The sequence below is a fragment of the Schistocerca nitens genome, chromosome 4 (assembly GCF_023898315.1).
Source record: "Schistocerca nitens isolate TAMUIC-IGC-003100 chromosome 4, iqSchNite1.1, whole genome shotgun sequence".
In the NCBI taxonomy this organism is placed as follows: Eukaryota; Metazoa; Arthropoda; class Insecta; order Orthoptera; family Acrididae; genus Schistocerca; species Schistocerca nitens.
This window is the reverse complement of record NC_064617.1, coordinates 75,823,309-75,895,397: the sequence shown is the minus strand read 5'-3', so window position 1 is coordinate 75,895,397 and position 72,089 is coordinate 75,823,309. Positions and strand designations below refer to the sequence as shown.

The 72,089-nt window shown below is 44.1% G+C and overlaps 1 long non-coding RNA gene and 1 other non-coding gene across 2 annotated transcripts; one reads left to right on the top strand and one right to left on the bottom strand.

Annotated features, from left to right (window-relative positions):
• Positions 1 to 13,342: 13,342 nt before the first annotated feature.
• Positions 13,343 to 54,117, bottom strand: LOC126251547 (uncharacterized). Its single transcript, XR_007545754.1, has 2 exons — positions 53,854 to 54,117; positions 13,343 to 15,137 (listed from the first exon to the last, which is right to left on the bottom strand). It is a non-coding gene; the product is annotated as an uncharacterized LOC126251547 (long non-coding RNA).
• Positions 48,502 to 48,576, top strand: Trnat-ugu (transfer RNA threonine (anticodon UGU)). The gene has a single exon. It is a non-coding gene; the product is annotated as a tRNA-Thr (tRNA).
• Positions 54,118 to 72,089: the final 17,972 nt, after the last annotated feature.

Genomic DNA, 72,089 nt, shown 5'->3' with positions numbered 1-72,089 from the left:
ACACCTGTTACACCATTTTCTGCTGCTGTTGATATTAGCCTATACTCATCTGACCAGAAATCCTTGTCTTCTTTCCACTTCACTTCACTGACCCCTACTATATATAGACTGAGCATTTGCATTTTTCTTTTCAGATTTTCTAGTGTCCCTGCCACGTTCGAGCTTCTGACATTCCACGCCCCGACTCGTAGAACGTTATCCTTCCGTTGATTATTCAATCTTTTTTCTCATGGTGACCTCCCACTTGGCAGTCCCCTCCCGGAGATCCGAGTGGGGGATTATTCGGGAATCTTTTGTCAATGGAGAGATCATCATGACACTTCTTCAATTACCGGCCACATGTCCTGTGGATACACGTTACGTATCTTTAAAGCAGTGGTTTCCATTGCCTTCTGCATCCTCATGCCATTGATCATTGTTGATTGTTCCGCCGTTAGGGGCAGTTTCCCACCCCTAGGAGAAGAGAGTGCCCTGAACCTCTGTCCGCTCTTCCGCCTTCTTTGACGAGGCCGTTGGCAGAATGAGGGTGACTTCTTATGCCGGAAGTCTTCGGCTCTTCGGCCGCCAGTGCTAATAGGGATACTGATGTCTAAAAGTTACATAGAGGCGGCCGAATACCACTGAGTTTCTCAAAGACATGGTATGGAAGAGCCAATTTTTATTCACGCCGTAAGAAAAAGTGGTTCAAATGGCTCTGAGCACTATGGGACTTAACTGCTGTGGTCATCAGTCCCCTAGAACTTAGAACTACTTAAACCTAACTAACCTAAGGACATCACACACATCCATGCCCTAGGCAGGATTCGAACCTGCGACCGGAGCGGTCACGCGGTTCCAGACTGAAGCGCCTAGACCGCACGGCCACACCGGCCGGCCACGCCGTAAGAAGGATCGGAACACACAGACATTTACTTGACGAAGCTCCCACGTCAAATACAGAGAGAGAGTAGGATCGCTTGCAGAAACAAGAATGATATTCGAGGATTCCAACAACTGCTGCACGAATTATGGTACGACAAGAGTGGGCGTCAATGAGTTTTGTTCAGACTAACTTTCCGCCAGTAAAACAAGAGGTAAATAACCAAACCTGGTGAATGAGACTTTCATAAAAAATAAGAATAGAAATGGATGGTGTAATCGATACTGTGATCTCAAAAACAGCCTGATGCCCGAAGAAACAACTTTGACGTAACGATCGACCTGATTATGAAGGACGAGGTGGCAGACAATAGACTGTTGAAACTGGAGGACCTAACCACCGACAAAACCCAAGGAATGAGGACAAAAGAAATTGACAAGGGCACCCATCGCAGAACGAACAATTTGATTTACTAGAGCACCAGAAGCACTTAATATAGATTCTCAAGAACTGCTGGCAATGTAGAGTTTAATGACAGATTAATCCAGTGTGTATTTGATACAGCCAGCCAAGTTTCTGTTTTAGACAGGAGTGTTTATAAGAAAAAGAAATGGCTGGTGTTCCAGACACCAAATTTGAATATCAGAAAACTCATGGTTTTCATGCAGATTTTAGGTGATACAGGGCTTGACAGTGAAGGCAATACTGAGACTCGATTTCTTAAAAAGGTACGAAATGGTTCTGTGCTTTGAAAATTTCGTTACTGCGAAGGTAGCTGATAAAATCGTCGCTCTGCATTGCAAAAACTACGAAGAGAAGGATGGAGGACAAGGATTTGTGGGATTTAAGTGACATTTATGAGTAAGAAAGAGGTAAGGTAAGGAAGGAAGTAGGAAGTAAAGTAAACTGATACAGAATAAAATATCAAATGTGGCATCTTTTTCCTTACAGATGCAATTTTAAGAGAAAACACAATACGACTACTTAATGAGTTGAGATGGGGGATGGATGGAAAGGACACTGTCAGAGACGAAATTATACACAGAAGATTGACAAAACAGAAACGAGAAGAGCTTACTTTTAGTGTGGCCGCAGTAGTATTGAGGTGAAGGATACTATGTATAGCAATGTGTGGGTAATTAAGAGAAGGCTACTGACTGCTCTGATTTAACTTGTAGAGCATGAAATCGAGAGATAATGTCATGAATATATAATAACTAATCTAACCTCATCTGAGCTCCCAACCGAAAGAGTTTTTTTAAAGTATTTTAAAAACTTAATCAGAGATAATGATTTAACATAAAAAAATTGAACACTGGAAACAGCTACAAACTATGATGTAATAAGAAAGGCGTTCAGTTTTGAAAAGAAAAATCGATTAGTAAATAGATAACAAATATTTTCAATTTTACAAATGAATTTTAAATTTGTGATTGCGTAAATTCCTTAAAAATAGTAGTTACGTAACGTGGGGTAAATTAAAGTAATAATTTGGTTACTCTTAGAAAGCAATAGTTAAAGAAAATTTAGACGCTATTACTAGAATCATGCCCTAGACACTTTTATCAAACCGGCCAAGCTTGCACTTTAGTATTATTATTTCTTTTCACATAATTTGTAAGTAATAAGCCGAATTAACTGTGAATCTGGTTTCATTTAGTAATCATTGAATTCCTAATTCATTATTTTGGAGGGTGTCTGATAAATTCACGTCATATCACAGGGCCATTTAGCATACTTCCAGATTGGAGACGATCAGCGCTGAATTCACACAGTGACTGGTTTCTTGATCAGGATGTTTTATACTGACACTATCCTCCTCTTTATGTGCTGCCTGATGGGAGTTACCACTGATATTGCTTACATCACTGAATACCGAAACGTGCCCGCTGACGTCAAGGAAAGCTCTCTAGTATTACTTTAGACCAGAAAATCTTACTGGGTCAGGCTTCTGCATTTTTTTCCCCTGGACTAAGTAAGAAGAAATTACTACCATGTTACTGAAGCCTCCCACTGTTCCATTGCTATATGTAAAGTACCACCTTGAGTTAAAACAAGAATCAGCTCATTCACTAAACATAAGCTCGCTTTGGCAAGGCTTGGAAACGAACAGTGCACTGTTGTAATTCTTCTGCCTTAAATATTACACGGCTGTCATCTTATCACACAAAGTGGCGGGGAGAAGGAACTGGACGGAAAGATTTGCAGTTTAGCAACAAGTTCATTGAGCGCAAGAGGAAGTACCGCACACAGTAGTTATTTGCTCAGAGCAAAATGAAAGAATAAGAAACGGCACAGATGTTTGTGTGTGATTACTGTTCCCACCGTATATAGGCTCTTTAATGAGGCCCGTAATCCGCGTTTTTCATTAGCGCGTCCGTCAGGCAGGTGATTAATTGCGCCTCGGAGAACACACGCAAGTAATAGACCGCCAATCACCGCTTTCGTCCTATCACTGATGCTATCTCACAGAGCCGCCGCTACGGTTAATTTCGAGATTTAATGAAGACTCGCTGCAACAGACGTGTAATTACGTCCGAGATCTCTAATTCGAGTAATTACAGGCATCGCGGAACTAATACGAGAGAACATCGAGCGGTGAAACGGCGTAGCCAACTGGGAACGCTATGGCGCGGGCTGCAAATTGGCGTGGTGGGTTCGAGATGAGGAGAGAGGAGCGTTAAGGAAAAGGCGGAGGGGGGGGGGGGGAGGGGAGGATGCGCGAAGATGGACCACCCAGTGGCCCGCTCCGATCAGGAAGCTTGCAACTTAAATCTGCGACCGCTCGAACACCGTCCCCGCGTTCCGATGATTAGGGGTGGGTGCACTGAAGCGTTCGGGACCGACAGAGGTCCGCGTCTTCCTGGCTGGCGGTGGCAGCCTATCCAGACTGCGGCGGCGAGTAGCGATCGCTCGCCGCGGGAGATTTATTGCTCGCCATCCATCATGCAGCGGCCCGCGACCGAGATTTATCGCAGTTTAATTTAGGGGATCCACCGGGGGGTCTCGCAAGTGGTCCAGTTTGGAGAGAAGCAACAGGTGGCCGGGGAGCGGGGGAAAACAAGTGTTCCAGGTCGCCTCCCGCGGGTGTTGTGGCAGAAGCGAGCTGTCGAAACGTGACCTTTCCCTCCGTCCGAGCCGACGCATCCCCACCGTAACGGCGCAGTGGTAAAATGAAGCAAGCATCAATGAAGTGTCTGGAACAGAATGACCTCCGTCATGCCAACCAGTGTGGGTTCTGTAGACATCGATCGTGTGTGACATAGCTCGCACTTTCTCAAATGATATCCTGAAATCTAGGGATCAAGGCAGTCAGGTAGATACAGTATTTCTTCAGTCCAGAAAAGCATTTTACACAGTACTCTGCTCCACACCGACTGACGTTACCGAAAGCATCGGTAGTCGTCTGCTGTTAGACACATTTAATGCCGCGTATTTATGTGCGCATCCGCAGGCACTTGTCTGTCTCAAAGACAGCTGTCTGCTGGATACGGCCGGCCGTGGTGGCCGAGCGGTTCTAGGAGCTACAGTCTGGAGCCGCGCGACCGCTACGGTCGCAGATTCCAATCCTGCCTCGGGCATGGATGTGTGTGATGTCCTTAGGTTAGTCAGGTTTAAGTGGTTCTAAATTCTAGCGGACTGATGACCTCAGAAGTTAAGTCCCATAGCGCTCAGAGCCATTTGAATCATTTTGCTGGAGACGTAGGGAATCTGTGAGTTAGTTCTTGGCAAGTCGTTTGGGGTTTGATGTACGTCAGCCAAACTGGAATGCTTGGTAGCAGACGCAGTTTGTGAGGCCCGTGACTGACAGACGAAGAACCATGTTTAACTGGACACACTTACTGCTGTGTTCAGCATAGACGTGTTGTCTTGTGATAATCAAGCAGACACAATGAAGCACCTTCGTTCTGGATTATGCTATGATTGCTGCCAATGTAGTGGCTGCGTAAACGGTCATAAAAATTTCTAGTAATTTAGTTCAGTATTCAGGGGGTCAACGCCTTCGTTCTGGATTATGCTGAGATGGTTGCTGCCAATGTAGTGTCTGCATAAATGATCACAAAAAATTGTAGTAATGTAGTTCAGTACACAGGGGGTCAGAAGCTTAAGTGCAGATGTTGTGATCACTGGTAACTTAGTATATACATACTTTGTTGGTTATTTTCTGCATCTAACAGTTTTCCCTCAAACACATTACATAATATACTACGTGGTGTTTTCTGCACTGCCGTAACTGCATCACCAAGTGGACTAAGTATAGATCAGCTGCTTTGTGTTGATACATTAACATCTCACCTGGTGCCTAGGGGAAAAATAGCATTATTGGCTGGCTCTTGCCACATGAACTTGGAGGTACCAACCAGACTAAAAATATACTGTTCTTAATAGCATTAATTATCAGTCTGCAAATTAAGTAAATGCTACAAATTATCTTATAGATCTCACTTTGATGTACAGTTCTGTTTGGCCACTGCCAATATATTTCTGTATGTTGACGCCTCCCAAGGATTGTGTGTCTTTTAATTTTGTGTTTCCGAAGCAAATTTTGACGACAGGTTCATTCTATCATACGTGTGCTTTCCAGGCCCGTCTTTTGATCAGTGTTTTGGAAATGTGGTATTGATCACACATGGTTCGGATCGGATGCCTATCTGCTTTTTATCCAAGGATTTACCGAGGAGTGACATATTTTTAGGCGCAGTTGTACCTTGCTAGTCGTGCCACGTGGGGTAATAGTTTAACATGACCTGAAGGTATACCTCCAGGGTTTGAAATCCGTCGTCAAACAGTGAAAACACAATAAACAACTATTGCGGATTTAGGCTTTCACTCAGTTTAATGTAGACTACTTTACCATTTCTAATTTTAAATTGTTTGATTGTCCTTCACGTAGAAGTAAATGCTGGTGTAATGTTGTTCTGTACACTGTTCCCTGTCACCAATAAAAATAATCTGCACTTACACCACTTCCTCCCCGTGTACGTCGTCCTTTAGCTGAAACTAATTGCTTGCATCGAGGTATTTTCACTTCGTAGTTTGACTGTTATATGTCAGTTAGCAGAAAATAGTGGAAGGAGAGACCATTGTGGAATGAAAGAGTCCAGGAGGTGATGGGAAGAAAGAACAAGGCGTTCAGACTGTGGTTCGAAGAAAAGGCCGAATTAGCAACAGAATGTATAATAAAAAGAAGAAAGATGTAAATAAGACAGTGGCTGAGGAGAGAAGAAAGTGGGTGGAAGAACGGACAATGGTGATGGGGGGATAGTAGAGGAAATAAGAAAGTACTGTATGGAACGCTCAGAAAAAGAGGAGAGGTTTGAGATAGAATACAACAATGATGGGTACAAATGAAAAAGTGGTTATCGTGTGAAAGGAGTACTTAGAGCTAAATCCGAACTGACTTGGGAATGAGGATAACAGACTAAAAGAGGTAGAAATAAAGCCTTGCAGTTAGGGGAGGAAGCATCTGACGGGAACGAAATGGAAATGGTACTGGACAAGATGAAAAGGAGGAAAGACGCTAGGTGTGAACGAAATAAGTGTCGGAATGGTAAAGGCAGCAGGGAGGTAGGGAAACAGAGGTTGTATAGCGTTTCGAGGATGGGTGGAATGAAAGATTGGAAGAGGGCACTAATTGTCCCTGTATTCAAGAGAGGGAGCAGGAAGAATTATAGAAACTACTGGGGAGACACACCGATACCGCACTGTTCCAACGTGTACGAAAAGAGCCTGGAGAACAGAATCTGAACATGGGTCGTGAACAAATTGTGAGAGCATCAGCATGCCTTCAGACCTGGAAGGACAGCTGTTGTCCTTATATGTGCAGTAAGGCAGCTGCAAGTGCGTAACTATGAATTTGGCAAATACCTTGTGATCGCCTTTGTTGATATAGAAAAGGCATTTGATAGAATCTGCAGAATAAAGATGTGACAAACACTAGATAAATAACGGAGTGGAAAATAAGGCAACAAGCAGAGTGGAGCAGATGTGTTGTGGAAGTGTGAGTTGTGTAAAAGTGGGATACTAAAGGAAGGATTGCTTTCAGCTGCAAGTGGTATGAGGCAGTGCAGTGAATTGTCACCTCTCCATTGTGGTCTTGAATGACATAATGGCTAAGGTGGCAGAAAGAAATGGAGAAGATAAGGTGACAGCAATGGTGTTCACAGATGACTTTATGGCTCTGAGCACTATGGGACTTAACTCCTGAGGTCCCCTAGAACTTAGAACTACTTAAACCTAACTAACCTAAGGACATCACGCACATCCATGCCCGGGGCAGGATTCGAACCTGCGACCGTAGCTGTCGCGCGGTTCCAGAGTGTAGAGCCTAGAACCGCTCGGCCACTTCGGCCGGCTAGATGACTTTATGACCTGGGGAACGGGGGCGATGAAATTAAAGAACAACTTGAGGCTTGGGAAGAAACTATGAGACGGTATAGAATGTAATTTAATGCAAACAAATGAGAGCCTGGTGACAACTACAAAGAAATATAAAGCAACTAGAATAAGGACTGGAGGTGAAAAATTGAAGTAAGCTGAAAGTCTCACGTACTTGGGAAGTTAGATAGACGAAAATGTAAGAAGTGAGAAAGAGATCACTGAATGTGACAAACAGGCAGAAGCGTTAAAAAAAAAAAAGGGTAGATATGTGTAGAAGTTACACTGTCCAGGTACAGGCCTATCTCTCTAAAACATGGGTAACGAGGAAATGAGATGTACGAAGATAACAGACATGTGAAATAAAGGTCCTCGGAGGTTGCAGAGGTGTAACAAGTAGACCCAGGAGGAGCAATGAAAGGGTAGTGGAAACAGTGAAAGTGGAACCCTTGCAGAGCAGCACATATACATAAAGTCTAAGATGGAATGGGCACTTCTACATCTACATCTACATTCATACTCCGCAAGCCACCCAACGGTGTGTGGCGGAGGGCACTTTACGTGCCACTGTCATTACCTCCCTTTCCTGTTCCAGTCGCGTATGGTTCGCGGGAAGAACGACTGTCTGAAAGCCTCCGTGCGCGCTCTAATCTCTCTAATTTTACATTCGTGATCTCCTCGGGAGGTATAAGTAGGGGGAAGCAATATACTCGATACCTCATCCAGAAACACACCCTCTCGAAACCTGGCGAGCAAGCTACACCGCGATGCAGAGCGCCTCTCTTCCAGAGTCTGCCACTTGAGTTTGCTAAACATCTCCGTAACGCTATCACGGTTACCAAATAACCCTGTGACGAAACGCGCCGCTCTTCTTTGGATCTTCTCTATCTCCTCCGTCAACCCGATCTGGTACGGATCCCACACTGATGAGCAATACTCAAGTATAGGTCGAACGAGTGTTTTGTAAGCCACCTCCTTTGTTGATGGACTACATTTTCTAAGCACTCTCCCAATGAATCTCAACCTGGCACCCGCCTTACCAACATCTAATTTTATATGATCATTCCACTTCAAATCGTTCCGCACGCATACTCCCAGATATTTTACAGAAGTAACTGCTACCAGTGTTTGTTCCGCTATCATATAATCATACAATAAAGGATCCTTCTTTCTATGTATTCGCAATACATTACATTTGTCTATGTTAAGGGACAGTTGCCACTCCCTGCACCAAGTGCCTATCCGCTGCAGATCTTCCTGCATTTCGCTACAATTTTCTAATGCTGGAACTTCTCTGTATACTACAGCATCATCCGCGAAAAGCCGCATGGAACTTCCGACACTATCTACTAGGTCATTTATATATATTGTGAAAAGCAATGGTCCCATAACACTGCCCTGTGGCACGCCAGAGGTTATTTTAACGTCTGTAGATGTCTCTCCATTGATAACAACATGCTGTGTTCTGTTTGCTAAAAACTCTTCAATCCAGCCACACAGCTGGTCTGATATTCCGTAGGCTCTTACTTTGTTTATCAGGCGACAGTGCGGAACTGTATCGAACGCCTTCCGGAAGTCAAGAAAAATAGCATCTACCTGGGAGCCTGTATCTAATATTTTCTGGGTCTCATGAACAAATAACGCGAGTTGGGTCTCACACGATCGCTGTTTCCGGAATCTGTGTTGATTCCTACATAGTAGATTCTGGGTTTCCAAAAACACCATGATACTCGAGCAAAAAACATGTTCTAAAATTCTACAACAGATCGACGACAGAGATATAGGTCTATAGTTTTGCGCATCTGCTCAACGACCCTTCTTGAAGACTGGGACTACCTGTGCTCTTTTCCAATCATTTGGAACCCTCCGTTCCTCTAGAGACTTGCGGTACACGGCTGTTAGAAGGGGGGCAAGTTCTTTCGCGTACTCTGTGTAGAATCGAATTGGTATCCCGTCAGGTCCAGTGGACTTTCCTCTGTTGAGTGATTTCAGTTGCTTTTCTGTTCCTTGGACACTTATTTCGATGTCAGCCATTTTTTCGTTTGTGCGAGGATTTAGAGAAGGGACTGCAGTGCGGTCTTCCTCTGTGAAACAGCTTTGGAAAAAGGTGTTTAGTATTTCAGCTTTACGCGTGTCGTCCTCTGTTTCAATGCCATCATCATCCCGGAGTGTCTGGATATGCTGTTTCGAGCCACTTACTGATTTAACGTAAGACCAGAACTTCCTAGGATTTTCTGTCAAGTCTGTACATAGAATTTTACTTTCGAATTCACTGAACGCTTCTCGCATAGCCCTCCTTACGCTAACTTTGACATCGCTTAGCTTCTGTTTGTCTGAGAGGTTTTGACTGCGTTTAAACTTGGAGTGAAGCTCTCTTTGCTTTCGCAGTAGTTTCCTAACTTTGTTGTTGTACCACGGTGGGTTTTTCCCGTCCCTCACAGTTTTACTCGGCGCGTACCTGTCTAAAACGCATTTTACGATTGCCTTGAACTTTTTCCATAAACACTCAACATTGTCAGTGTCGGAACAGAAATTTTCGTTTTGATCTGTTAGGTAGTCTGAAATCTGCCTTCTATTACTCTTGCTAAACAGATAAACCTTCCTCCCTTTTTTTATATTCCTATTAACTTCCATATTCAGGGATGCTACAACGGCCTTATGATCACTGATTCCCTGTTCTGCACTTACGGAGTCGAAAAGTTCGGGTCTATTTGTTATCAGTAGGTCCAAGATGTTATCTCCACGAGTCGGTTCTCTGTTTAATTGCTCGAGGTAATTTTCGGATAGTGCACTCAGTATAATGTCACTCGATGCTCTGTCCCTACCACCCGTCCTAAACATCTGAGTGTCCCAGTCTATATCTGGTAAATTGAAATCTCCACCTAAGACTATAACATGCTGAGGAAATTTATGTGAAATGTATTCCAAGTTTTCTCTCAGTTGTTCTGCCACTAACGCTGCTGAGTCGGGAGGTCGGTAAAAGGAGCCAATTATTAACCCAGCTCGGTTGTTGAGTGTAACCTCCACCCATAATAATTCACAGGAACTATCCACTTCTACTTCACTACAGGATAAACTACTACTAACAGCGACGAACACTCCACCACCGGTTGCATGCAATCTATCCTTCCTAAACACCGTCTGTACCTTTGTAAAAATTTCGGCAGAATTTATCTCTGGCTTAAGCCAGCTCTCTGTACCTATAACGATTTCAGCTTCGGTGCTTTCTATCAGCGCTTGAAGTTCCGGTACTTTACCAACGCAGCTTCGACAGTTTACAATTACAATCCCGATTGCTGCTTGGTCCCCGCATGTCCTGACTTTGCTCCGCACCCTTTGAGGCTGTTGCCCTTTCTGTACTTGCCCGAGGCCATCTAACCTAAAAAACCGCCCAGTCCACGCCACACAACCCCTGCTACCCGTGTAGCCGCTTGCTGCGTGTAGTGGACTCCTGACCTATCCAGCGGAACCCGAAACCCCACCACCCTATGGCGCAAGTCGAGGAATCTGCAGCCCACATGGTCGCAGAACCGTCTCAGCCTCTGATTCAGACCCTCCACTCGGCTCTGTACCAAAGGTCCGCAGTCAGTCCTGTCGACGATGCTGCAGATGGTGAGCTCTGCTTTCATCCCGCTAGCGAGACTGGCAGTCTTCACTTATGGAGAATGGAAAACAATAGGATTCCCAAGACGACCCATGAATTGGAGATGCAAAGGAAACGACCAACAGTAAGACTTGGCGATAAATGGCTGGAAAGTGTAGAGGAGTCTGCTGAAAAAAGAAGCGAGGATTGCACCAGAGTGAACATAGAAAGATGGTGGACAAACAGGACTAGATGGCGAGGTTTATGTTCCAAACAGACGTTGCCTGGGGTTGGAAACTGTTCAAGATGACGATGATTACATCAGCTGCTTTTAAATGCTCTTTATAGAAACTCTCAAAAGGCAAGTTCAGCATGGGATTAGTTCACGGAAGCCATCACTGTATTATGTCGCTGCGAATAAGAAATGATTTTGACCATAAGTAATTTTAGATATAATTTTTAAAATGAAAAATGAAAACGAATGGTAGTTAGTTACATGTTCCATAGATCACTTGAACGATTCTTTTGTCGAAATGATGTGGAAAAAGTGTTTTAAGGGGTATGTATATGTAATTAGTGATAACATTAACGAACACACTACTTTCTTAGTCTTACGCAAGCAGCTACACAAGTTTCAGTACATGAAGTAACAACTAATACGCAAAATTACTGGTATGAAGAGAGAGGTATAGTTTCAAGCGGTGTTATGCCATAATTAAAAGTGTGTTATGTTATATCGGAACTCTTATGAAGTGAAAATGTAGGTTATAATGAACAAAAGGCTTTCTCTTTAAAGCTTAAAGCTGTCCACTTTAACTGTCACGGATCTTCTCTTGCCGTATGGTCCATATATATATATATATATATATATATATATATATATATATATATATATATATATATATATATATCACGATCCGATAGCACTCCCTTTCTGTTCTGAGTTATTTTAACTCCTGAATATTTCTCTCCATTGAGAATGACATGCTGTGTCCACGACTACAGGAAAAAAATTATATGTCATTGTTTTCCACTCTTAAGTAACTCGGAAGAAAAATATGTACTGCCACTCCAATAATTATTATATTTTTAACACACCAGCGAATATTTTAATCATACCCAGTGGTAATGTCTGTGTTAACAGCAGAATAGATTTTTATCATCAGTGACAGAGGAATCTCCTACTGTGAAATGAGACACATTAATACTGTTCTGTTGCTTTGCCTCCAGAAATGAGCAATTTGGGGATGCTTCCAAGTGCAACAGTTGCTACAGTGTCAGTACTGTGGGATTTCTGCTTTTGCAAACACAAATAAATTCAGATTCTGTTTTCTCAAATGCAGTTCAGCATTTCTGTGCCGTCATAAACAGTTTCTTATTGACATTACACCAAAGGACGTTAAATGAATGAGAAGAAAGAGTGATGACTGAAAATTAGTCTAAACGCTTTTTGTTGTTACCGTCTAAATTTGTGCTCTTCGTCTCAGTGAATCTAAGGGTTGTGACTTAACCAAATTTAAACAAGAGCTCATTTGGAACATTTCGTGTAAGACAGGGTTAGAGTTATTGATCCAACTAGAAGGTAGCATGTGACACAGCCACAGGCAACTTCGGCAACCGAAGCATTTACCAGGTGAAACCCAACTGTTATGTCTATCCACGTTGGAGTCATGTCAGATGCACTGGTGTATCCCTGGGACATTGTTCGTAGTTTCACATACAGCTTTCCTCTTCTAAGATATAGGCACTCTCTGCATGCCCAATCAGCCCTCAATACTGAAGAACGTCCAGATTCTGTCAAAAACACAAATCCAGTGGGATCAAATCCAGAGAATGCGGAGGTCAAGGAAATGACCTACCTCCTCCTATCAACCTAGCACAGAATCTGTTGTTTAGAAGCTGACTGCTTAACACTCAAATGAGGAGGAGCGACATCAAGTACGAACTCATATTTTGTCCTGTTCATTAAAGCACATAATCTAGCTAAACAGGTATGGTACTCTTTAAGAAACCATTGCTAATTTCATCTTTCGGGCCCAAAATCGAACACAAAACACTGTCATCATAGCTAGGTACTGCAACATAACCAGATTTAAGCATGAGTGAATTTTGATGAATAATAAGTTCCATTTACTAAGAAAAGTTGTAGAAAATGTATTCTGACACCAAAATAAACCATCTGTGGACATATTTCCATGCAAAATATGTTCTTCTTTTATGTTGAGAAGTATCTCCTGAAAGACTGTACATTTTTGTCACACACTGGATACATCAATGAACACCAAGGTATGTAAATGTCATTGTCAAACAGTCTAACAACAGCCTACAGCAGACTCAAAGGCGGATGTACACTATCTGAAAACATTTATTTGTCTCTGTTTCATTAATCTATTATTTAGTTTCTTATAGGATATGCAGTAATTTTCTGTCACTTTCCCTGCATACTTGTTGTGTGTACCAGAAATATAATGAAGCTGGAAAATGTGGTTCCAAAAATACGAATTTAATTTCAAGACAGTATGAAGATTTTCATTGTTTAAGCTTTATTTGTTATCCCATAAAATACATTATATTGCTTTCTATATCTGTCTTAATATACAATACTCTATCTATCATTTTACATATTTTTATAAATTTCATTATATACACAAAAATTATAAATAATAGTCTTCTTCTTGTATCTCTGCAATGATGTACCCCTAATGGCTTTCTTTTCCTAGGTGCATTGAATGCCCCAGTCACTTGAAGAGATTTGAAAATTTCACAATAAAATAAAAGGTAGTGTTCTTTTTCATTCACATCAAGCATAAGTCTTTTGTTACCTGCCACATGCATAGTGATTCATGGAGACTATAGTTAAGTAGCAAGTAGCTACCAAGTTGTACTATTGTTGATTCTTCACTTCTAATAAGTCATCTCCAGCAAATATTTTAACTCTTACATCATATATAGTTATCTGTTTCACCACTTTGTTAAACTGGGGAGAGAATTATGAGAGCTGTTTTGGAAAATTAGGCTGTAACTTGAATTTAGAGTGTAAGAGTAACTGACAAACACTGACAAATTACAATATTTTTTTACGGTGTTGCATAGCTTTTATAAATTGTATCATTTTATTCTTCATTTAAATAAACTGAACAGCAGTACATGTTTACATGCTGTCACTTCTACAGTTCTATAACAATTACTCTTAGAATTTCTGTCAGTAACATTACCTCTCAAGGAATGTACTTTTCACATGTTTCAAATTATGCAAAATTACTCTTCATTAGCTAAGCAGAATCCATCCCTTCTACTAATGATCAAGTGAGCACTGTATCCATGTCCTCCTAATTGTAAAGAGGCACAAATTTACACAAATAAAAACAGCAATGTTCAGTCAACCCAGTAATTATGAAATAGATCACAGGTAGTTTGGTCACATGGAATAAATGCAGCTAGTCATTATACAAAGTACATACTGGAAGTAGAAATGTAACAGTCAGTAGACAGAAACAAGGTAACTTTTGGTCACTGCATTCCATTGTGAACTGTGTCACACTAACACTTGATCAGATGAAGTTGTGGTACTTAACCCAAAAAATGTATACCAAAAGTGTCTTCTGGTGCAAAAAAAAAAAAAAACTTAGACTTAATTCCCATGACTTCTTCAGAAACACACAGATTCCCCAATGGGAAGAAAAAATTTCCTCATTGACTTCAAAATATGTAACCTATAACAAGTAGTTTGCAGGTTGATATCAAGTTTGATGGAACTCATTGATAACCCTGCAATTAATTTTCAATTTACACTAAAAACCAGGAATTTCATATTTGCATGTAGATATTGGTTGCTGCAGTGACGGGATCAACGAAATATTTCGAAAGGCATTTCCATCAAATATTAAAACTGGAGTGAATTACAGTGGAGGCAGTGGGCATAATAAGAGAAGTTAACATAATAACTAATAACAGAGTCAAGAATGATATCTTTTAGTTTTTTTCGTTGAAGAGGGCAAACTTAGATAGCTAACCAAATAAGATTTCAAATTGACTGTGCGAGTAAAGCACAGTATTTCTAGGATGTGACGACAACCATTGCTGACGGGTGTACTCCTTCTGGAGAAGTGGCGAGGGAGCTGGAGACCGGTCCTGGAGTTCCTGATTAGTCACAGCCTCTATTGTAAGCCACACGGCCAGCGTTAAGGGCGAGGACGGCGAGTGCAGCTGGCGACGTCACAGGTGACGTCAGCAGTCCTGCCGCGGCAGGGCGCAGGACACGCTTTGCGTCACACTGTGCTAACTCTCGGGGCCCATCTCCTCCTCGGTGCACGAACTCTGCAACACACCAAACAGCATCATGAAGCACGGAAAACTGGCACGTCGTAAAAGACTGAGAAGCAAACATACACGCAGGACGATTTCTCAAATACCATTTTTAATTACGTAAATACTTCGGTAGCTGAGGAGGCGACACAGTATCAACCCTATGACTGGAGACTGATCCCCACTGAACTATTTCTGAGAAGAGTTTATTAACACATAAAACGGGATGTAAAATAGAACTGCCCGGGAAAATATTTCATGCTCCTTAATATAGCCACCCAACTTAAATTATCTGCTCCAGGTGTGGATGACGTGCGGTCAGATGCCTACCTTAAAGTACACGAAATATTTTCGGGGCCAGCTCTAGTCCGTCCGCCCTGTGTGAATAATAATGTTACATAATGCGAAGTTTATGCAATACCCTACTTTCAGTTCTTAAAGTCAGCCATATGATCAGAATGCGCAGGTATTACAGACTTTCTCCTTCGATGATGGTGGGTGCAACGGTCAAGACATTAGTAACCATTCATAAATCTGCATACTTAGACAATTACCGAAATAATTTGTAAAGCAAAGTATGATAATTTTTTCTGCTTGTTCACATCTATAGCGACAACTTCACTGAGTGTCAATGAAATGAACACTAAATCTAAGAACATGTATATTGTTCTAACATTTCAAAGAGGTAATTGTTCATATACTCTACAACTGTAAAGATTCTTCACTATTTATCTGTTTCATGAAATACACTGAGTTGACAAAAGCCATGGAATAGCGATATGCACATATACAGATGGCGGTAGTATATAAAAGGGCAGTCCATTGTCGGAGCTGTCAGTTGTTGTTGGGCGAGTATTTGGTAAGGTTCCCCATGTGATTACGGCCATAACGACGGGAATAAACGGATAACCACGTGGCCGACGGCCTACACTTAACGATTGAGAGCAGCCGCGTCTGTATACAGGATGAGTCACCTAACGTTACCGCTGGATATATTTCGTAAACCACATCAAATACTCACGAACCGATTCCACAGACCGAACGTGAGGAGAGGGGCTAGTGTCATTGTTTAATACAAACCATACAAAAATGCACGGAAGTATGTTTTTTAACACAAACCTACGTTTTTTTTAAATGGAGCCACGTTAGTTTTGTTAGCACATCTGAACATATAAACAGTTACCTAATCAGTGCCGTTTGTTGCATTGTAAAATATTAATTACATCCGGAGATATTGTAACCTAAAGTTGACGCTTGAAACTTCCGACGTTCAGTTGCGTGTTGTAATAAACACGGGCGACGGTCGGCGAGCAGTGTTATGCGCATACTGCATCGTGTGTCATTACATCAGCAATTACATGGTGATGACTTTAATCATCGAGTACAATTCTGTCAATGGGCATTAACAGAGAATGCGTTGCAGTTCTACCTGTTTACCGATGAAGCGGGTTTCACAAACCACGGGGCAGTGAATCTACGGAACATGCATTACTGGTCCGTGGACAATCCTCGCTGGCTCAGACAGGTAGAGCGACAGCGAACGTGGACTGTAAATGTATGAATCATGAATCATTGGCGACCACCTCATTGGTCCTCACTTCACTGCAGGGGCCCAAACAGCTGCAACATACATCGCGTTTCTACAGAATGATCTGCCAACGTTGCTCGAAAATGTCCCACTGCAAACGCGTCGACGTATGTGGTATCAGCAATTTGGTGCACCTGCACATTCCGCAATTAACACTAGGCTGACCCTTGACAGGATGTTCGACGGGCGTTTCATAGGACGTGGAATACGCATAAATTGGCCAGCCCGTTCTCCTGATCTTACACCTCTGGACTTCTTTCTGTGGGGTACGTTAAAGGAGAATGTGTACCGTGATGTGCCTACAACCCCAGAGGATATGAAACAACGTATTGTGGCAGCCTGCGGCGACATTACACCAGATGTACTGCGGCGTGTACGACATTCATTACGCCAGAGACTGCAGTTGTGTGAAGCAAATGATGGCCACCACTTTGAACATCTATTGGCCTGACATGTCGGGACACTATTCCACTCCGTAATTGAAAACGGAAACCACGTGTGTTCGTGTACCTCACCCCTCATGGTAATGTACATGTGCGTCAGTGAAAAAGACCAATAAAAAGGTGTTAGCATGTGGACGTAATGTGCTGTTCCAGTCTCTTCTGTACCTAAGGTCCATCACCGTTCCCTTTGGATCTCTACGTAATTCGGTGCTCTCCGATACACAGGATCGAACAGCGGAGGAGTGGTACTCAAGCGTCAACTTTAGGTTACAATACCTCCGCATGTAATTAACATTTTACAATGCAACAAACGGCACTGATTACGTATTTGTTTATATGTTCAGATGTGATAACAAAACTAACGGGGTTCCATTTAAAAAAAAGTAGGTTTGTGCTAAAAACATACTTCCGTGCATTTTTTTATGGTTTGTATTAACCAATTACACTAGCCCCTCTCCTCACGTTCGGTCTGTGGAATCGATTCGTCAGTATTTGATGTGGTTTACGAAATATATCCAGCGGTAATGTTAGCTGACTCACCCTGTAGGGCTGCTAGTGCTAACGGACGAGCAACACTGCGTGAAATAATACACTACTGGCCATTAAAATTGCTACACCACGAAGATGACGTGCTACAGACGCGAAATTTAACCGACAGGAAGAATATGCTGTGAAATGCCAATGATTAGCTTTTCAGAGCATTCACACAAGGTTTGCGCCGGTGGCAACGCTTACAACGTGCTGACATGAGGAAAGTTTCCAACCGATTTCTCATACACAAACAGCAGTTGACCGGCGTTGTCTGGTGAAACGTTGTTGTGATGCCTCGTGTAAGGAGGAGAAATGCGTACCATCACGTTTCCGGAATGTGGAATCGGTGGGTTCAGGAGGGTAATACGGAACGCCGTGCTGGATCCCAACGGCCTCGTATCACTAGCAGTCGAGATGCCAGGCATCTTCCAGAATGAGATTTTCACTCTGCAGCGGAGTGTGCGCTGATATGAAACTTCCTGGCAGATTAAAACTGTGTACCGGACGGAGACTCGACCTCGGGACCTTTGCCTTTCGCTAGGTTCGCAGGAGAGCTTCTGTAAAATTTGGAAAGTAGGAGACGAGGTTCTGGCAGAAGTAAAGCTGTGAGGACGGGGCGTGAGTCGTGCTTGGGTAGCTCAGTTGGTAGAACACTTGCCCGCGAAAGGCAAAGGTCCCGAGTTCGAGTCTCGGTCCGACACACAGTTTTAATTTGCCAGGAAGTTTCACGCCAGGCATCTTATCCGCATGGCTGTAACGGATCGTGCAGCCACGTCTCTATCCCTGAGTCAAGATGGGGACGTTTACATAACAAAAACCATTTGCACGAACAGTTCGACGATGTTTGCAGCAGCTCGGAGACCATGGCTGCGGTTACCCTTGACGCTGCATCACAGACAGGAGTGCCTGCGATGGTGTACTCAACGGCGAACCTGGGTGCACGAATGGCAAAATGTCATTTTTTCGGATGAATCCAGGTTCTGTTTACAACATCATGATGGTCGCATCCGTGTTTGGCGACATCGCGGTGAACGCATATTGGAAGCGTGTATTCGTCATCGCCATACTGGCGTATCGCCCGGCGTGATGGTGTGGAGTGTCATTGGTTACACGTCTCGGTCACCTCTTGTTTGCATTGACTGAACTTTGAACAGTGGACGTTACATTACAGATGTGTTACGACCCGTGGCTCTACCCTTCATTCGATCCCTGCGAAACCCTACATTCCATCAGGATAATGCACGACCGCATGTTTCGGGTCGTGTATGGGCCTTTCTGGATACAGAAAATGTTCGACTGCTGCCCTGGCCAGCACTTTCTGCAGATCTCTCACCAATTGAAAACGTCCAGTCAATGGTGGCCGAGCAACTGGCTCGTCACAGTACGCCAATCACTACTCTTGATGAACGGTGGTATCGTGTTGAAGCTGCATGGGCAGCTGTACCTGTACACACCATCCGAGCTCTGTTTGAGGCAATGCCCAGGCGTATCAGGGCCGTTATTACGGCCTGAGGTGGTTGTTGTGGGTTCTGATTTCCCAGGATCTATGCACCCAAATTGGGTGAGAATGTAATCACATGTTAGTTTTAATATAATATATTTGTCCAATGAGTACCCGTTTATCATCCGCATTTCTTCTTGGTATAGCAATTTTAATGGCCAGTAGTGTAATAGTCGGAGGTACTCCAAAACCTCATTCGACCAAAAATTACGTTCTTCTCTTCCTGATGCATGGCCATCAGAGTAAATGCTCCGTCTTTAACAATATTGACAAAGACGTGACATTAAACACACACGTACCGTCCCCAGCTGAGTGACCAATCATACGATTGGTTCAAATGGCTCTGACCACTATGGGACTTAACTTCTGAGGTCATCAGTCCCCTAGAACGTAGAACTACTTAAACCTAACTAACCTAAGGACATCACACACAACCGTACCTGAGGCAGGATTCTAACCTTCGACCGTAGAGGTCGCGTGGTTCCAGACAGTAGCGCCTAGAACCGCTCGGCCACACCGGCCGGCCAATCATACGATTGCTGAGCCACTTGCTGTGTTCGTCCGTTATTAGTTCTTACCATAACTATGTAAAGGGAAGATGAAACACGTGTGAGCGATCTGTCTCATATTTACTACTTTTTTCCTTCTTCAAGAGTGCGTGTGAACTACGTGTCAACTACTCGCACTGGTTTTTGACTGCAAATTCTCTGCTTGTCTGCCCAGCCTTAGCACGGTTCACGACTTCCTCCAAGAACGGTATGTGTGTTCTGTGAGCGTCACACGGTATACAAATGCCCCGTGGTCGCAAGACTTCCTGCAGAGCGGTTCATGTAAAACAAATGAGCGCAGTGAGAAACCCGGTCGTTGGGGCCAGTGTTTGGACGAGTATGAACGCAGGAAATACGGTCTGAAGTTCGTACATTGCATGCAATGCGCGGAAATGATATGAATGTGTCGGAAGAATCGATTGTGTGGTAATGCCGGTCAAAAAATATAGAACGTCGCCCAAATGTCGCGTGCTTATTGTTAGACGCAGTTTACGGCTTATGGAACCAGACGGTAATTTCATTTTACAAATTTATAAATTCTTAGAAAACCATACCAATCACAATTAATTATTTCATACGTAACTATTTTTATAATATATGTTTACAACAAATTTTGAAGATTTAACGTAAAAATCTTAAATTTAAATCTACCCAGGTTTGCTAAGTGTTTATCAATTAATGTCTTTAACAAAGATGTAAACGTCTTTGCTTCTAATGTTATCTTTGTACTTTCTCATCGTGAACAGTTGACACGAATTAGTGGAGCAATGGAGACAAGTCGTGTTTCGTTATGTCCTACAAATCAGACATTGTAGTTACAGTTGATAGCTCACGGAAGAGAATGCATCTTCCGTTTTATTATTTCGATGTTTGAAGACTTAAAATATAAACATTAAAAGTGTACATATGTATTTGATTTCTTAGATATTCACGACACTTCCAGAATTCTAGAAAACTTGCGGATTTCCGTACCTGTGTAAGAAGACAACGGAGCAAACTTCAAGACATTCAGTTACGTGAATATTACATTTTAGTAAAGTAAGTATACTCATTAGTTCAGATCCATTCACAGTCACTACAAACGACCGTTCCACGAACAAGTCGTTGAATAACCAGTACCGAATCTGTACATTAAAACACAGTTGACAATTTTCTGAAGGTTTGCTAGGCCTTCCAGACAAAACCCCTTTTCAGTCTGTAATTAATTATCTACTCGCACCAATAGTCTTCAAAAATTGGTTCGTTTACGTAGTTTGATTTTAAAATAATCGGAAACTATCGATATCAGAGTTGAATCTATCGGTAAAATTTTTTATTTACTTTTGTGTTCCACAGCCAGTAAGAGTTTTTAGGCGTGAAAACCATTATCCGCACGGAGCTGAGAGATTTTGTTGAAATAAAATAATTATCAATATCCGCTACTGGCCTGTTCGGGCTTTTAATCCGAATTTTCAACAAAAGCTGTAGTTTTTCGTCGTTGCTCGACTGGTAACAGTTCCGAGGATATTTCACGCCAAGGGATTTGACGAGGGAAGAAAGTGAGATCGGAAGTGATTGACGGAGGTCGTAATTATTAGGCCTCCCATCTTCCCCTACAGCCCACCCTGTCTCTCTCCAAACATGCCCTCTATCACTAGTTTCCCCCACTATAGTGTTCAATGCTGTTTTTCCTTGTCTTCTTTTTTTAAATACTTAATTTTTAAAATTAAAGTCCTTTATGCTTAAAATGGAAAAGGGGTAGACGTCGTCCCTCTTTCGGGATTCAGATATTCATTCTGGTTCAGCAAAGATCATTAGCACTCCAAGGGCATCGTCGGTTCTCGTCGAAACTCAACCTGTATTCCTCGTCAAGACACAGAATATTAAAACCTTTTCTAACTGTTGAACGAATTTTCTGCTACACCTTTGTCGCATGACCCAATGTTGCAGTTGCAGTTAGGACTGAAAGTTCAGTACGCCTGGAATGATTGTGGTTATCGAGTAGTGAGTGAAATACGCAACGACCGGTATCTGCTGCCTGGGAACACGAGCCAATCTGCCTAAAACCGAAGTTGAAATCTACGGTGATGGGGCAGGTTCTGGTAATTAAAGCTAATTTTTTCATCGTCCACGACCAAATTACATTCTGATCAGAACAAACGAACCTATGTGCGCGGGTATTCTGTAATCGACACTTTCTGTTGAGAAGTTCTGTAGGTAAACTGACGTTGCGCAGCTTTTGCAGGAGCATTCCCCTAGATTACATCCAACCAAGTGCAATTGACGTCTGACAGCAGACATTTTTGTTGAACATTACACAATCTACATTTACATCCGCGTGACTGCTCTGCAGTTCACACCCAAGTGCCTGGCAGAGGGCTCTTCGAAACACTTTCAGACTGTTTCTCTACCATTCCACTCTCTAGCTACGAATGGGAAAAATGAACACTTAAATCTTCCCGTATGAGCTGTGGCTCCTTTATTTTATTGCGATGATCATTTCTCCCAATGTAGGTTGGCGACGAAAAAATATTTTCGCATTCAAAGGTGAAAGTTTGTGATTGAAATTTCGTGAGACGATCTTCTTGCAGCGAAAAACGCCTTTGTTTTAATGATTGCCGCCAGATAATGGACGACGAGTTGCCATTCTTCGGCCTTTTTCGATGTCCTCCATCAATCCCACCTGGTAAGGATCCCATACTGCACAGCAATGCTCTATCAGAGGACGGACAACCGAAGTGTAGGCAGTCTCTTTAGTAGACTTGTTGCATTTTCTAAGTGGCCTGTCAATAAAACTTTCTTTAGTTTGCCTTTCGGACAGTATTATCTACGTGATCGTTCCAACATAAATTGTTCCTAATTGTAAAGTGAACTGGCAGCCTTTAGATTTGTGTGACTTATTGTGTAACCGAAATTTAACGGAATTCTTCTAGTACTCATGTGGATGATCTCACACTCTCCCTTATTCAGAGACAACTGCTACTTTTCGCACCATACAGATATTGTGCCTAAGTCATTTTGAAATTCGTTTTGATCTTTTGATGACCTCACTTGAACGTAAATTATACAGGGTGTTTCAAAAATGACCGGTATATTTGAAACGGCAATAAAACCTAAACGAGCAGCGATAGAAATACACCGTTTGTTGCAATATGCTTGGGACAACAGTAAATTTTCAGGCGGACAAACTTTCGAAATTACAGTAGTTACAATTTTCAACAACAGATGGCGCTGCAAGTGATGTGAAAGATATAGAAGACAACGCAGTCTGTGGGTGCGCCATTCTGTACGTCGTCTTTCTGCTGTAAGCGTGTGCTGTTCACAACGTGCACGTGTGCTGTAGACAACATGGTTTATTCCTTAGAACAGAGGATTTTTCTGGTGTTGGAATTCCACCGCCTAGAACACAGTGTTGTTGCAACAAGACGAAGTTTTCAACGGAGGTTTAATGTAACCAAAGGACCGAAAAGCGATACAATAAAGGATCTGTTTGAAAAATTTCAACGGACTGGGAACGTGACGGATGAACGTGCTGGAAAGGTAGGGCGACCGCGTACGGCAACCACAGAGGGCAACGCGCAGCTAGTGCAGCAGGGAACCGAAAAGCCCCATGTTGCAGTCCCATCGTCCCTGCATCCTCAAAAAGTACTGGTCTGGGCCGCCATTTCTTCCAAAGGAATCATTGGCCCATTTTTCCGATCCGAAACGATTACTGCATCACGCTATCTGGACATTCTTCGTGAATTTGTGGCGGTACAAACTGCCTTAGACGACACTGCGAACACCTCGTGGTTTATGCAAGATGGTGCCCGGCCACATCGCACGGCCGACGTCTTTAATTTCCTGAATGAATATTTCGATGATCGTGTGATTGCTTTGGGCTATCCGAAACATACAGGAGGCGGCGTGGATTGGCCTCCCTATTCGCCAGACATGAACTCCTTTGACTTCTTTCTGTGGGGACACTTGAAAGACCAGGTGTACCGCCAGAATCCAGAAACAATTGAACAGCTGAAGCAGTACATCTCATCTGCATTTGAAGCCATTCCGCCAGACACGTTGTCAAAGGTTTCGGGTAATTTCATTCAGAGACTACGCCATATTATTGCTACGCATGGTGGATATGTGGAAAATATCGTACTATAGAGTTTCCCAGACCGCAGCGCCATCTGTAGTTGAAAATTGTAACTACTGTAATTTCGAAAGTTTGTCCGCCTGAAAATGTACTGTTGTCCCAAGCATATTGCAACAAACGGTGTATTTCTATCGCTGCTCGTTTAGTTTTTATTGCCGTTTCAAATATACCGGTCATTTTTGAAACACCCTGTAGCATCATATGCAAGCAATCTAAGAAAGCTGCTCATACTGTCTCCTAAACCGTTTATATGGATTAGGAAGGTCTAACGGCCTATACCACTTCTTTGGGGAACGCCAGATATCACTTCCATTTTACTTGATAATTTTCCGTCGATTACCTTTCTGACAGGAATACACGGGTCCAGTCGCACAACTGAAGCGGTACTCCATAGGTATGCAGTCTGATTAGAGGTCTGTTTGTGAGGAACAGTGTCAAAAGCGTCATGTAAACCGAGAAATATACACACATCAAAAAAAGTTTTGCATCACCCCAGTTCCCAGAAATCCTGAAGATAGACGTTGACTGTGGATATTGTATCACAGACACAGTGTCTTTGACTGTTCAGAGATGTCACTAAACCCGCCAAAGACGTAATCAACCGTGCATGAGCAACGCCTATTAGACGGAAGGGGTCCGACAGCCGATCAGATCAAGCCGTTCTACCAGGAAGGAGGTACACGGCTAGCGTTGTTTGTAGTTCAGTCGTGCATAGACGGTCACTACCGTGGTTCGATCGCGTCTGCATTGTTACTTCGTGCCAGGAAGGGCTCTCAAAAAGGCAAGTGTCTAGGCTTCCCGGAGTGAACCAAAGCGATGTTGTTCGGGCATGGAGGAGATAACAGAGAGACAGGAACTGTCGATGACATGCCTCGCTCAGGTTGCCCAACGGCTACTACTGCTGTGGATGACCGATGACTACGGATTATGGCTCCGAGGAACTCTGACAGCAACGTCACAGGACGTCGTGTTACGACTCAAAATGTGCGCAATAGGCTGCATAATGCCCATCTTCACTCCCGACGTCCACGGCGAGGTCCATCTTTGTAAACACGACACCGTGCAGCCGCGGTACAGATGGGCCCAACAACATGCCGAAGGACCGTTCAGGATTGGCATCACGTTCTCTTCACCGATGAGTGTCGCATATGCCTTCAACCAGACAATCGTCGGAGATGTGTTTGGAGGCAACCCGGCCAGGCTGAACGCCTTAGACACACCGTCCACCGAGTGCAGCAAGGTGGAGGTTTTGCTGTTTTGAGGTGGCGTTATGTTGGGCCGATGTACGCCGCTGGTGGTCACGGAAGGCGCCGTAACGGCTGTACGATACGTGGATGCAGTCCTCCGATCGATAGTGCAACCATATCGGCAGCATACTGGAGAGGCATTCGTCTTCATGGAGGACAATTCGCGCCCACATCGTGATTGACTTCCTTCGAGATAACGACATCGCTCGACTAGAGTGGCCAGCATGTTCTCCCGACATGAACGCTATCGAACATGCCTGGGAAAGATGGAAAAGGGCTGTCTATGGACGACTTAACCCACCAACCACTCTGAGGGATCTACGTCGAGTGAGGAGTGGGACAATCTGGACCAACAGTGCCTTGAACTTGTGGATAGTATGCCACGACTAATACATATAAATGCAAGAGGACGTCCTACTCGATATTAGAGGTACCGGTGTGTACAGTAATCTGGACCACCACCTCTGGAGGTCTCGCTGTATGGTGGTAAAACATGCAATGTGTGGTTTTCATGAGCAATAAAAATGGCGGAAATTATGTTTATTTTGATCACTATACCAATTTTCTGTACAGATTCCGTAACTCTCGGAACCGATGTGATGCAAAACTTTTTTGATGTGTGTTTATCAACTGGAGATTTCCTGTCGACATCACCCATTTACACCCTGCGAATATTGAGCTAGTTGTGTTTCACAAGATATTTTCTGAAACCTTGTCGGCTATTTGTCAATAGATCATTTTCTTTATCGTAATTCATAATATTCGAAGACAGTATATGCGACAAAATCCTACCGCATATCGATGTTAGTGATATGGGTCTGTAATTCAGCGGATTACCCTTATTTCCTTTCTTAAGTATTGGTGTAACCTGTGCAATTTTCCAGTCTTTAGGTACGGATCTTTCATCGATCGAGCGGTTGTATATGATTGACAAGTATGGGGCTATTGTATCAGTAAACTCTGAAAGTAACTGGTACAGGGGAAGGTGGGGTAAAGTGCCCCTCTAAAGGGAAATTTGATTTCCACCAAACCATGGTTACTGATAGAACCTTACCGCTAATCTACGTATTATTATATGCATTTGTCTAAAGGCTTATTATGGTGTCCATTTTTCCCTACGTAGGGCCGAGAGGTGGCTAGCACCATCGCAACAGCATCCCATATTTATTGTTCTGATTTTAGGATATATTTTTAGGCTCTTGATGCCTACTGTCTGAAACAAAACCAAGCGGCTGGAGCAGACTCTGTATGTGTGAATTCCTAAGTTACCAAACTGCTGAGGTTATCGGTCCCTGGACTTACGCACTACTTAAACTAACTTGTGCTAAGAACAACACACACACACCCATGCCCAAGGAAGGACTCGAACATCCGGCGGAAGGAGCAGCGCAATCCGTGACATTGCGCCTCAAACCGTGCGGCCTCTCCGCGCGGCTGGAGCAGACTCTTTTCAAACCTTTTCTATTACGCCAAATTTAGCCTAAGAAATATGGTTTTAAATAACATAATGTAATTATTTCAAAAGCGTTACAAAAGTATAAAATGATGGACGATACCTTTGTGCATCAAAGAGTTTAGATGTCAATATGAGTGACGTATGGAAGTAACTACCTGTTATTGCGTAAATACCTTGGCTACATTTTCCCGAAGAGTAGCGTGGCCACTTTACCCATCGGACACCATCTACATCTATATTTACATCCATACTCCGCAAGCCACCTGACGGTGTGTGGCTGAGGGTACTTTGAGTACCTCTATAGGTTCTCCCTTCTATTCCCGTCCCGTGTTGTTCGCGGAAAGAAAGATTGTCGGTATGCCTCTGTGTGGGCTCTAATCTCTCTGATTTTATCCTCATGGTCTCTTCGCGAGGTATACATAGGAGGGAGCAATAGACTGCTTGACTCCTCGGTGATGATATGTTCTCGAAACTTCAACAAAAGCCCGTACCGAGCTACTGAGCGTCTCTCTTGCAGAGTCTTCCACTGGAGTTTATCTTTCATCTCCGTAACACTTTCGCGATTACTAAATGATCCTGTAACGAAGCGCGCTGCTCTCCGTTGGCTCTTCTGGTTCAAAAATGGTTGAAATGGCTCTGAGCACTATGGGAACTTCTGAGGTCTTCAGTCCCCTAGAGGTTAGAACTACTTAAATCTAACTAACTTAAGGACATCACACACATCCATGCCCGAGGCAGGATTCGAACCTGCGACCGTAGCGGTCGCGCGGTTCTAGACTGTAGCGCCTAGAACCGCTCGGCCACCACTGCCGGCTGGATCTTCTGGTGTGATGTGCTGTCGGCAATAGCAGTTTCCAGAAGAAATTATCAATACGAGAGCAATAACAAGGAGCTACTTTTAGAGGCCAGAAGACGTTCGAATATTGGTACGGTAAAAAGGTGTTACTTTACGTACATGTCATGTATGTAACAAGAATAATGTAAATGACTTACGTAAGACGACTGAAAATAAGAAAAGTTGTACCAAAAAAATAGCGGAACATGCTTCCTCCACCAGACTCACTAGAAACAACTAAGATGCATGTTAGAACTAGTTTGCCCACTTCTCGGCAGGCAGCAGCACTGTTCAGGACCAAAAAAAAAATGCACTGTCCACTTTTCCCGGTCTGGCTGCTTTGCCTTACCTTCCACTACTATCTGGAGGGAAGGACTTGCCGTTATTACGTAATTCAAGCTACTTCGCTACACAGATGGTATTTACTTCTGCAACGTTCGTGTTGGCAGCTGTCCTTGGTTCGAATTGTGGAGCATTTACTTCGTCTTCTTTGTTGAAGGAGTCTGGCGATGGGTTACTCCTGTAAAGCGAGTGTACTGGTGAATGGTGAAATGCTTGTTGGTACAAAAAAGGCTGTGGAACCCGTGTTAACTTGGTTACGTAAGCAGGTTGGACTATGAAGTGAACGCGTGAAGACAGGGCAGTGGCCAGGTGCGCAGGGCGAGGCGGAAGGCGACCGCTCTCTGCAGAGGCGGTGTGAAGTGCTGTCGGCCTATAGCGGTCGCGGAAGTGCGTGCCACCGGATGGCCGGGTCGCGGCCCCTACAGGTGTCCGCTCCCACACACACAGACGCACTACGGCCGCTCGCTATACAGTACAACTGCACAAGGCTGTGCTCCGCCACGGCGTCAAGAACGCGTCCCGCCACACTTTACACTGCCATATGGCGACTTCGATAACGAGAGACGTCAGTCTGTTGGAAGCCCGAAAGCAGCTCAGTACTGGGCCATCCGAATCTTCGTGTTTGGTACCGATTTTGTAGCCGACGCAACATTTCCCGACAATTTGACACAACAAACCGTACTAAAAATGACACGTTTTTGGAGAGATCTTCAATGCAGTGTGTCAATTAAACTGAATATTTTCGTAGTACGCAAGTATAAATACGAAAACCACCGAATTAGCTTTCCAAACACAGGAATCAGTATGGCGGCTGCACCGACTGGTTCTGTCAGCCAGTCACAGCCTTGGTCACGTGGCCACGGTAGCCAGTCATAGCACAGGAAACATGGCTCATGTTGCGGTTAGTCTGAGACATAATAAAACTAAAACTCCTCCTGAACAGCGCATGAAGGTCCAACCGTACCGACCGGCCGCCGTGTCATCCTCAGACCATAGGCGTCACTGGATGTGGATATGGAGGGGTATGTGGTCAGCACACCGCTTGTAATGGTTCTTTATTTACGTGACCATTACGGCAGTCCAACCCCAGTTCTCGATACCAGTGATATCGTACTACTTTTCTGCCAAGTAACAGACAACCAGAATGAGATTTTCACTCTGCAGCGGAGTGTGCGCTGATATGAAACTTCCTGGCAGATTAAAACTGTGTGCCCGACCGAGACTCGAACTCGGGACCTTTGCCTTTCGCGGGCAAGTGCTCTACCAAGACTGGTGGAAGTAAAGCTGTGAGACCGGGCGTGAGTCGTGCTTCGGTAGCTCGGTTGGTAGAGCACTTGCCCGCGAAAGGCAAAGGTCCCGAGTTCGAGTCTCGGTCGGGCACACAGTTTTAATCTGCCAGGAAGTTTCAAGTAACAGACATATTTTTGTGACAATATTCACATTTGGTTTTATTAATGTATAGGTACTCCGATGTATCGATATATTACAGTGATATGCTTTTTGTGTCTGTTCATTTCTGTGAGACTGTCATAATCTTTGACTTACTTGTAACCGTTTTGGCGCGAATGCGCACAGAGCAGTCTTTGTTTCGCTTTGCAGAAGTTAAGTTGTTATTTCGCTTTGTAAAAGAACAGTCAAGTCTTGTGTTTCGTGAAAGTGGAAATTAAATATATGAAGATTGATACAAAACTGTTTTCTTGATGATGTGACAATTAAGAAGTATATGTGAATTCACAAGAAGTTTAACAAAAATGTGGATCGTGAACACCAAGTCAAAAATTATTTCTACCATACCATTGTTCTGATCTGGGATTGTTTGATCATTAAGAATTTCCTGAAAAACGCATTTGTTAGGTCTTCAAATATTGCTAAAATACAGATCTGGACCCTCTAGCAGTCAAAGTGGGATCACCATAGAATCAACAAGATGAGACATAACAACTTCGACGAGATCTACGTGGGAATCCATTCAAGATAAGTGCCAAAGTTAATGACTTTTTACAGTGACTTCATTATTTCCATTCTGACGATACCATCCACTTTGTTGTTGCCCGATAAAGCGAACATATGCTGCGTGAGCAACATTATTAATCTGATTTCGAACCTACTTTGGAAGTGGTGGTAAGTGCTAGACGCTCTACCGGCCGTATGTCAGTTTCCGAGCCCGGAGCCGCTACTTCTCAATGAAGTAGCTCCTCAGTTTGCCTCACAAGGGCTGAGTGCACTCCGCTTGCCAACAACGCTCGGCAGACCGGATGGTCACCCTCCAAGTGCTAGCGCAGCCCGATAGCGCTTAATTTCGGTGATGACGGGAACCGGTGTTGCCAATGCGGCAAGGCCGTTGCCACTTGAGACGTAATAGCAGCCGGCCGTGGAGGGCGAGCGGTTCTAGGCGCTACAGTCTGGAACCGAGCGACCGCTGCGGTCACAGGTTCGAATCCTGCCTCAGACATGGGTGCGTGTGATGTCTTTAGGTTAGTTAGGTTTAAGTAGTTCTAAGTTCTAGCGGACTGATGACCTCAGATGTTAAGTCCCATAGTGCTCAGAGCCATTTGAACCATTTGAGCATAATAGCACACCACAAATTAAATTAATAATCATGGTTGTCACAAACATTTGACTTTTCCTTCTGAATCTAAAACTCATAAGGTGTCGTAGCTAAACAAATTGTTAATTTTGCGCTGACCTGTTGCAAGATCCAGATTTTTGTCGACGTTTTAACGATGTACTTACTAGAGAATCAAATATGTGTTACGCCAACTGAAGATGGGCGAAAGCTCGAAACGCATATTAGCATAAATGAAAATACAGCATGCCGCGCGGGATTAGCCCAGCGGTCTAAGGCTCTGCAGTCATGGACTGTGAGGCTGATCCCGGCGGAGGTTCGAGTCCTCCCTCAGGCATGGGTGTGTGTGTTTGTCCTTAGGATATGTTAGATTAAGTAGTGTGTAAGCTTAGGGACTGATGACCTTAGCAGTTAAGTACCATAAGATTTCACACACATTTGAACATTTTGAAAATACTTAAAAATGTGACTGGTTGCTGTATTACTTAAGCCGCGGCCACGGAGCTCAACAACCAGTAACATGATTAAACTATGGTTTTTGCACCTATTGTATATTTTCACTGTGTCAGTTTTCGCTGTTAACTATGATACACTCTGTGTAGGAGATAAACGTTGAAAGGGGAACATACAAAACAATATTAAAAGTGAGCAATGTGAAACTCTGTGTAGAAGATTTGGGAGTTGGAGAAAGAGTACCAAAAATAGAAATCATGGTATACTTAATCTAAATTACTAATTTTTACAGTAATAAGTTCATAAATGTAAGCTTCATATAAGTACGAATAAAACTTAGCATATCTGCTGAGATAACACTTTTTATGTAGTAAACACTAAGGTTGGATTTTAAAAAATATACAAAATTAAAGGACCACTTTCTCGAAACCTCGTAATTCACACTCTTTGCGACGCTGAAGTTTGAAATTTGGCTCAGAGGTGCGTACAGCCTTCCTCTGTAATGATGCAAAAGCATAGAGCCCTGCGATGTCATCCCCGGGCTCGACAACGCCTCAAACGTCAACACATGCTGAAAAAGGCCACAGATCAGCATTTCACGTGGCGTGTAAAATGCGTTAATGCTGTCACAGTTGCACCTACCCTCACCACAATTCTGATCAACGCTGCTGTGGAAGTGTCCCACGATCGAAACGTCGTCACACTTCCTTTTGTCCACATTTCACCTCTTCGTTTGAAGCCTCTGCGATGGAGGTCAGATCCGCGACGTTCAGTGTTGAAATCACGCGATTTTCTTGTGAGTCACCTAGGAAAACATTCCAGTCGTACAGCCACTCAGCTTCGGCACGAAAAGGCCGCAGTGCGTGGTACAAATGGCGTCAATGAATTCACCCCTTCTGCTGGGGCGTTCATTCCCACACATTCAGCTGTCGAAAACGACAGTTTGCACTGCGACACGCAACAGGGAAATGTTCTCCACAACCTTTGATACTGGCGTAAAAAGAAGAGATGAAATCTGGGCAAGAGAGGGTGTGACGACCGGAGGGGCACTGGGCCCAACTGTGGTTAAATGTGTTGTCAGCATGATATTTTTAAACCACCTTATACATCACATGAACTTTTGATCTGTGCCTTTTTTCCGCATCTGTCTACACCTTGCTGACCGAAGTTTCGTCGACCCCGAGGCTCAAGTCATAGGCACCACGCTTTTGAATAATTCAAAAATGGTTCAAATGACTCTGAGCACTATGGGACTCAACTGCTGAGGTCATAAGTCCCCTAGAACTTAGAACTACTTAAACCTAACTAACCTAAGGACAACACACACATCCATGCCCGAGGCAGGATTCGAACCTGCGACCGTAGCGGTCGCGCGGTTCCAGACTGTAGCGCCAGAACCGCTCGGCCACCAGCGGCCGGCTTTTGAATAATTACAGAGGAATCTGGACAGTTGATGGTTGGAGAGACAACATCGCGTTTACACAGGTAGTTATAGATGTCAGCCACTGATGCATCGTGTTAACCCCATTAGCATCAGGTAAGGCCTGAAGACGGTTCAGTGAAGCTCCTAAACTGGCAGCCATAAAATAAATGACGTCATCCGGACGGTTGTAGGTGTTTTATTTTCTTACAGAAGTGAACGACCGAAGTCAAAAAAAATGGTTCAAATGGCTCTGAGCACTATGGGACTTAACATCTATGGTCATCAGTCCCCTAGAACTTAGAACTACTTAAACCTAACTAACTTAAGGACAGCACACAACACCCAGCCATCACGAGGCAGAGAAAATCCCTGACCCCGCCGGGAATCGAACCCGGGAACCCGGGCGTGGGAAGCGAGAACGCTACCGCACGACCACGAGATGCGAAGTCCTCCATATCTCCAATCACAAGCATGGAAATACAAAATTAGAGAGGAAAGTTGTACTCACGTCTGAGCCAAATTCAAAACTTAAGCGTCGTTGTTGTTGTTGTGGTCTTCAGTCCTGAGACTGGTTTGATACAGATCTCCATGCTACTCTATCCTGTGCAAGCTTCTTCATCTCCCAGTACCTACTACAACCTACATCCTTCTGAATCTGCTTTGTATATTCACCTCTTGGTCTCCCTCTACGATTTTTTCCCTCCACGCTGCCCTCCAATACTAAATTGGTGATCCCTTGATGCCTCAGAACATGTCCTACCAACCGATCCCTTCTTCTAGTCAAGTTGTGCCACAAACTCCTCCCCAATTCTATTCAGTACCTCGTCATTATGTGAACTATCCATCTAATCTTCAGCATTCTTCTGTAGCACCACATTTCGAAATCTTCTCTTCTTGTCTAAACTGTCTAACGTCCATGTTTCACTTCCATACATGGCTACACTCCATACAGATACTTTCAGAAACGACTTCCTGACACTTAAATCTATACTCGATGTTATCAAATTTCTCTTCTTCAGAAACGCTTTCCTTGCCATTGCCAGCCTACATTTTATATCCTCTCTACTTCGACGATCATCAGTTATTTTGCTCCCCAAATAACTAAACTCATTTACTACTTAAAGTGTCTCATTTCCTAATCTAATTCCCTCAGCATCATCCGACTTACTTCGACTACATTCCATTATCCTCATTTTGCTTAGAGGGTGGGAATTAAGAGGTTCCGAAGAGTCACCATTTAGTACTGTTACGCAGTGTAGTGTCCCAGCACTTGAATCTGTCACTTGAGCATTATTTAAAACAGGTGCAAATTATATCATACGTGCTTTGTGTTCTATGATACTAAAACATTTCGACGTCAGTGATTTAGGTCTAGGGCCACTCGTGTCAGAAGTAAGCTAAATCTGTGTAGGCTATCTGTCACCAAACGTCCATCACCTAGTTACAATAGCAGGTGTTCACGAGACTGCAGCCCGACAGTGGAAGTTAACGTCGAAATGGAGCTCTCCAACTCCGCACTGCAAAGAACGCAAGCGCTCTGCCCCCTTTATTTCATTTTCTTACCTGCCTTCAGAACTCCTCCCTTCCACGCCCATCCGGTAAACTCGCCGTAAATTATATCCTCGCCGCCGGTCCTAATTGCTATTGGAAAACACTACAATCGGCGTCCGTGCACCAAATTAGAGCGCCGCTGCGCGGCCTTTATCGGCGTATTTAGGAGGGGGCGGTAATCGCAAAACAAACGCCGACCTGCGGTCTCACTGCTGCGTTCCGGGCCGGCCGGCCGATAGGATCTGCTTGGGCCGCTTCTTCCCGCGGCGTTTTTTTCGCCTCGGCCACAATCGGGGCGTGACCGGAACGGGTTTTTTGCCTGCCAGAAGGAGCCGCCAGGTTGGCGGCCGCCGCTGGAGCTTCCAGATACTGTGCAGACCACCTGTGTCCTTAGTGCCAGCCGCTGGAGCCACGTCTTCATCTATGAGGTGCGTTCGGTCTTCAATATAATATAATAATATACCTTTACTCATACTCATAATTTTGATGGTCCTCGAGATAGTCTCCTTTCGATGCGATGCACTTGTCCCAGCGTTTCTGCCAGTCTGCAAAGAGATGCTGGAAACCATTGTTTGGAAGGCCCTTCAGAATCGTCCCCGCAGCCTTTACTTCTGCTTCTGGCTTCCCACGTAGGTCTTTCTTCAGATTAGAGAATAGAAGAAACTCAGGTGGCGCTGGATGCAGACCGTAGAGAAAGTGAGGGATGCACTTTTCATTGATTTTTTGCAAGGTATGCGCTAACGACGTGTGCAATATGGGACCGTGCATTATCGTGGTGGAGTCTCCAGCCCATTTCATGGGTACGAGCTCTTTTGGGCCTGATATGGAGCTGCAAATTTTCCAGTACATCATTGCAATATTGTCCAGTTATTAATGTGTGTGCAGGTGCAGCGTATTGATAAACTGTTCGTTTAACATCAAAAGACGAGATGAGCATAACTTTCCCAGCAGAAGCAACTACTTTTGCTTTTTTGGGGGTTGGTGATAGAGGAGAACTTCACAATGAGCTTTGCTGTTTGCTCTCAGAATCAAAATAATGTATCCAGGTCTCAGCAGCAGCAGTTTCCTTCGAAGCGAACTCCGTATCTTTCTCTAACCTCATCTTCAACTGCAGATAAACCCGCAAGCATAATGTCGTATTGTTGAGAAATCCTCAGTCCTGGAGCCCACACAGTCCACAAACATGCCTCAAGTTATTCATCGATCCTCTCTCACAATGACAGCAGTGGTTTTAGCGTTTTCTTTCTTTCTTTTTTGCATAAGAGCAATAAAGGGGACACCGGGTCCACCTTCCTATGAAGCTCATTGTATCCCCTCTTCAAACAATTTAATGATCTTCGAGCTGTGCTACAGGGCAGTACAGACTCTCCATTGGCCTTCTGCCAAGCAGCGAAGGCCTCAACTGAAAGTCTTTTCAGACGAAAGTAAAATTTCAAAGCTGCGTATTGTTCGTCGTGCGTCACAGCCATTGCTACACTAGGCAATACTCCAACATGTGCCAGCTTGCCCACCTCCTACAGGCGGGAGACAGGAGTGTCAACAATGAAACTAGGAGAGCCAACAATGAAATCAGTATGGCTTGTTTGTTACTCATTAAGCTAACAGAATATTACAAGATTAAAATCCTAGCACGAGAAATTATGACCATAAAGAAATTATAATGATTCTTTATTGAATAGCTTCCATACATAAGCTCAATAGACAAAATACTTATCATCTTAAGAGGGTAGCAGACAAAATATTCATTTTGGAGGTGTGAAGATGCTGAGGAAATGGTACCGGGAGACCATGTATCCATCCAGCAATGGCGAAAGTAATGGCCGTGAAGTGGTGTCTGTATGGCGGGCGGTTGTACAGAATCAGTGCAGAAGATGGTCGACGTGGAGACGTGCGGAATCGCAGGTAGGAGCTCTCGTATTCGTGGCCACTCCGTGGAATAGGTCGACCATTTCATTGCTGTATTAACTTGGATTGTCCAATGTGTCTGCAGGGAATACAGCTTCAGAACAGTGGTCGTACAAAAGATCCTAACCAACAGGGACAGGGAGAAGTGTTGTGCCTTGTCAAAGACGATCAAACCCGACATGAATTCCTATCGTTAGTTAGTGTAGGCATATGTCAGAGGCGCCCGAGCGAAAATGGTGAAGAGTACTGTGTATAACGAACACCTCCAGTCGAGTACCTCGCAAAAGTCATCAGTGAAAGTTTAACATTACAGGAAAAGATTCGAGACAAAATAGTGGAAACTAATGCCTTATGATGTGTCGGCAGCTGGGCCAACACCTTGTAGATAGAGGTGGCTTAAAAAGGCACGCGAGACTAAAGCAGACGGGCGTGAAGTACTGGAACAGGATACGTAATTAATGCTATGAAGAAAAGAACGGAGCTTCTAATATACTTATCTTTAATTTCTTCTTGTACATCTCTATGGTGAACACAAGTGAGACTCTAATTACAATCACTGTAAGGCTAATGGCGCCTTGTTAGTTCGTAGCCATTATCTTAGCTGAAAGCTATTCTGTCTCTCGGCTAATGAGAGAGAAAGGCTTCGTACGTCTAGTCGCTAGCTCTGTCGTCCGTACGACTGGGCAGAGTTCGAGTCAGTCTCTCGAGACCTGCCTTGTGGTGGCGCTAGGTTTGCGATAACACAGTGGCGACACCCGGGTCCGACATGTACTACAGGACCGCGGCCGATTTAAGCTACCACCTAGCACGTGTGGTGTCTGGCTGTGACACCACACCTTATTGCCCTTCCAGAAGATGGATCTGTTTCAGATGTTACAAAAATTTTGCCCAGACGTTTGAACAGAAACAATGAATGATTCAAGGTTATGTCTGCCATCTTAATATGAGACCGCTTCTACCGCCAAGGTCACTATTCAATTCCATGGTTAGTAAGACCTGCCATTGACCAAGAAATTAAGTGTATGCTTCAGCAGGGTGTCATCGATCCTTCAGTTGCCAAGAAAGGGGGGAGGGGGGTGGGGGGAGTGTACGAGTTGTAGACGACAGAGAAACTAACAAGGTCAATGCTCCAGTGTGTACAGGGTTGTGTATCATAGAGGAACTCATGCAATAATTTCCAAATGTGAAATATCTTGTCAGCTGCAGATGTTGTCATTTCGACGTCTTCAATAGTTTTGTATATTGTCTGTCTTGCACGTCGCCGTTGTCGTCGGTAGCGCATCTTGGCAGCGTTCAATGCAGTTGCCTGTGCGACAGCAGCAGCGCGAATGAGCCGCTGCGCGGCGATCGCTCGCTATTACACGCAGCAGAGCGCGTGACCTTGATTCGGACTTAGCCGATTTCACAGTGCCAGCCGCGCGTTATCCCGGACGCGAGCACTAGCCATACTAGGTGCTCGCGTCCGCTTAGACTTTGGCAAATTCTGTTGAAAACAGAATCATCATCCATTCGGGCAGAAGTTATCGTTTCACTGTCTTACCATACGAACGCAATGTATATTTATGTTAGCCTGGGCTACTTTATTGGGATCGGAAATTCGGAAACTACTGACTTTGTGAATGATCTGTTAATACTCGTAGCATCACAAACATGGCAGCATGACATCACTGTCTGTCTAAGGTGTTAGAATGTTTCACGAACGCGGAGTCAGAGGAAACTAGAAATCGAAATTTAGACTACCACACACAAACTTTTGGAGTGTCTAATATCTTCATCTAGCGTACTATCGGAGAGCAAGAAGACAAATGCTATTAATAATGCACCAAGACCAAGAACCGAGGAATATTAAAAGGATTCCGTGGTTTTATTCTTGACCAGCGGCACGTAAAGTTCCATGTGTTCAGTGCGCCAGACAACACAGAAACTGACTGGAGGTATGTAGCATGGTCAGATGGGTCGAGATTTTGACTATTTTACAGTGATCAAAGGCGTGAACTGCAACGATGGCCCAATGAACCATTTAACCTGGAGTGTGCAGGGACTAAGGTTCTGGCTGGAGGTGGTTCTGTGATGTTTTGCGACGTTTTTAATTACCATGACTTGAGTCACGTTTGATCTTGAACCAATTCTCAATGAACATATGCCGCCCATTGTTCTAAAAATTCTAAATGAGTACCGGTACGTTATCGGAACTCCCGTCTTCCAGAATGACAATAGCTTTGTTCACAGGGCTGCATGCATGTGTTCATGGTTTGATAAACACTCAGACGTTCAATCGAACATTGACTGGGCCACCAAGTTCCCTGATCTCAATCCTGTAAAAAAGTCAAGAACAATTTGAAACAGTGGATGATGTACGTACCTGTAATGAAGTAACGTACTGTGTGAAGATGGTGCTTATACATTCAGTTAGGTCTTGATAAGACTTGCTTTAAATGTTCAGAAATGTAAAACTGTGCACTCCACATAATATAAAAATGTACTATCCTACGACTACTATAGTTTTAAGTCAACCGTTAGAATCAATCAACTTACACCAGCACCTTCTTGTAACAGTTTGTGTGAACATGAAATGGAGTGGTCACAGGCAAAGCAGGTGGCAGGAAATGGAGAGGGGGAAACCCACCACGTACCAAGAGGCCTATCGTCCTTAACGTGCACACCCGATGGGGGACAATTCACCATCAACAGACACTGCGGAGAAGTTCCGAGACAGTTCTGGACTTCGTCTCAAAGCGTGATGATCATTAACGTTACGTCATCAGTTCTCCTCCCGTGGCCGGTCAGATAGAGGCTGTCGAAATTTCCTTAACCGACAGGATTGGTTGTGATGGCAGATTCGATTGAAAGTTTGCAAAGTAATATTTCAGAGCTAGATCAGAAATGTAAGGACTATGGTATGAAGATTAGCATCTCCAAAACGAAAGTAATGTCAGTGGGAAAGAAATATAAACGGATTGAGTGCCAAATAGGAGGAACAAAGTTAGAACAGGTGGACGGTTTCAAGTACTTAGGATGCATATTCTCACAGGATGGCAACATAGTGAAAGAACTGGAAGCGAGCTGTAGCAAAGCTAATGCAGTGAGCGCTCAGCTACGATCTACTCTCTTCTGCAAGAAGGAAGTCAGTACCAAGACTAAGTTATCTGTGCACCGTTCAATCTTTCGACCAACTTTGTTGTATAGGAGCGAAAGCTGGGTGGATTCAGGTTACCTTATCAACAAGGTTGAGGTTACGGATATGAAAGTAGCTAGGATGATTGCAGGTACTAGTAGATGGGAACAATGGCAGGAGGGTGTCCACAATGAGGAAATCAAAGAAAAACTGGGAATGAACTCTATAGATGTAGCAGTCAGGGCGAACAGGCTTAGATGGTGGGGTCATGTTACACGCATGGGAGAAGCAAGGTTACCCAAGAGACTCGTGGATTCAGCAGTAGAGGGTAGGAGGAGTCGGGGCAGACCGAGGAGAAGGTACCTGGATTCGGTTAAGAATGATTTTGAATTAATAGGTTTAACATCAGAAGAGGCACCAATGTTAGCACTGAATAGGGGATCATGGAGGAACTGTATAAGGGGGGCTATGCTCCAGACTGAACGCTGAAAGGCATAATCAGTCTTAAATGATGATGATGATGATGATGATGATGATGACAGGATTGGAACAGGATCTTCCGTGTCGAGCGTGACCGCATAAGCGCGCGGTAACGACCTCGGATACAAAGGTGTGTTTACAATAGTAGCAAACACGAACAACTAGTTTGAATAGTAAAGAATGGAAACTCGAACATCAAAAAGGTGACCAAATCTTTCTGACATGCAGATATTTCCTTCTAAATTGAAAATAAAGCTAGCAGTTTATATTTGAGTAGCGTGCAATCATTGGCAGTGAAAGATTGGTGGCGTTGCAGTCGCGATGGAGCAGAGACAGGACGGATAATTACGAGCTTTTCTTGATGATTTACGGTTTGGGTCTTTCCCGCGTAATGTTTCGTCTTCTGCTGCAAGGACCATCATCACAGGCTATGGGAGATGAGTGTTTATGAAGTGTCCGACGTTAACTGCCTCGAAGAACGTGACGATGTCTCTTGCAGCAAGAGTTGGCAGAAAATTATGCTTTTCGGAGTATCATCAAAGAGGTAAACACCAGTCATTAACACCTGTGCGTGAGAGTACAACGATTAAGAGCTTTGACACCTCTTGCCGCCACCCATCTCCCTTTCTCTCCCCATCCCACACCGTCGTATCTCGTAGCTCGTGCCCCTCTTTTCGTCCTCTCTCTTAGGATTCATAGCACACCACGTTTGCTATTCTTTGTGTCACACACTGAACAAAACGTGGGAACGATTAACGCACCTTTCTATAATCTGTAACTGAAGCATACTCGTCTCTGTTCCATATCTACATCCGTACGCGTAAATGTGTACTGACACAAAGGCTGCTAATAAGCCTTGAAAACGCCAGTAGCGTAAAATTCCCTGAGGTATCGAATATAACATTTCCACTGTCCTCTGTGTAGACACGGAGTATAATCAAAGTGGAGAACACCAGATGGAATGACAGGTGAGTGTAACCGGTTTCTTTTACCAAAGAACGTGAAAGAAAGCTGTAGTACTGCTACTCACATCACGACGCCTTTCACATTTCCTAAGAGCCGTTACAATAGGAAGATCGTATTTTTCCCGCTTCTATTATTTATAATAAGGGAGAGTGTGTATTTCAACCACAGCCTTTCATGTCGTCCCATTGTCCTTGAGGATGAAAGTAAAAAATAGATTTAAATAATACTCACAAGTACCAGATACGATGTAACCAGTTAGCTATTAACGTAATTAATGTTCTTCAAGTTCTGAAGGAGGCAGTTCTGAAGTTCTTACTTACATCGACGTTGAACCACCTCCTTAATTCAGTTGTAGCGGCGCAATGAACCGTTTGGCCACATTGTTATCACCGGCTTTCTGAACGAACAGAAAGACTCGAATGAGGAAAGCTTAAGGGAAAACAATTGTAACTGACAAGTAAAGCCGTTACTGGTGTTAGAGAGTGCAACAGGCTATTAATCCAAAGGTATGACGTTCCATTCCCAATTGCCTGTCAGTAGTTTAATGAGACTTTTTATTTTTGAAAAATATGGTTTGGAACCAATAGTTGGACTGTAGTCTTCACAAGACTTTCTAGAGATATAGCATATCCCGAGTTAATGCCCGCATTATTTAGTAACTGCCATTCCGGTGTCTATGTTAAATTTTCGTTTCAGAAGGTACTGGTGACTATGATGGGTAATGACGACGAATGTGACAATCACGTTAAAAGTACGGATAAATCGGCACTGCTTGCCCAGTCACATTAATGTGACCAACGCCTATCTTCGACGTCAACCTGCAATAAACACTCACAGACGGCAGTTGGCAGCACTGGCAGTGGACGGTATAGAAGGCGTGTCCTGGGGGGAGGGGGGAATGTGGAAAACAGTGCAGTCGTTGTCAGAATGCGGAAAAGGAGCGATTTAACTGAAGTGCAAAAAGGCATGATCACTGGATTTTGTATCAGGGGTGGAAGCATTTCCGGAATGGCTACGGTTATAAACCGTTCGCCTGCTGCTGTGGTTAAAGAATACCGTGCATGATAAAACGGTGCTATCCAAAACCGACGCCATGGCATCTGTGATGCACTACAAGTCATTGATGACAGGGGTAAAGACGGTTGCGGAGACATACATGGGCGAACAGGCGTGCAACTCTTGAACAACTGACTGCCCAGATGAACAAAGTGGCTACCAACAGTGTCTCTGCAACGACTGATCAGCGAGCGTTCTGCATATGGGCCTCCGCAGCAAGTGCCTCGTACATGCAACCATGCTGACTGCTGCCCATCGGCGACGAAAGCTGGAATGTGTTCGCCAACAACGCAACTGACCGTCCACTGAGTGGTGGTCTTCTCCGATGAATCACGTCTTATGCTCGCTCCTTCGTCTGAAAGTAAACACACTGCAACAATCGATGGAAGGGTCCAGGCAAGAGGAGAGAGCGCCATGCTCTGGGGAATGTTTTGGTGGCATTCCCTGTGTGATCTCGTCGTTCTCAAAGACACAATGGATCAACACAAGTATGCCTCTATAACTGAGGACCATGCCAACTACCAGCCTGACGATTAAATGGGTCACTCAGCTCGCACTGTACGTGCGAGGTACGAAGAGCATCAGGAGGAGTTTACGGCACTCCCCTGGCCACCAAAATACCCCGATTTAAAACCAAATGAGAATCTGTGGGACCACTTCGATCAGGCTGTTCGTGTCATGGATCCTCAACCGAGCAAGCTGGCGCAGCTGGCCACGCATTGCAGTCAGAATGGTTTCACGCCCCTGTGGGTACCTTCCAGAACCTCACTGACTCTCTTCGTCACGTCTCGCAGCGGTCCGCGCTGCAGAAGTTGGTTATTCAGGATATTTGACAGCTGGTCACATTAACGTGGATGGACAGAATGGACAGTGTAGTTTCACTGTACAGGCGGTTATTCATTGCATTGACGGGTGCGCGTTCAAGCTTAAAGCTCCATTCAGCACCATGGTCAACACATAGCGGTACTATTTCCGTGACTGGGATCCTGAATCGCATGTTCTCGTCATGGCAAGTGCAGGTATTGGGGGCAGTGCAATCGAATATTTCTCCTCGAACGCGGTTGGACTATATACACAATGAAATTACGTTGCATTTACAAAAAGTTTTTAATAATTTAAACTAGTTTAGTCGAATCAAATGTTGGGAATTTTCGAATCGATGGCTACTGGATTAACACGTGTAAATCTGACACTGGAATTTTCGAACCGATGACTACTGGATTAACACGCGTAAATCTGACACAACAAGCTCATGAGTGGATAAATTATTTAAAAATTTTATCATAATCATATATTTATGTGTCAGGAAGTCTTTCCTGGAGCTAACTGCTTAGGGTGTGGCATCATAGTCTACAGAAGAGAAACATGGATAAAAAATAACACCCATAAGAAGACTATCGGAACTTTTTAAAAGCAGTGCTGCGAAAACATGCTGACCATTAGGTTAGTAGATGAGTAATTAGTCAAGAAGCACTGGATTGAAAAGCACTGTAAGAAATTTTGTATAAAAGAACGGCTATATTTATAGGATACTTCCGAGACATCAGGGGATAATAGTTAATTCTAGAAGGAAGTGTGGTGCTTAAAAATTACAGAACGAGACGAAGGCTTGGCTATAGTACGTCATTTCACACGTACGTAAGTTGCAGGAAATATGCAGAGATGAAAAGGCTTCCAGAAGATTTACCATCGTGGAGACGTGCAGAGAAAGCAATCTTTGGTTCAAATGGCTCTGAGCACTATGGGACTTAACATCTGTGGTCATCAGTCCCCTAGAACTTAGAACTACTTAAACCTAACTAACCTAAGCACATCACGCACATCCATGCCCGAGGCAGGATTCGAACCTGCGACCGTAGCAGTCGCGCGGTTCCGGACTGAGCGCCTAGAACCGCTAGACCACCGCGGCCGGCAAAGCAATCTTTGAACTGACAATTACAACTACAAAACACTGCTAATAAGACAAAATGCCTGTGGTCTTCTGTCTCGGGTTCTTCGGCCGGTGTTTATTTGATGATTTTTCTGACGTTTCGCCAGCACGAGTGGCTGGCATTGTCAACGCTTCACACTCTGGTGGTGGAGTGGAGTCGAGCTCCCCGCCGCATATCATAATATGTACCTGGCGCACCAATGTCCAAGGGTTTTTCCGTGATCATTTCCGGTGCGGTTCTCCTCTTGCTATCTGCAACGGTGGTTCGCTTTCTACGAACAGCTGGCAGGCATAGCCGTGGATAGTCCAATGACGTCCAGTTTCTTCATAGAACACTTCGACGCAAAGGCACTGGACATGGCAACTTGTAAACCTGACGAATGGTATAGGTACGCCGAAGATACCTTTGTTATGTGGGCTCATGGAGACGAAGAGCTCGGTGACTTCCTAAGACACTTGAACAGCCTTTACGCCAACATAAAATTTACCTTGGAATCAGAAAAGAACAAACAGCTACCCTTTCTACATGCGGTTATCACAAGGGATAATGAAAACCTGGGACGCAGCGCATATCGAAAACCGACACACACGGACCAATACCTGCAAAAACTGTCAAATCACCTTCGAACCAGAAAAGAATTGTAATTAAAACGATCGTCACGCGAGAGAGACGAATATGTGAGACGCAACACCTCAGACGAGAGCTGCAACACCTGGAAAGCGTTTTGAGGAGCAATGGGTACGTCATCAGTTATATAATAAGTGTCACACAGTCAAACACTCGGCGAAGTGACACATCGGAGAAAAATATCGGGCACGGCCTTTCTGTCATACTTTCCTAGAGTGACGGACAGGATCGGCCGTATATTGTGCAAACACGGTGTAAAGGCTATTTACAAATCGACAAGGAAGATCAAGAACCGTAAGACAAAGGAGACAATGGACCAACTTTCAATGTCGGGAATATACTACATACCATGCACATGCCGAAAAGTTTACGTTCAAATGATTGAACGATCAATAAACAGTGGGATGCCATAATATAAGCGGCGTAGCAGGTTGGGGCAGGTGGAGAAATCGGCTCTAGCAGTGCACGTGCCGCGTGAGGCCGACCGCATACTAAAATTCGCCGACACCGAAGTTCCGGCTCTAGAGAAGAGCTAACACACCCACTTTTTCTGCGAAGCTATAGAAAAACACAAACACGAGCATAGCTTCAACATGAGAGAAGAAAGCCTCAAGGTGAACGGATCCTGGATTCCCGTGCTGCAGCGAACGATCGTTGCAGGTCGCAAGAGGAGAATCGCACCGGAAATGACCAGGGAAATGCCCTTGGACGTTGGCGCACCGGGTACATAATTATAGCGGCAGCGAGCTCCGCTCCAGTCCACCACAAGCAATGGAGTGACAATGCCAGCCACGCGTGCTGGCAAAACGTCAGAAAAATCATCAAACTAACGTCGCCCTAAGAACCCGAGACAGAAGCCCACAGGCAGTTTGTCAACAAGTGGCCACGAAAGCCTACACAATTTTGTATTGCTAATAGACATTGTTTCGGCATGAATCATCCTCTGCATCAACAGTACGTGGTGCTCTCTGGCAGCATGTCTTCGGTATAAACATTTTCTGATAGAATTTTTGTAGTGTGAAATGTTATATGAAAATAAAATGTTCATCACAGATAGTTATGGGGACGTCTTTGCTCGTACTGTTGCTCGTTATGCGAAATAAAATTGCTTTAGTGGAAATTTAGCCCTGTGAATTTTCTTCTCATATCAAGAAACGTTCCGTTAGCTTCCACCAGGAAGGCAATTTTCAGCGTTCACCCAAACACTTCTTGATCGATACAAATGGATTTCTGTTGGCACCTATTAATGCCTTTTAGGGGGATGTTTTATGCTGAGACGAGACAATCAGTATATGGTCTGATCGGAGTGACATACAAACTTATGGGATATTCCATGAGGGACACTGGGATACTAACAAGGGAACCTCCCCAACGCACCACCCTCAGATTTAGTTATAAGTTGGCACAGTGGATAGGCCTTGAAAAACTGAACACAGATCAATCGAGAAAACAGGAAGACGTTTTGTGGAACTATGAAAAAATAAGCGAAATATACAAACTGAGTAGTCCATGCGCAACGTAAGCAACATCAAGGAGAAGGTGAGCTGAGGAGCGCCGTGGTTCCGTGGTTAGCGTGAGCAGCTGCGCAACGAGAGGTCTTTGGTTCAAGTCTCCCCTCGAGTGAAAAGTTTACTTTTTTTTATTTTCGCAAAGTTATTATCTGTCCGTTCGTTCATTGACGTCTCTGTTCACTGTAATAAGTTTAGTGTCTGTATTTTGCGACCGCACCGCAAAACCGTGCGATTAGTAGATAAAAGGACGTGACTCTCCAATGGCAACCGAAAACATTTGATCGCAAGGTCATAGGCCAACCGATTCCTCCACAGGAAAACACGTCTGATATATTCTATACGACACTGGTGACGGAATGTGCGTCACAGAAATATGTTGTCGACCCACCTAACTTGTACACTTGGCGAATGGGTAAAAAGGTTCTTCTACCTTGCCCGATTTAGGTTTTTCTTTTGGATGTGATAATCACTCCCAAAAAAGTGATCGCATCTGACGGACGAACGGACAGGTAATAATTGTCTGAAAATAAAAAAATTAAAATTTTCTCTGGAGGGAAGACTTGAACCAAGGACCTTCCGTTCCGCAGTTGCTCACCCTAACCACGGGACCACGGCGCTCCTCAACTCAAATTCTCCTTGATGTTACATATGTTGCCCATGGACTACTCAATTTGTATATTTTGCTTATTTTTTTCATACTTCCACACAACTTCTTCCTGTTTTCTCGATTGATCTGTGTTCAGTTTTTCAAGGCCTATCCACTGTGCCAACTTATAACTAAATCTGAGGGGGGTGCGATGGGGAGGTTCCCTTGTAATCACGTGCGTGGGCAGATCGGGGACAGGCGCTTCAGTCTGGAACCGCGCGACCACTACGGTCGCAGGTTCGAATCCTGCCTCGGGCATGGATGTGTGTGATGTCAATAGGTTAGTTAGGTTTAAGTAGTTCAAAGTTATAGGGGACTGATGACCTCAGATGTTAAGTCCCATAGTGCTCAGAGCTGTTTGAACCATTTTGAGCTGATCGGGGCGAGGAAGGACTAGAAGGGAAAAACTCCCGACTCCTCGCAGGGCTAGCCACATACCAGAATCAGTAGTGCCTACTACAAAGCTCTACTGTGACGCCGAGTTTCATTGTTTCCTAGCAAAAGCAGACAAACTGGCAGAAACATTCATATGGCCTGTAGTTGTACGACTTCGGCCGATTTCTTGTCTTCATAGAAATACGGCAAGGCATGCTGTGCGTGTAGTACGCTGTGGTAAACATTTTGTTCTACAACAGACAGAACAACGACGTAGTTTTTCACTGTGACTTTACTGGATAAATTTTTTCACGCGTTCCTTGCCACGTCATATTTGAATGTAATCTCAAGCCTTCGACAACTGAATCTGTCCTCGTCGACAGGAGTTATCTCTAGGCCAAGTACTACTTTATTTATTTGGCGTCACGAAGGCACAGAACTTCCGTATGAAACCAGATATTATGTCGATATCTGTGGGGAGGTACATTGCTAACGATGTTGATTTCGTTAGTTGGTGCACGACTCAGTATATTTCTCCGTTGTTTCTAAACATCAAACGCCTGTCCTGATGCGCCGCTAAGGGTATGTCCACTGCGGAGGACAAAGCTGTTGTTGCACATTCTGAACTCAACAGCTGATTTTACGACATAACCCCAGTAGGCAGACACGTGAGATAAGATTTCCGATTCAGCAAACATAATGGATTTTAACTATATATGACGGTAGTATCTGTTCCTGAAACAACAGTTACCGTCGATGACCATGCAGCTTTGCTCGAAATGATAATTAAATAGACACCCTAGCTGCAAGCAGGCGTTGATACACTTCATTGGGGACATGTTGAAAATGTGTGCCCTGACCGGGACTCGCACCCGGGATCTCCTGCTTACATGGCAGACGCTCTATCCATCTGAGCCACCGCGGGCACAGAGGATAGTGCGTCTGCCGGCCGAAGTGGCCGTGCGGTTAAAGGCGCTGCAGTCTGGAACCGCAAGACCGCTACGGTCGCAGGTTCGAATCCTGCCTCGGGCATGGATGTTTGTGATGTCCTTAGGTTAGTTAGGTTTAACTAGTTCTAAGTTCTAGGGGACTAATGACCTCAGCAGTTGAGTCCCATAGTGCTCAGAGCCATTTGAACCATTTTTGATAGTGCGTCTGCAGGGACTTATCCCTTGCACGCTCCCCGTGAGATCCACATTCCCAACATGTCCACAACACTACATTCGTAGTGCGCCTAATAGATGTTTGCCCATCATACTCATTACTCGTGGCAGATTAATATATAGTTAAAAATATGGGTTCCCGGCCTTTGACCTTCTTGTGCGAACGCACACGCTATGCCCGAACTCGTACGGGACTTGGTAGATTAATCTGCCACGAGTAACGAGTATGATGGGCAAACATCTATTAGGCGCACTACGAATGTAGTGTTGTGGACATGTTGGGAATGTGGATCTCACGGGGAGCGTGCAAGGGATAAATCCCTGCAGACGCACTATCCTCTGTGCCCGCGGTGGCTCAGATGGATAGAGCGTCTGCCATGTAAGCAGGAGATCCCGGGTTCGAGTCTCGGTCGGGTCACACATTTTCAACATGTCCCCAATGAAGTGTATCAACGCCTGCTTGCAGCTAGGGTGTCTATTTAATTATCATTTCATTTCGAGCAGCCCGCATCTCGTGGTCGTGCGGTAGCGTTCTCGCTTCCCACGCCCGGGTTCCCGGGTTCGATTCCCGGCGGGGTCAGGGATTTTCTCTGCCTCGTGATGGCTGGGTGTGCTGTCCTTAGGTTGGTTAGGTTTAAGTAGTTCTAAGTTCTAGGGGACTGATGACCATAGCTGTTAAGTCCCATAGTGCTCAGAGCCATTTGAACCATTCATTTCGAGCAAAGCTGCATGGTCATCGACGGTAACTGTTCTTTCAGGAACAGATACTACCGTCATATATAGTTTAAAATATGGGTTCCCGGCCTTTGACCTTCTTGTGCGAACGCACACGCTATGCCCGAACTCGTACGGGACTTGGTAGATTAATCTGCCACGAGTAATGAGTATGATGGGCAAACATCTATTAGGCGCACTACGAATGTAGTGTTGTGGACATGTTGGGAATGTGGATCTCACGGGGAGCGTGCAAGGGATAAGTCCCTGCAGACGCACTATCCTCTGTGCCCGCGGTGGCTCAGATGGATAGAGCGTCTGCCATGTAAGCAGGAGATCCCGGGTTCGAGTCCCGGTCGGGGCACACATTTTCAACATGTCCCCAATGAAGTGTATCAACGCCTGCTTGCAGCTAGGGTGTCTATTTAATTATCATTTCATAATGGATTTTCGTTTATGAGATCCCGTTCGGCATCAGAAAATCTGTCGAAATCGTGATGTTTAATGTACTCGTGAAATCTGTAAAACTCCTCATGAATGCGACAGCAGCTACAATGGTCAGTCAGTACGAATGGTTTCAGAACGCTGCACATAGCATATTAAACAGGCATACGATTGTGTTTGTCGTTATATATCCCATGCATCTGAATACAGCGATTCTGTCATCAACGAAACCATTTAGATCAACGAGTTTAACAATGACATCGGCTATTCTTTTACAAGTCCATGGAAACGGGAGCTTGCCGCTGAAAGGCTACAGAGAAATCAACCGTCATTTGTCGTCTAACGGAATCAGAATCGCTACCAACGTTCCTCCAGAACAGGTATCGACGAAATCTCTGATAGCATATGCAAGTTGCATGACTTCGTGACGTCTCCACGACCAGCTAAATAAAGTATCGCACGTCCTACAAACAACTCTTGGTGATAACAACACAGTAAGAAGCTGAAAAGTTGAGTTTTACACACCAATATGGCGCGGAGCTAAGTCCAAGAAACTTAATTATATCCATCTGAATCATTAACTTGCAACTACAGTTCCAGTTTTTTTGGTGGTATATGTAGATATAATACGCAACCAGATGTTGGAATTTGATGCTATTTATTTTCTATACCCTCAACTGCAAATTCGTCAGCAGACGGAGGTGTTACAGCAACATTAAATCGTGGATCTAATACAGTTAGGCTCGTGGTGTTGACACAAGTAACAGAAATTCAGTTCACGAAATATTTACGACGCAAGATCGTTACATTTTAGGATAGTTACATTGCACTGCCTCGTCTTATCAATGAAATACTCATTTCGCTTAGGTATATTTTGCCATCTCTCTCTCTCCGTCTCTCTCTCTCTCTCTCTCTCTCTCTCTCTCACACACACACACACACACAAACAAACTGATATTACATACACATTGAAACAGCTGGAAAAGCCTGCAAGTAGTAATTTTCACTTGTATCCATTACTTAAGCTTGTAAATATTTTATTCTGTAATGTAATGCGTCTCTTGTCAATAATCGCGCTGTAATGTGTGACTCTATACACATACAGTTAGTGGTTGTTTACTGTGAAACCAAGCCATCTAAATATCGTTTGTGTGTGTAAATACCGTGTGTATTTTACAACACGACGATATTTTCGTTTTTTAAATATTTCGTTAAGTAAATTTTCGTTATATCCGCCAGTGCCAATACCCTAGAGTCTAGCTGTATTTGGTCCAAGATATAACGTTCATGTAATACGGCCATAAGATGATGAGCGTGTTGTGGCTCGTAATCCAATGATAGAAAAAAAACAATGCTTGATTTGTGGCGATATGCATCGGTATCTCGTGCCGATACCTCAGATAATAAAAGGAAAAAAAAAAAAAAAACAGAGCCGCAGGTTTTGAGATGGGTTGTGATAAGACTTCTGCTGCGGCTGAAGCTATGTAAAATTATGCCTACTTGGTGCAACGGCAGACTGTAATTAATTAACTTTTTATACCTGGGATCCACAGTCAAGTAGAACTTTATAAAAGACGTCATATTTACGCCAGTGACTGTAATACTTTCTTTATTTCACGGTTGCAATTTCGGCCTTAGGCCATTATCAAGTGCGAATTTTTGTCGCTTTATGCCATGTGTCAGCTCATATTAAGTTTGACATAGCTTAAAGCCACAAAAATCTGCACTTGAAAATGGCCTAAGGCCGAAATTGCAATCGTGAAATAAAGAAAGTATTACAGTCACTGGCGTAAATGCGATGTCTTTTATAAAGCAGGCTGCAATTTTTGTAGACGTACACAGTGGTGGGCAGTGGAAGATGGCTATAACCAGGCGAGTCAGCTTTATGCGTGCGTTTTTGACAATTGCGAGAACTTGGGTGAAAATCGTGAAAACGAAGCCAAGTATCTCACAAATTTGTTTCCGGTGGCAACTACCATCAAGACACTTCCATTGTCATGTAGCGATCGTGAAAGAGTGTTTTCCCAAATGAATCTAATTTTTGCTGATGATAGCCTCTCTGTTAATAAAAGCTATTTATCCACTTCTTTTTCTGGCCCACCATTCACACGTGTTGATCCTTCAAAGAATGTGGAATCTTGCCTGCCTCTATAGATACCAATAGCAAGAAAAGAGAGAAAGAGGAGGGGCGTACAACGAAGATATTTCAAAGCTTTGTATGGTTTTATAGACTGTAAGCTAAACATTTAAGAGTTTTTTCTCCTTTTTAGGGTTCCGAGTTTCAGTCGGTAAAAAGGGAATGCTTATACGATCACTTTGTGGTCCGCCCGTTCGTCTGTCTGCCTGTCTGTCTTGCCTGTCCCGCTCTTAAAAACACTTGTTCTCAGGAAAAGATAGAGGAGATAAGTTGAAATTTATGTCGCTTACTAAGATTTACGGTTCTTTGGTAGTGCAAAACATTGAATGTTCTAAGTCAATGCAATCACGAGACACGGCCATTTACGTCGCACATTCTGAGACTCGCAAACTCAGTCATCAAAATCTGATGGGTACTTCCCGTCTAGAATCATGTAATTTGGAAAGAAGGAAGGTCTCACACTAAAATCAAATGGAAAAATCTGAAAATTGCTGATTTGGTATCACATCACACGAGAAAAAAAGATTGTCATTTGTTATCAGACTATGTCTGCTATAATTCCTTTTTCTCACGAGCGGATAGATGCATCTGGCTAAATTATGTCACATACTAAGTTCAGTGGTCCCTTGGCGGTACAATAAACGTTAGCTTCCAAGTCAATGCAATCAAGAGATACGACTATTTGAGCCACACATTCTGATACTCCCAAACTCAGTCATCAAAACCTGTAACGTTCTAGCCGTTGGCCTGGAATTATGAAATTCGGCATGAAGCCATGTTTCACTGTACAAGCAAAGAAAACAAAAATCCGAAGATTGTTAATTGGTAATTGTATTACACAAAAAAATGTTGCTTTTGTCGTTTGGCACCCGACTTCAACCTTGAAGTCGAAAGTCTTGGAAAGCGTGGGACAGACATCTTGCGAGTATAAATGTCGATAACAGGCAAAATCAGCGAGACTCTCGATTCATGGAATCGGTAGTTTCCAGGACTGATTGCCTATGGAACGCGTGGGGCCTTAACGATATATATATAATTTGCGACTCTCTTATTAATAAGCACTGATCCAACTACCTTCTCCCATGAGTTAATTAAAACGCACTGATCCACTTAGCCAGGGAGTTCGCGCAGGTCGAACAGCATGCAGCTTTAAGTTGCTACGCAGTCGATCGTCTTGAGAAGACTGAGTAAGGGATCGATGTTTTTCAATTAAATCATGGAAGAAGATAGATGGATCAATTTCCTTAAAGTCAGTACCGCAATTAGACTGTTTTTTTTATATTTTATTTGCAATGTTACATTACACGATCATGATTTCGGCTTAAGATGCCATTATCAAGTGTTTTAATGTTATACAGCGCCTAAGATGGCATACGGTCTTATTTAAAATACGATGGTCAAGATGGTATACTCAGTGATAAAACGTGCAGTAGGATTTTGCCAGAAATATTGACCCTTAGAGAATGTGTCTAATAGTATATTTTAAATACGACAGTATGCCATCTTAGGCACTGCTTAACATTAAAACACTAGATAATGGCATTTTAAGTCGAAATCATGATCGTGTAAATGTAACATTGCAAATAAAATAAAAAAAACGTCTAATGGCGGTACTGACTTTAAGGAAATATATTAATGACTGTGGCCCCAGATTATGAAAAAATTATTAGGTGCATCAATGTTTATTGATGACAGAGTCGCACGATCGGTATATATCGTTAGGGGCACATGCATTCCATAGGCAATCGTTCTTGGAAATTACCCGTAATGGTTGAATTGTCTGTATTAATAAAGTCTGTACAGAACCCGCAGTGTGCGATTCCTACTCACACCTGGCCAGTTTTTCAGTACCTTACTGAAGTTTCTTTTTGCTTTTTCTTTTTCAACAGATCGGAAAATGAGAAATAATACTTAATTATTAAACCACGTAACAGAACATTATTGATGCACGTGGGGATTAAGCTTTTTTTTTACAAATATAAATGTTGTATTCATGCTTTTAAGGGGGGTAGGTCGTGAAACGGGCCGACTTGGAGCAGGAGAGGCACCACAGGACATTTTAATTTCCACTGTTTTACTTTTACAAATAAATTCATAAAACTTCGTCAGCATGACCAGGAAGGATTCAGGATTCACAGTCGTAGCAGCGGAAGTTCAAAAACATAACAAACTAATTTTTTTACATGTGAAATTTCATCATTTTTTCACTTACTATTGGCTGCATTTGTTGCTATTGGTACACTTTTCTTCGTAAGTAAGAGAGACTGTTCGATTAATTTTGCACAGCATACAAGCCATACTTACAGGTGTCTGAAACTCTAGAATCTATTTAATTTATGAAAAAATAAATGAGCTGTTACGTTTTAAACTTTATGTTTAGAAAAAAATCTAATTTTGTAGTTAATTATCTCAATTTTTACCACAGTTTTTAATAGATTTGGAAAATTCTAGAGTTTCGTACACCTGTAAGTATGGTTTGTATGCTGTGCAAAATTCATCAAAGAGTCTCTCTTACTTGTGAAGAAAAATGTACCTATAGCAACAAATGCAGCCAATAGTAAGCGAAAAAATGATGAAATTTCATATCTACAAAAGATTTGTTTTGTTATGTTTTTGAACTTCCACTGCTGTGAGTGTGAATTCTGAATCCTTCCTGGTCATGCTGACAAAGTTTTATGAATTTATTTGTAAAAGTAGACAGTAGAAAATAAAATGTCCTGTGCTGCCTCTCCTGCTCCAAGTCGGCCCGTTTGACGTCCTACCTCCCCTAAAAAGGCTCAGAAAATGTTTAAAATTATTTTTGTAAGATGTCTAAATTTGTAAAACACTCCCCCCGGGAGGTCACAGTACCGGAAACTATTTCTTTTTACAAATCGAGGATAGGATATAATAAATCGTGTGAAATTCGAGAAGCAACTGATTGCGCGTTATACCAACAGAAACGGCCAGTACGTGAAACCTTTATCTAGCGGTCAGACTGGACATCGTCAGGATTGCGGTAGGTGCAGGATGAGGCGCGTGAATGGGGTAGGTCGCGGACGGGAGGCGCTGTCCTCCTACCTGTCGACTGCAGGTCGCGCAGAGGTCCTCGTCGTCGTCGAGCCGGTCCTCCGAGACGGGGGTGGCCGGGGGCGTGGGCGGCGCGCAGGGCACGTAGGCGGCGTGGGCGGAGGCGGCGACGGCGGGGTGGCGCAGCAGCGCGTGCTGAAGGTCACAGATGTAGTCGATGACGTGGTGGATGACCTGGAGCCGCGACAGGCGGCGGCGGCGCGGCGCGCGCGCGGCCGGCAGCAGGCGGCGCAGCTTGGACAGGTACAGCTGCACCTCGCGCCGCCGCTGCGCCGCCGCCGGCAGCGCCTCTACCGCGGGCAGCGCGCACTTCATCCCGCGATCCACTGTGCTGCGGCTGCTCGTGGGCCGGCGAGCGTCTGAGCCGCTCGCGGCTGCCTAGCCGCCGCCTGCCGCCTGCCCTGCCCCCTCCAGCAGCCCCTGCCCCCACCAACACAGCCGCGGTGACGGCTACCGCGTATGAATGAAACTGCGATAAGTGGCCTCTGCCACCGCCGCCGCTGCCGACCCGTCAGACCGCGGCCGGCAGGGACGCCCGGGGCGGAAGTGCAAGTGCCGCACAGCCTTTCTACTTTTCCTTACACGTCCTCGAGGGCCGCACTTTTCTGATTTGCGGCCCGTCATTAGCTCACTACACCTCGTGACTCGTTAGCACTCCACTCAGCGGTTACATGCTTTTATTCCTTAGGCCGGTATTACTCTATCAAATTTCTTTGTCAAAGATTTGATCAAAGATATGATCAAATGTTCCGTCAAATGTATTTGACAAAGATCTTTGACGTTTGGATTAAGAAGAAACGCGAACTGACTGTAATCGACCCTGCAAGTGGAGTAGAAAAGAGTTTGGCACCTGCAATAATTTAATTGGATAGAAATTAAGGAAAGTTTCATTAACGTAGTGAGAAATGAAAGGGTTGCTCTACCTATTAACAGAATGAAAGTTCTGTCCAAAACAACAATTTGATTTATTATGACTAAACTCAAAATACTGAACAAAACACATGAAACATTTACAATACATCAAATTGGATACTCAAATAGATGCTGTGAAGGTGGAGTTGTCCGTAAAGTAGCTTGTGACGTTGAGAGGCACCCACATGCCTTGCTCATACTGTGGCATCAAGCAGTCAGGCCTGCAAGATGAGTGGTCTGCCAAGCGAGTGGATTCATTCTTATTTATCGAGTAACATGAACTCTAGTACTCACACTTAAGTTACAAGTTATCCTCCTATATGATTAATACGCAACGGAAACACGCATCTGACTATCAGTAATTTACAGAACTCTGACTGTACACTACGCACTGGCAATACCACATTTTCTTTTTGTCTTTTATTTAACGGCTTTTGTCAACACGTGGCCACCGCACTCTATATAAATGGCGCACACATTATAAATTCGGGACATTATGACACCATACAGTTCGAAGGAAAAGGCCACCAATCTTTTTCTTTTCACTATCTTATTTATTCCGATAAATTCTCTAACCTAAACACACAAATTCTATAACCTACAACAATATCACATGAGAAATTCCGCCCAGTGGGCATGGCTTTACATTGGTGAATCTCTATATTATGATCTCGTAATTATTTAACGCTACGTGCACTTTCTGGATAGGATGGTGGATCTTTTATTATTTCTGACACTTCGACTCTCACAATCATCATCACGAAACTATCCTCCAGACCGAGCAGTACAGAAGGAACAAGCATAACCCACTAATCTTTTGAAACTACCTTGCTACTCTCCCATGCAAACCACACATTCCCAAATTACATAACATACACCACACTACGACATGAAATACAAAACACTAAATAGTCACAACATTATCATTTTCAGCTTTCCCACTTCAATTAATATTTATCCCAGTTTCACACGACACTGCCCCACTTCGTAATTCTATTTTCCTACTTTGAACTCTGGAGATATATGCATGTCTTCCTGTGCAATGCAAGCCAAGTGGCGTTGCTGGATAGACGGCCGACTCACCTTGCTTCTCTCTCAGAATTTGAATCTAGCGTCACACGGAATCATATCACGCAAAGTAATATTAAGGACGTATTCATCACACACGCGAGTCCTCAACTGATACCATGGACGAGTACTTCTCTTTATCCTTTGTCTCATACACAGTTTGAGACTCACACAGTACTCACCATGTGGAAGTACTCGTCTCTAATTTCAAGTCCTGCACACGCCATTTCTTAAATATTTCAACTTATGGTACACACGGTATTTCTTAAATATTTCAACTTATTGTACGCACGCTAGTAATTCAGCTTAACTTAAGCACACGGAAGTATTTCAACTTATTGCTACACGTGGTTTCATTGTGACCGTTGGTCACTTCCGAAGATTGCTACGATCCCATTAATATTACCTGCCTGACATTTAATTCTCCCCACAAAAGTTCCTGAAATAGAGAAATTATTATTTCAAACTACTCTTAAATATTCCACATGCATACCATGTCTCCACTCTTTCGTCATTACAGAGCACAACTAAAACAGGTCTTAACAGCACAAGATCCAGCGGCAGAGTGCTGAAACATGGCCGTTCTTTAGGTCATCTCGCACCTCTGTCGATGTGGGGGAAGACCATGCTACCGTATTGGTCAGCCACATTTCAGGCGCTCAAAGCTCAGGTAAATTTCATCTCTTTGGTCCCACCAAAGGTGGCCAAAGGATCGTCTCAAAGATGATCATATATTCACATTCACTATCTGCGGTTAGCAGACGACCATACATTCATTCATTTCACAGATCTCACCAAACTGGATGTAGGGATTTACTTTGTGGGAGTGCACATGTGATCAATTAAATAAATAAATTGTCATACTTTCCCACACTGGTATCCGGCTTCGTTGTATTAATTGAAATTGAGTTATTATTAGAAAAAAATGTGTTGTTCTGACAAAAATAATGAAGTATGTTGTACCTATTTTCAATGTCGGGCGGTACTGTACCCTTTCAACGTTTATGACCAAGTGGTATGTGGAGCCAATTCCTTGCAACTCAAATCTCTAGAAAAATACCCAGCCAACCCAACATTAATTGCTGTTACAGTGGTGAGAACTCAGACAATGAACACCCAAGCAGAACCACATAAGAAAAAGACAGGAACAGGCGCGCTCTGCTGAGCTCTGACTATCACAGAGCAAAATTCCCTAATCTGCCGGTGCTGCGGGCATACATTACCAAGCTATCTTCGTAACTGCAAGGACACGATCTGACGTACCGGAAGCGATGGCTGGTTGCTTCGACGTCCAGTCATGGTGATGATGATGTCACATGTATAGCCCGAAACAAATTATCCTGGTCTGGTTGTTCCAGACTAAAGACTTCTTATCAATACAAATGCGCCTCTGAGGGAGACAAAGAAGGCTCGCCACACAATCACTGACGGTACAGTGATTGATTTTAACAAGCAAAGTCACACAGTAACTCTGATACAGTCGACTTTAGCCAAAACTGCTCAAGACGAACAACATAGGCCGCTTGTACGCAGAACGCTCAATTGCCAACTGTACTCGGAAAGTTATGTTGAAGTCGGAACTTGAGCAACTTCGTCAAACAGTTACAATTATATAAAAGTATATTAACAGCCAACGGAAGGCAGGCTGTCCAGAGCAGCGAGAGCTCAGTCTTGTAACCTACCCCGACCGAAAGGCGAGACCCGACTCTCCCCAGAGCACCCGTACAAACCAAACACAGAACATTCCCGCCCCCACGACAGTGGCCGTGGTTAAATGTTCCAATCAGCAACTCATAAACTGGTGGAAAATTCCACTCAATTGCCGGAGCACTACCATTCCACCAATGGAGATTCTTGGCGCCAATTTCTGCGCCGATTTTGCGACGTCACGGAGCTATGCCCTGAGCAAGCCAATCACAGTTACGATTTTGCAGAAAGCGCAGGAATTTGCCCGCCAAGACAGCCTGGGAACACAAGTCATTCCCACGCCTCGCTGGTAGCCCGCCAGAAAGTGTTTTCACTAAGTTTCTGTGAAGTAACGCAATCTCTAGCCCAGCCGCCCCTTCTATCCCCTCTGGGCGTGTCGCCGCCGCTCTTATGACAATGTCGGCGTCTGGAAAGCATCCACTCGACTCCCTCACACCCGTCGGCATAACCCTTTCAAACTCAGCATAACTCGCCTGTCACCGGATCACCCGGGCGACGAAAGACGCTGCGTGGAGAGTCCGCTTGGGAAGGAATAGCAATTTTTCACCACATGCAATTAGAGAGGAAAATCGAATTAGTCAGAGTAAAATAGAAATATGAGAGGGGGCTCATACCACCTCTCAAGCTTACACACTATTTAACCTAAATTATCCTAAGGACAAACACACACACCCATGCCCGAGGGAGGTCTCGAACCTCCGCCGGGACCAGCCGCATAGTCCACAATTGCACTGTGTGCACATGCAGCAGAGAAGGGGGGAAAAAAAAGGAAACATACCTGGCTGAAGCAGTGGGACGATAAAAGCATTCAACAAAACGTGTTACGTGAGCTTATATTGGAGGACGTCAAGTCGTACATCAATTACTTAAGAATGGATGAGCATTCATTTCTGTATGTGCTCAGTGAAGTGCATTCTCATATCACAAAGCACAATATTCACTTAAGAACTGCTACATCTGCAGAAGACAGGCTCACTGTAACACTCCGATTGCTTGCTAGAGGAGAGGGTTAGGTTAGGTTGGGTTAGGTCAGGTCAGGTCAGGTCTCCATGCCTCACGTTGTAAAGCACCTCATCAGCTTCATACATCTCTATTAATTTTATGGTTGTCGGCACACACCAATTGTATTTACCGGCAATGTTTATAAAAACACTACAGATGACAGAATGCTGCAGCGATGCTACAGCTCCATGTGGTAACATGTCACATTGCAGTGAACAGAAGATAAGCGACTTCTTTGATCAAATCTACAGCAAGGCCCTAGATTTGATCAAATAGTGGACGACATTTGACGAAGTTTCCTATTACACCATCAAATATCTTTGACAAAGATTTTTGACAAAGATATTTGACAAAGAAATTTGATAGTGTAATATTGGCCTTACAACTTGTTTAGCACAACGCGTCGCTGTGGCTCAGTCTGGTTAAGAAAGAGAAAGTACACGTTTCTTACACCTACGGGAACTGGATGGAAGGCCTTATCTCCTTCTCCCTCCTTCCACCTGTCTTTGTCGATGTCCTCCGCTCTCTCTCTTTATTCGTCCCCACCTCTTACCCTTACCTCCACCCCCTTTCCATCTTCTATTCCTCTCGTCTCTCTCCATCTGTCCAGCCTCATCTCTCCTCCCTTCTCTCTGTCCATCACCTCGACCCAGCCCTTTATCCGCCCATCTTTTCCTCTCCCTCTCTCTCCATCTCCTCCTACCACTCTCCCAATATCTCTCTATCATCTCCTCCTTCTTTCTCTGTCCATTCCCTCCCACACTCCCGTCAGTCTCCTCCTCACCCCTGTCTCTGACCTTGAGCCTTGTTTATTGTTCTTGCAAATCCATATTCTGTGGTATTCTAATCATAAGCCGATAAACCATAAATACAGCTACCCTGTTGCCTAACGTTTCACTGTTATATTTGTAAAACCGTTTATTCAATTAATATTTAAAAATTTGAAGTAAATCTCTCGAGTACTTTTTTAGATTTCGCAGAACAAAGTTGCCGTTTATATGTTACATATAAGAGGAATATTTGGAAAGTAAGGTCCGATTTGGCACGAAATGGAAACCACAGTGAAAATTTGATGGAACTTTTGCACAGTCGTGGTGGAGCGTGTCTCTAGAATGCTCATCAACCGCGTCACGTAGCTCTTCTCGGTTCTGAGGGCACAGTGAACACTCAGACACGTGTAGAAAAATAATCTCTCCCGCCAAGTATGTGATCCCGAGAGATTTCCCCTGAAGCTATGCAGCACACATAAGATAAGTGTCATGTGTTTCTTTCTTCTAGACAATTCTTAGCCGCATTCTGCAGAGGCAGCGTTTTCGATGGGAAGTGTTTGATAAACCACAATACAGTCGCTAATTGGCTCTCTCCGATGTTCTTCTCTGCTCATATGAACCTGTGGCTATGAAGACAACATTTTGGGACAAACAACGAAAGGCAGACCAGTATAGAGAATTGGCGCAGCGGCGACTATTTAGAGAGATAACTGGAAGGTGTGGCTAACAGTTGGGAATAAAAAATTTTTGATTTTCACTGTGGTTTCCATTTTGCGCCGGTCGGACTTTACTTTCTCAAGAGCCCTCATCTTGAAGTATTACACATATTAAAAATATATAGTCCATGTCCCGCCGCATGTTCATTAGAGTATTTTTGCAAAAAAATGGTTCAAATGGCTCTGAGCACTATGGGACTTAATTTCTGAGGTCATCAGTCCCCTAGAACTTAGAGCTACTTAAACCTAACTAACCTAAGGACTCACACACATCCATGCCTGTGCAGGATTCGAAACTGCGACCGTAGCGGCCGCACGGTTCCAGACTGTAGCGCCTAGAACCGCTCGACCATAACGGCCGGCCCCTTTTCGCAACCTGGAAGGAACTGACCACTGTAAGACAAGGAGGTGAGCGGGGCAGCCGGCGTTGCGATGCTCGTGGTTGCACTGCTGTAGTAGAGCAGTGCCGGAAGCAGCGGCCGCTGCCGGAAGGGGATAACACAGTGCGAGCCAGATAGCAGCCGCGGGTTTCCTCGCTAGTCGCGCAGCTGGCCGCTCTCCCAGCAGGGGTCGAGGTCGTTGACTGGTCGGGAAATCGTAACGGTGTTACGTGCCACATTGTAATGACAACTTCACATTTACATAATCACACAGTCTGGGGTTACATGCATTTTAGGCACTGGTTGCAGGGGCGGCTCTTTCGTAAGGGCCAGAGGGGCTCAGCCCCACCAGAATTTTGTCACATAATTTTATTGCTCGCAGTTTTTTCACTATTATGTCGAACACTTTGAGTATGACATGGTTTTGGCGCAATTCAGGTGACAGAGACTAGAAGCACAGTTTCCAGTGCTCTGTTACAAACACACACGATCCACTTCTCCTTCCTCACCCCTCGTCTCAGCCCATCCCTCCACAGTGACGAACCTGTTTTCCTTCCCTCACCCTATTCACCCGAGGACCGAAGGGTATTGTCTCTTAGCTGGATAACCTACAGTTAACAACACTTCGTGCGAACGTGACGTCACTTTGACGTCATCGAGGCGCACGAGAAAGGGAGGACGTAGTGCGTACGTCACAGCATGTGACCTTGCAGGTCTTACGAGTGCCTGCAATAACTCTTATTTCGCGCTTAAATGCATGTAAGCTCTCGATAGCACACGACAAAGTTAACGCCTTTAGTGGGTATCTCTTCATCGACGTATTGATTTCCCGTAAGTCCTGCACGGAGCCGAACGTTTGCGAAGTGTGGCGGACAAGCCCACTGGTGTGACGTCACAAGTTCGTTTTCTCGTGGGCCCCGTCCATCACACGCTAAATCGAAACCGACAAGAGCTGTCTATCGACTTTCGCGATCATTCGGTTCACAACACGCCAGGCGGATATTACTTTCATAGCGTTTATCCGAAGTGGAGAGAACTGGAGGTTACGCTGCTGCTTTACTGCAGGTTAAGTTAACCGCAAAGTTACATCGTTCATAAAAATGTAAAATTCTGCCTTTATGTGGACTGCGGTGACGATACGGCAGAAATTAAAGTGTTTCACAAATTAACCCCTGAAACTTACTGTAAAAGTCGTACCGTTTCTCCTAATATGCCTTCATGAACCCTGAAAGTGAGACGGGCTACTGACTTACAAGGACAAAGAGAGAGAGAGAGAGCGAGTGACAGAGAGCACAATTGTATTTACGTAATACCGAATATCACACAACATACTTCTATTGACTTAGTAAGGTAGTAACAGGACCTTTTAAAAACGTGAGTATAAAAAAAAAATTAGATACTGACGCGAACCTGCTATAAACATACAATACCCTCCATAACTCAACTGTTATAACCACTTCACCACGATGATCCATCGACAGCCTGCCTTTTGTGCTGTAACTTAGATCTCATGAAGGCTTTAACCGCTTTTATAACACACAGGCTACGATACGAAATTGAGGAATCGGTATGGTGTTTCCCAACTGCTTCGCATCGAATGTTACCGAAAGTAGACAGCAGTTCATGCAGAAACGTCCTCCTAGACAAATTATAAATTACTGTGCTGGTAAACCTCTCACTTTACTTGATTTACAAACAGCTGAGTAAAACTGAACATACTCAGACATTTCTCTCTTTACTTATTCTGATCATCACTAAACTGACACACAATATTTATTTTAGCGCAACGCAATCTGACTTTCAATAATCCCTACGAAAGAATGGCCCTGACTAACAATAACTTATACCTCACAAAAATCTTCGTTACTCGAACTACTGCAATACAGCGAGCGCCACTACTGCCAGCTAAATAAAAGATTCAAACCACTGAAGGCACTAACTACTGATAGGCATAGTTAGCAAATGAAAGATTTTGATATAGAACGATCAATGTATTTACCTTAATAATGTTCAAAAGTTATCATATATGTATCTGTTCATGACATCCAGTCTTACAAATTTCCTTTTTCTGACGGACACCCGTCCAGATCGTCCGCTCTCAAAACTCTTCCAACTCTCTCCCAACATCCACCACTGCTGGCGGCTTACCTCCAACTGCGCAACGCTACGCGCTGTTCACATCCAACTGCCCAACACTACACTAGCGAATATTCCAACAATGCCAATTAGCCACAGACTGTACACAACACAGTCAGTGATTTTCATACGGAGCGCTACGTGCCGTTACCAACATACGAGGTGCATTCAAGTTCTAAGGCCTCCGATATTTTTTCTCCGGACTGGAAAGAGATAGAAACATGTGCATTGTTTTAAAATGAGGCCGCGTTCATTGTCAATACGTCTCAGAGATGGCAGCACCGTACGGCAGATGGAATTTTACCGCCAGCGGCGAGAATGAGAACTGTTTTAAATACTTAAAATGGCGACGTTTTCCTTACTTGAACAGCGTGCAATCATTCGTTTTCTGAATTTTCGTGGTGTGAAACCAATTGAAATTCATCGACAGTTGAAGGAGACGTGTGGTGATGGAGTTATGGATGTGTCGAAAGTGCGTTCGTGGGTGCGACAGTTTAATGAAGGCAGAACATTGTGTAACAACAAACCGAAACAACCTCGGGCTCGCACAAGCCGGTCTGATGACATGATCGCGAAAGTGGAGAGAATTGTTTTGGGGATCGCCGAATGACTGTTGAACAGATCGCCTCCAGAGGTGACATTTCTGTGGGTTCTGTGCACACAATCCTGCATGATGACCTGAAAATGCGAAAAGTGTCATCCAGGTGGGTGCCACGAATGCTGACGGACGACCACATGGCTGCCCGTGTGGCATGTTGCCAAGCAATGTTGACGCGGAACGACACAAATGGGTCTTTCTTTTCGTCGGTTGTGACAATGGATTAGACGTGGATGCCATTTTTCAATCCAGAAACCAAGCGCCAGTCAGCTCAATGTAAGCACACAGATTCAGCGTCACGAAAAAAATTTTGGGTAACCGCCAGTGCTGAAAAAATGATGATGTTCTGGGACAGCGAGGGCGTAATCCTTACCCATTGCATTCCAAATGCACTACGGTAACTGGTGCATCCTACGAAAATATTTTGAAGAACAAATTCCTTCCTGCACTGCAACAAAAACGTCCGGGAAGGGCTGTGTGTGTGCTGTTTCACCAAGACAACGCACCCGCACATCGAGCTAACGTTACGCAACAGTTTCTTCGTGATAACAACTTTGAAGTGATTCCTCATGCTCCCTACTCACCTGACCTGGCTCCTAGTGACTTTTGGCTTTTTTCAACAATGAAAGACACTTTCCGTGGCCGAACATTCACCAGCCGTGCTGCTATTGCCTCAGCGATTTTCCAGTGGTCAAAACAGACTCCTAAAGAAGCCTTCGCCACTGCCATGGAATCATGGCGTCAGCGTTGTGAAAAATGTGTACGTCTGCAGGGTGATTACGTCGAGAAGTAACGCCAGTTTCATCGATTTCGGGTGAGTAGTTAATTAGAAAAAAAATCGGAGGCCTTAGAACTTGAATGCACCACGTAAAAACCTAAACAGCCTACTTACAATGCGGTGTTTGATACATGCGTAAGACTTCAAATTTATGTCATTTTTGCACAAAGTGTTGCGAGCTGTAGAGCTTTCAGTTGCATTTCCATGTCGCTTGCCATTTCTTAGATACCGCTGCAAACTCTTTTCCGTCAAAGAGGAACTGTTTCTAAAACAGAAAGATTCGCTGGACACAAGATTTTTGTAACAGCAACAAAGCAATCTCTAACAAATGCTCTGCCGCCGAAGGGTCGGGCAGTTGCGGCTAATTTAAGAACTATTTGATAGCTCACTCTCACTGCAAGATCACTGTGGATTGCACTGATCAGCCTAAACATGAGTACCACCTACCTAACAGCCGGTTCGTCCACCTTTGGTACGGATAACAGCTGCTACGTGTCGTGTCATGGCAACAAACAAGCCTTGTCAGGTCGCTGGAGGGAGTTGGTACCACATCTGCACACATACTCCGGGGAGGGGGGATGACCACAGACTCCAGGATCAGTCACATCCCAGACCTGTTCGATCGGGTTCAAATCTGTCGAGTTGGGGGGCCGGCACACCAACTGGAACTCGCGACTGTGTTCCTCGAACCACTCCACCTCACTCCTGGCCTCGTGACATGGCGCATTATCGTGCTGAAAAATGCCACTGCTTTAGGGAAACTGGCCGTTGCAGGTGATCCCAGTATATAAAAAGGGTGAATGGACAGATCCGCAAAATTGTAGACCAGTATCAATAACTTCGGTTTGCCGGAGAAACCTCTGAATTTATTCTCAGGTCGAATATCTTAAACTTTTTTGAGGCTGAGAAACTTATCCCCACGAATCAGCATGGTTTTAGAAAGCATCGCTCGTGCGAAACTCAGCTTGCCCTTTTCTCGCATGTTATACTGAGAACTATGGATGAAGGGCAACATGCAGATTTCATACTCCTAGATTTCCGGATAGCATTTGACACGGCGTCCCATTGCAGACTTAACGAAGGGAGGAGCACATGGAATAAGTTCAGATTTGTGAGTGGTTCGAAGACTTCTTAAATAATAGAACCCAGTATGTTGTCCTCGACGATGAATGTTCATCAGAGACAAGGGTATCCTCAGGAGTGCCCCAGGGCAATGTGATAGGACCGATGTTGTTCTATACATACATAAATGATTTGGCGGACAAGGTGGACAGCAATCTGCAGTTCTTTGCTGATGATGCCGTGGTGTATGGTAAGGTGTCATAGTTGAGTGACTGTAGGAAGATGCAAGACGACTCAGACAAAATTTCCATTTGGTGTGATGAATGGCAGCTGGCCCTAAATGTGGAAAAATGTAAGTTAATGCGGATGAGTAGGAAGAACAAACCTGTATGTTCAGTTACAGTTTTATTAGTGTCCTACTTGACAGAGTGAAGTCGTTTATATATCTGGCCGTAACGCTGAAAATAGATATGAAATGGAACGAGAATGTGAGAACTATGGTAGGGAAGGCGAATGGTCGACTTCAGCTTATTGGGATAATTTTAGAAAAGAGTGGTTCACCTGTAAAGGAGACAGCATGTGGGACACTGGAGAGACCTATTCTTGAGTACTGCTCGGGTGTTTGGGATTCGTATCAGGTCGGATTGGAGGAAGATATCGAAGCAATTCACAGGCTGTCTGCTAGGTTTGTTACAGGTTGGTTCGAACAATATGCGGAACCAAGGGGCTGCTACGGTCGTAGGTTCGATTCTTGCCTCGGGCATGGATGTGTGTGATGTCCTTAGATTAGATAGGTTTACTTAGTTCTAGGTCTAGGGGACTGATGACCTCAGATGTTGAGGCCCATAGTGCTCAGAGCCATTTGAACCATTCGAACAACGCGTGTTACGGAGACGCTACGGGAACTCAAATGGGAATACCTGGAGGAAAGGCCACGTTCTTTCCGAGAAACAATATCGAGAAAATTTAGAGAAGCTGACTGCCGAACGGTTCTATTGCTGCCAATAGACACTGCGCGTAAGGACCACAAAGATAAGATTCTAGACATTAGAGTTCATACGCTGGCGTATAGACAGTCGATTTTACCTCGCTCTGTTTGCGAGTGGAACAGCAAAGGAAATGACTGGCAATGGTACAGGGTACCCTCCGCCACACACCGTACGTTGACTTGAGGAGTAGATGTAAACATAGGCGTTATCAATAAGATTTCTGCGTTTCTCTTCGTTTCGAAATATACGGATATAGCACTACGTTCCAGGAAATTCATAAAGTCGAATACTACAAAACGCTGGTCAGCATCAGTTGATGCGCCGAGTACCATAAGGGCCTAAAGCGCACCGGTTACGAGATTGCAGCACACATGTCCCCGACATCTGTTGGCCTGGCGGTGAACCATTTTTATCGGTGTCTACTCCTACAATGTGTAAATCAGTGTTTGCGAAAAGCTGTCTCTCCAATTTCTCTAAAAGTTACTTTCAAGTGGGCCCAAAGCACAAATTTTCATTTCTGTAGGAACGTTCATTGTCTACAATGACACCAATTTCTTCATTACAGCTGGAAGCTCTTGAAGGAATGCCTCACCGTGACCTCACGTTCAAGAATTTCAGCGTACCAGTCTGTAAAATGGTCGCTGAGGATTTCACAATCCGTAAGAGTGTTACCGACCTCACTATCAACCCAAAAGTTGATATTCGTTTTAGCATTGAACATATCAGAAATTTTACGATAGTGAAATTTTCAGCCGGTTGCTATAAAATGTTGTTTACAGTAACATAGTCTTCATTGGAGTCTTAAGAGACCAAAATTTTCTTCAAGTTAAATCATGTAGACTTAACAAAACTACGAGAGATCGTATCTGAAGTGAACAGACAGTTTTAGCTGAACCTCCAGCCAGAGAATGTGATATAAAATGTTGGGATGGGTCACAACTGAGTGCTTGGTGCATTTAGTATCTGTTCTTTATGTTCTGATTGTACTTTAACATTAATTGCAAAGTACACAACAGTCAAAAACAGAATAATGCTACAAGCTTATATATGAAAATTTTGTGGATTAACATTAACAGTAGTAATCCTACAATTTAATTACAACATCGTAACATAAAGTGGGTACATTATTTTTTATAGGAAACGTACGATGCTGAAACCTGGGCAAAAAGTAAGTCGAACCTATGAGACTGATAGTTTATCCTACGGATTTCACTTTCACAAACGTATGTTTCACTCAACAGTTTTTGTCTGTGACTTGTGCTCTTTTGGTAAAAAACGGCGAGGAATCATAGCGATCCGCTCAACGTCTATTCTGCGACCATTATCTGCAGTCCTCATTAACCTTTTGCCATGCTGACATCAATACGCGGCCTAGAGCATTGGGCAATATTGTGGAAGAAATAAATTAAAGTCGGTTCAGATTCTCCGATTCCGATCAGTCTCCGGGCTGTTTCACCTGGTTATAAAGTAAAATATCTGAACTCCAATTTATCCTCAGTTAGCAATCCCTGAATCCCACTAACATGTCTAGTATTTGGATGAATTAAAACAGTCCTGGCTGGTAACATTCCTGATCCGTCATTTGTCTTACAACCAAGTTAAAAGCAGTGGCAGGGCGGAAGTCCTCGTACTGGGTACTGGAAAGCGCTGCTCCAAACAGAATCAAATAATCTTGTGACAGTGAAACTTCCTGGCAGATTAAAACTGTGTGCCCGATCGAGACTCGAACTCGCGACCTTTGCCTTTCGCGGGCAAGTGCTCTACCAACTGAGCTACCGAAGCACGACTCACGGCCGGTACTCACAGCTTTACTTCTTCCAGTACCTCGTCTCCTACCTTCCAAACTTTACAGAAGCTCTCCTGCGAAACTTGCAGAACTAGCACTCCTGAAAGAAAGGATATTGCGGAGACATGGCTTAGCCACAGCCTGGGGGATGTTTCCAGAATGAGATTTTCACTCTGCAGCGGAGTGTGCGCTCCAACTGAGCTACCGAAGCACGACTCACGCCCGGTAAAGCTGTGAGTACCGGGCCTGAGTCGTGCTTCGGTAGCTCAGTTGGTAGAGCACTTGCCCGCGAAAGGCAAAGGTCCCGAGTTCGAGTCTCGGTCGGGCACACAGTTTTAATCTGCCAGGAAGTTTCATATTAGCGCACACTCCGCTGCTGAGTGAAAATCTCATTCTGGAATCCTGACAGTGTTCATCCCTGTAACAGTAAATATGTTCTCGTCAAATACAAATCAAGAGACTGTGAATGAAGGAATGCATTGCGTGCGCGTATCATGGTGGTCGGTCGCAACGTGGGGTAAAATAACTTCACCATGTGGCATACATGGCTGCGAGAAGGGACTAGAACCTGTCCAGAAAGCAAAGGCCGTTCTCCCTGCTTCGCAGAATCTGGTCTGCTCTGGGCGGCATGAGTGTTTCACCGGCAGGTGTGCCGACTAACCCCACAATGGAATGATCTTCCCTCCCCTCAGAACAGTGGCCCGTTGAGCAAGTATCTACAAAGGACGCTAACGGCCTTCTTGTATACGGATCGGCATACATTGGCTATACTTAAATGTTTTATACCTCTGCTCGTAAATAACTAGGGTCTGCATTTGATGGTTTAGGTAATGTTCTTCTCAACAGTAATTATCAGCCTCTGTAAGGCGTTCTTATCTCATATCTCGTTAACATCAACTTTTCTTGTCGCCACTGTTACGTTTTTTCTTTTATTTTATTTATTTTTTTCTTTTCCGTTCGTGTTTCAAATAGAAAACGCAAGCTGTAAGAGACAAACAACATAAACTTATTCAGTACAAACACTTCACTTGTTGGATTGAAGCAATGGGAGAGTGGTACACTACGTTCTACGTTTCATACTTTGTGTGACTTTCAATGAAGCAGACTTTCATAGAAGGTGAAATTTGACTGGATGCTAGCTCGGAGTTACAGAGAAGTGAGTACGTTATTTCGCGTAACCATTACGTTACCGAAGTAGCAACCGATTCCAACACATGACACGCTGAATGATGAAAGATAATCCATTAAGAATTGTGGAATATGTAGGGGAGAAAAAGAGGAGAAGAATAAGAGTGCACTGGTGACGACGAAACAGTTTACAAAACTAGATTTGGTATAAAAATGTATGAGCATCAACGTAGAAGTCAAAAATCCCATGTTGTTTTTCTGCAGATACAGGATATATTAGAAAGAGATAAACTGATTAGTAACAGTATAACTGCTATTAGCGCTCGTCGCTCGTAACAGCACGTTCTTAGAATCGGATCTACTGTTCCCCTGAAACGTGACTGGTACAGTTAAAATTAAGTGAACGTTAAGTACGTAATGAGATGGTATGGAATACAAAAGGAGAGGGAAGGAGTATACTGGAAAGCTTAACCATAAAAGACGTTAGTTAAATGGACACGTGGTAGTATATAATATACAAGAACAGCGGAGGAAGTATGGGACTTGTAAGGTCCATTGTAGAGAGTGAAATGAAAATGTTTTTTAGTGATATTGTTATCTGAGTACAACATGTTTGAATGTTAGTGGCGATTTTTCTAATGTGCGAGTTTCTGGAGCAATAGCACAATGAAAAATTTTGCGTGAAAGCGAGGAGTGCCTTAACACAAACGTTTCAGCTTTTGAACCAAGCTTACAGAGATGATTCTCTGTGACATACGCAATGTCACAAACGGTTTTCACTATTTAAAGGTGGTCTGCGGTTAGTTGAAGATGGTCCTCCACCAGGAAGGTCTCTTCAACTGATGAAGCACACATTCAGAAAATCAACGACGTGGTGCGCCCAAATAGCCGATTGCAGAAGAGTTTAGCATCTCAACTGGGATATGCCACAAAATTATGACGCAAAAAGTGCATATGTGTCGAGTTGCAGTAACTTTTTTTCCTGCTCGCAAGACAGAACAACAGAAAGAAAACAGAGTGGACGTTCCTCGCGATCTCCTTGAACAGACTAATGACGATGAAACATTCACACAAAGCACTGTAACGGGAGACTAAAGCTCGGTTTATGTCTACGAGACTGAGACAAAGTTCAATCAGCACAAAAGACTGGCAACGGACTCCCGCGCCCCAAGAAAGCAAGCCACTGTCTATTCGGTGTCAAAGATGCTCATTGTTTCTTTGACTTTAGTGGAATTACGTATTCTGAATTCTTGACTTAAGGTGAAAAAGTGTATCGTGTCTACTATGAAAGCGTTTTGGAATAGTTACGTAAAAATAATCCGTAGAAAGAGACTAGAGTTGTGGAGGGAGAAGTCATAATTTCTGCCTCAAGACAATGCCCCCGCACAACCAGCTTTGTCATTTCGTCACCTCTGTGCTAAAAATCAGACGGCTGTCCTCTCTCGCAGTCACCTGTCTCAGAAGATCTGGCTACTTGCCAGCCCCGAAAAAACGCCGTTTTCAGAGTACTGATGACATCACAGCAAATCATGTAATGGTATAACTCCTTCAGAATTGTCAAAACAGTCATTATACAACTACATAATAAATATCACATGCTCTGATAGATTAAAACGACAATCCTTCTTTGGCGGCTATCACACAGTGTGTGTGCGAACCTTACGATATGTGGACATGGGTGAAATCTGAAAGTTTGGGTCGGTCCTGGAGGGGCCCGGTGAAGCGATTAAGGCTCCCATTCGCGTGGGAAATTCGGGTTCGAGTACTGGTCCCGCACAAATTTTCACGTGTCACGAATAAACAATACGGTAAAGTCAATTTAGATTCCGATTTCGGAATACCAAAAGCAAATTCGTCCGACACCTTAAAGGTCATCTCAAATGGGAAATGTGCTCGAATAGTACATTGACGTGGGGCCGGCCGCGATGGCCAAGCGGTTCTAGGCACTTCAGTCCCGAACCGCGCGACTGCTACGGTCGCAGGTTCGAATCCTGCCTCGGGCATGGATGTGTGTCCTTAGGTTAGTTAGGTTTAAGTAGTTCTAAGTTCTAGGGGACTGATAACCTGAGATGTTAAGTCCCATAGTGCTCAGAGCCAAAGTCGTGGGATAGCGATATGCACATACACTCCTGGAAATGGAAAAAAGAACACATTGACACCGGTGTGTCAGACCCACCATACTTGCTCCGGACACTGCGAGAGGGCTGTACAAGCAATGATCACACGCACGGCACAGCGGACACACCAGGAACCGCGGTGTTGGCCGTCGAATGGCGCTAGCTGCGCAGCATTTGTGCACCGCCGCCGTCAGTGTCAGCCAGTTTGCCGTGACATACGGAGCTCCATCGCAGTCTTTAACACTGGTAGCATGCCGCGACAGCGTGGACGTGAACCGTATGTGCAGTTGACGGACTTTGAGCGAGGGCGTATAGTGGGCATGCGGGAGGCCGGGTGGACGTACCGCCGAATTGCTCAACACGTGGGGCGTGAGGTCTCCACAGTACATCGATGTTGTCGCCAGTGGTCGGCGGAAGGTGCACGCGCCCGTCGACCTGGGACCGGACCGCAGCGACGCACGGATGCACGCCAAGACCGTAGGATCCTACGCAGTGCCGTAGGGGACCGCACCGCCACTTCCCAGCAAATTAGGGACACTGTCTTGAAAGGAGGATATAAGATGAACATCAACAAAAGGAAAACGAGCATAATGGAATGTAGTCGAATTAAGTCGGGTGATGCTGACGGAATTAGATTAGGAAATGAGACACTTAAAGTAGTAAAGGAGTTTTGCTATTTAGGGAGCAAAATAACTGATGATGGTCGAAGTAGAGACGATATAAAATGTAGACTGGCAATGGCAAGGAAAGCATTTCTGAAGAAGAGAAATTTGTTAACATCGAGTATAGATTTAAGTGTCAGGAAGTCATTTCTGAAAGTATTTGTGTGGAGTGTAGCCATGTATGGAAGTGAAACATGGACGATAAATAGTTTGGACAAGAAGAGAATAGAAGCTTTCGAAATGTGGTGCTACAGAAGGATGCTGAAGATTAGATGGGTACATCACATAACTAATGAGGAAGTATTGAATAGGATTGGGGAGAAGAGAAGTTTGTGGCACAGCTTGACCAGAAGAAGTGATCGGTTGGTAGGACGTGTTCTGAGGCATCAAGGGATCACCAATTTAGTATTGGAGGG